General features: G+C 40.1%; 4 protein-coding genes and 1 long non-coding RNA gene across 5 annotated transcripts; 2 read left to right on the forward strand and 3 right to left on the reverse strand.

Annotated features, from left to right (window-relative positions):
* Positions 1-2,989: 2,989 nt before the first annotated feature.
* Positions 2,990-33,631, forward strand: cmss1 (cms1 ribosomal small subunit homolog). Its single transcript, XM_058622176.1, has 10 exons — positions 2,990-3,111; positions 29,218-29,354; positions 29,817-29,888; positions 30,570-30,708; positions 30,804-30,863; positions 30,957-31,059; positions 31,148-31,208; positions 31,306-31,393; positions 32,600-32,688; positions 33,321-33,631. The coding sequence occupies exons 1-10, from the start codon at positions 3,072-3,074 to the stop codon at positions 33,402-33,404; spliced, it is 873 nt and encodes a 290-aa protein (XP_058478159.1). The 5' UTR covers positions 2,990-3,071; the 3' UTR covers positions 33,405-33,631.
* On the reverse strand, positions 8,338-12,511 carry LOC131449973 (filamin A-interacting protein 1-like). The gene is made up of 2 exons (XM_058622174.1): positions 12,361-12,511; positions 8,338-11,182 (listed from the first exon to the last, which is right to left on the reverse strand). The coding sequence occupies exon 2, from the start codon at positions 10,882-10,884 to the stop codon at positions 8,632-8,634; it is 2,253 nt and encodes a 750-aa protein (XP_058478157.1). The 5' UTR covers positions 10,885-11,182; positions 12,361-12,511; the 3' UTR covers positions 8,338-8,631.
* On the reverse strand, positions 32,203-33,956 carry LOC131450021 (uncharacterized). The gene is made up of 3 exons (XR_009234978.1): positions 33,821-33,956; positions 33,190-33,367; positions 32,203-32,706 (listed from the first exon to the last, which is right to left on the reverse strand). It is a non-coding gene; the product is annotated as an uncharacterized LOC131450021 (long non-coding RNA).
* Positions 33,949-38,672, forward strand: tmem30c (transmembrane protein 30C). Its single transcript, XM_058622175.1, has 7 exons — positions 33,949-34,279; positions 34,541-34,654; positions 35,232-35,339; positions 35,928-36,018; positions 36,098-36,247; positions 36,339-36,551; positions 36,703-38,672. Exons 1-7 carry the CDS (start codon positions 34,082-34,084, stop codon positions 36,888-36,890), a joined length of 1,062 nt encoding a protein of 353 aa, XP_058478158.1. The 5' UTR covers positions 33,949-34,081; the 3' UTR covers positions 36,891-38,672.
* A 920-nt stretch (positions 38,673-39,592) lies between these two features.
* Positions 39,593-60,019, reverse strand: dcbld2 (discoidin, CUB and LCCL domain containing 2). Its single transcript, XM_058620780.1, has 15 exons — positions 59,664-60,019; positions 56,850-57,074; positions 56,224-56,355; positions 52,774-52,825; positions 52,618-52,690; positions 45,632-45,765; positions 45,297-45,337; positions 44,990-45,199; positions 43,238-43,362; positions 42,589-42,736; positions 42,340-42,495; positions 42,139-42,232; positions 42,015-42,064; positions 41,762-41,896; positions 39,593-40,920 (listed from the first exon to the last, which is right to left on the reverse strand). The coding sequence occupies exons 1-15, from the start codon at positions 59,767-59,769 to the stop codon at positions 40,502-40,504; spliced, it is 2,100 nt and encodes a 699-aa protein (XP_058476763.1). The 5' UTR covers positions 59,770-60,019; the 3' UTR covers positions 39,593-40,501.
* Positions 60,020-72,089: the final 12,070 nt, after the last annotated feature.

Below are 72,089 nucleotides of genomic sequence, written 5' to 3' on the forward strand. Positions count from 1 at the left end.
AGGAAAGTGAGATGGCTGCGTATGACTGAAAACACAAAGCGTTTTAGAAGTGAAAAACCTGGTCGTTAACAGAAATAATGAACATAATGCTACATTGTCTCTGTTCATGTCACTTAACAAAGGCAGAATAATAACATAAAAATAAGCACCAAAAGCTGCACACTAGTAGGCTAACTGTAATTTGACACTTTTTTGAAAAAAGTTTATTTCCATGCACAAATTGGCTGATTATAGGGGGGAGAAAATAATTTGACAAGTTCCTGAAGTTTCACTGGGGTTCAGAGAAAGAGATTTGTGCTTTTGTACGGCATCTTGTCTCTGGTGGAAATGCAGCCAATCAGTGAGAATGACAAATGAGGAAAAGGCCTGTGTTTTAAAGGAACAATGCTTAATTACATTCAAATCTGCCATTTAGAGTCCACTGTCCTGCCTGAATGTTGGCAGACCTCAGTACAATGTGTTGACTGCATCCTTCCTTTTTCTGTCTTGATTTGTTTTTCTTTGCCCATTTCAGGGTTATGCAGCATAACCATTCTGCTGAACGCATTATAATTTCCACAGTAATCAGTCTGATCTCTTTTTTGTGGCAGAGCTTTAATCAAACATCTCATAGCCTCTACCAGCCAGAAATGTGTTATTCTGACTGAAACACAAAAAAGCATGCAATTACTCACAGTGGATCTGTCCCTCCTCTCCGCTACAGCTGCAGAAAAGAGGGTGCTATTCCAAACACATCCTCCTCCTTTCTCTTCTCTTTCCTTTTTACTGTGTGCTGGAAAATAGGATCAACCAGCCAGCCCAGACCATAATGAGAGAGGACGTTGAGATGTTTTTTTTTTTTTTTGTTTTTTTTTGCAACTTACAAACACAATGTAGAATCCCTCAGGTTACTGCTCTCTTCTATATGGAAACATCAGCTCATGGTGAAATGTGCCATTTGTGAGGGGAAAAAACATTTGAGGTTTATAACCTGAATATACTGTAGATGCCTTTTATTTGATGTGTAATTAAATGTCAACAACCGTAATTTAAGCAAAGTGATATGTCTTTATTCCTTTTCCATTCATAGAAAATGTGTTATGGTAAGTGTAAATCCATAAAGCTGTTTTCATGTTTATACCTCTCCCAATAGTCAAAATGTTATCAATTTAATCAGTAATCTGTAGAGATTACACTTTCTACTAAATAGATAAGTACTGTATACTACCTATAACTGGAACACAGCATGTGAAAATGAGCTCACTGTAAAAACATTTTCTCCAACCTAAATTCTGCTCCTCTAAATCATGTCCTCATTTCTTACAACACCAAAATACGTTGGGGAACACAATGACAATTCTTTAAACTGGACCAGGCAGATGGAAACAAACTACCTAGCAAAACGTGTGAAATTTAAACCCCTTTGGTGCACAACCAAAGACAAATGTTTATGGAGGTAGGCAAACTATTTATCATAGGTCGCTGGTCTTAAACAGATTATCAGTATTAATGAGGTTCTCTTTGAGCAAAATGTAGATGTTTAGGAACCCTGGGCAAACAGCTTTCTTTTTGCTATTAATAATTAGAGAGGATTTAGCATTTCTCAAGCAACCATGTAGCAGCTTTGACACTAAAAGTCCAATTAGGAGGTATTTCACTTGCTTGTTGCATGATGAAGACAAAAACACAAATGTACCATTAGTAATATTGTACATTATAAGTCAAAGTCAAACAACTATACAATAGTTTTGGAGCCATGCAGTGCCTTATTAATAACAGCAACATTTCTCATGGCAAGTGGGTTGTTCTAAGCATCCTGAAGAAAAGCAGTCTTTACAAATAAAGGAAGTTATACATGGCAGTTCAGAAGAAGAACATCTATTTAACTTAATTTAAATAAATGTACATTGGTGGATACCCTGCCTTTCGCATTATGTCAGCTGGAATTGGCACCAGGGCCTACCACCCACCAAGCCCTGGACTCTGTGTTCTGGCCGGGCCACTGCAGATTAGTGGCAATGTTATGGGCCACTTCCTGTCTGGGAAGACTTACTTCCTGTACAGGTCATGGCTTGCAGACGTGTTAAGGGCAGGCCCTTGGTCTCACATATCAAGTTTCGAGCCCATCTGTCAATAAACGGGCGAGACCACTGTGTGAGTGCTCGGGCCCTAATAATAATAACATTAACAATAACAATAACAATAACAACGACAACAACAATACTACTACAACTGATAATAATAATAATAATAATTATTATTATTATTGTTATTATATTATTATGATAATAATAATACATACTTTATTATTGATATGTGATATATATATGTATGTGACATTTATTGTACTTAAGTATCAAAAGTAATTTTCTGATATAAAATGTATTTAAATTGAACAAGTAAATAAAAAAAGTGAGGAGTTAGGATTGAGCCACAGTAGATAGGGTGAGTTGCCTTTCAACTAAGGCTGTGGGTTTAATTCCGTTCTGTGTTCCGTTAATGTGTTCTTGAGCAAGACACTTAACCCCATGTTGCAGCATTTGAATGGGTGAATGGCAAAACTGTAGTATAAAGCAGCTCATCGAGGCTAGAAAATACAGACCATTACCAATTCTTCTTCTTCTGATTTTATCTGGTAGTAATGAGTAACAAAGATAGTTAGAGGAAATGTAGTGGAGTAAAAGTAAAAGTTGCTAGAAATATAAATAACAAAGTAAAGTACATAAGTGAATCGTGTACCTAAGTACAGTAACGAAATACTTGTACACTGCTAAATAAATAATCAACTGTGAATAGAAAGCAATAACATAACAATACATTAATAACACATATATTTAATATTAATATATAAATATTAATATTGGATGAAACTGAAGATAAGTGAACAATATGAAGTGATGAAGGCTGTGGCAACAATACCGGCAAGAAATTAAAACTACTTTAACTCCTGGTCCCCATATGAGAAGGTAGCACTGGACCATGATGATGCTGCTGCTGATATTTGAAACAGTTCAACGTGCTGCTTGTGAACACACCCCCACCATGCTCACGCAGCGGTAGATTTGGATTGGACGGACATCTGGGCGAGGAAAATGGGAGACGACTTGGGTGACGAGTGGTGGCAACACGATGGTAATTAATTTAGTAAGTTTACTCATTATGTTAAAGACAGATGTGCGGTGTTTCTAAACGGGGTCTTGTTAGCTGTAATGTGACACGCTGCTTCTTCACATTAGCTTCTAAGATATCGCGAGAAAGTATGGGTCTAAGCTAACTGTATGCTAACGTACACGAGCCAGCTGTGGATCGGGAGTTTCTCACTTAAGTTTCCAGTCTGAGTGAACATGCAGTTTAAAAACCACAACGCAGAATTGGGTGTTTGATTACATTCTCTTTAATTTGTTAAAACTGACAGAGTTGGCGTTTTTAGTACAGGTTGTTATGACAACACGTGCTTGTGTGTGTGCATGTTTGTAAAGGGAAACTAGTTGTTAGCTTCTTTCTAACTTTGTTTCTCCTTCACATGCCATTGAAAGTCACAATTAACTAGATATCTCTCATACGTGGTGTTTAGCTATTGACATTCCACCATACCCACCTTCATTATCTGCACATGTTATCTGTTTTCATAGGAAGGTTGTTGTGGCTGCCCTTGCAAAATCATACACTCTGCATACCAATAGAGGGCCCTCGTGTGCTTCAAGGATTATTGACCTGGTCGTGTTAGACCACCGTCTAAATGAAAAATTACTCTTTTCATTAAAATACGCAGACTTATTGTTTTTGTAGACATATTATCAGACATACAGTATTATCACTTAAAATAAGGGATGCATCATATGATATGCATGATACTAACTTACATCATGTAAATCTAACATAATAAAAACAATGCAAGTGAATCTCTTTAAAACAATAACAATGGCAGAAGGCAATAACCACTAAACATGTCTCCATTATTATTATTGTTATCTCCTTTGTTATTCCCCACTGTCCAAAATGCATATTATAGAGTTAGTAATTTAGTTAATTTGAACATTTGAAAGTCATTTCTGTTTTACTGCAGATGCTGCCCATGAATTATTTACTGGATTATTTGATGAACATGTAGTTGCAGCAGGTATATTGGACACATGTTGGACTATATAAATGAAATTGACTTGACTCAGGTCAGTGATTTTGCTGGATGGACTGTGGGAGGTTTTCTGTTTTTCTGTCCTGCATTGAGAGCTGTGCTGCATCGTCTGTTTGTGCCATATCCTTTGGTCTTGGGAATCATTGTTGGTTTAGGCTTCTGCAGTGACCCCAGAGGAATCTGATTCAGAAACAGAGACATAACAATCTATTGAGCTGTATTCACAGAATGTTCATTCCTGCAGCTTTATTTTTTTATATGTGTATACACTGTATTTTCTCAAGAAGAAAAAAATAACATGGCTTATTTCCATTGGCCGCGTACACCATGTTTTTAGCGGTCCATTCCACAGTGTATTGAGTCATTGTTGATATTGGTGTCCATCTTCAGAGCAAAGCTTGGCAGTGCATTTTTCAAATGTTACTTTTATTTAACTTTTATTTCACTAGGAAGTCACATGGGGATTAAAGTCTCAGCACAAGAGAGCAATATTTAGCCAGACATGTATCAATTAATTACATTGACTGCAGTTTGCAGGTACTATACTAGGTACTTATTTTTATTATTTAAAGGGACAAGGATTTCAAGTTTGAGTTTGAGCTGAAGATTATAAGAAAAGGTTTGAATGATCCAATATCAGTTCATCAAACACATCATTTACATCTGCAGTAAACATTACAAGTAAGCAGTTGTCTGGTTATTAGAACGTTGCTGGCTATGTGAGCTGCACTGAGCCATGACAGTCTCATGAACTGTGTTGTGAATAGTTATATGGACTGCCTGCAGTTTACGGGACCATCTCGACTTGGGGTCATTAACTGACTCTGGCTGGCCTGTAGTGTATGCAGAAGATATAACATTCCCAAGAATAATAAACTGAAAAAAAGACTGAACACTGATCTGAGGCTGAACCCATTTGTGTTAGTTGAAAATGCTACAACATGTGAGGCCAAGGAAGTCATGTGACTTGTGAATCACTGCTGGGAAGCCAATGCTAGGTAACAGCTGTTTGCAGAGATCAGGCTGACATTTTGTCAGCATAAACACTTCAGATGAATTAGTGAGCACTCTCATTTTCTGCCTTGTCTGTGACAATGAATGTAGATGTGTATCTGTACTTGAAACTCCAGTCCATGCTATATGGGATAGTATTTATTTTTCAAACCATATATATTACTGACTCCCTGCTGTACCTTTTTTTTTTTTAACTGGTGTTTATAGTTGGTTTGTTTATTCTTGCATTTTCCAAGGAAAATAAACCTTTTTTAATTTACTATTTAAGTGTGCTTCCATTTTAGCAGCAGTGTTGTACATTTTTGGAATAAGAAGAGTTGTTAAGTTTGCATCTGACGTAGCCGAATCAGTGAACTCTGTAAAATGATCAGATTGGAATTTTATTGGAGAAGCATTCAGATAAACAATTAATTCATGTACGCATGTTATTTGATAAGGTTGTCCCATTGTTGAACTGTAATTAAAAGCAGAATTCGTAAAACCAGGCTAAAAGTTTTGCCAAATAGAAAGACTGTATTTATTCCAGCATACCCTGTCCAAACTAGAGATGTTCCGATACCATTTTTAACCTCCCGATACCGATTCCGATACTTGTGCTGTGGGTATCGGCCGATACCGAGTACCGATACCAGTGTGTTATAAAAAAATATATATCATACTACGCCTGCATGACTGTGATATGATTATCATCACCAAATCCTTTACCGTATCAGTCACGGGTGTCAGACAGTGGAATAATCTGGATGAGGAGATGAAAAAATCAGCAAAACGGAGTGTATTTAAAAAGAAGTATGTAGAGATGACCATTAATCGATACAGAATGACCCAGGAGGAAAGTATGACAAAGGTCAGAGACAGAAATCTGTAGACACCGTGTGGATACGGCAGTGGAAGCAAATTTAACCAAACAACAGCTGACATACATGGAGTCTGATTGACTGTCTAGAGCTAGACTGCATCTCTGAGTGCTACCTGATGCTGAAACATGTTTTTGTCAAAATGTCATAAGAAAAAGAAAAATTATGTATTGTATGATGAAAATATGTATTCTGTGGGTAATGGGGACGGGACTAGATAAGCTTTTCCTTCTCCGGCTTTCCCTTTTGGTTATGTGTATTGTGTACATTGTGTGTATTGTGTACACATTGTGTAACTACACTAAGATGATGTGTGATGATGAGTGATCTAACTGACATGACCAAAATAAACACACATACACACACACATATATATATATATATATATATATATATAAATAAATAAATAAATCATTGGTGGTAAGGTTTGGCTCAGGTTAAACCCTCTGTAAAACATGAACGAATACAGCAAATTGACATCATTTATTTTTACCAGTGATATGTTATTTCGTTTTTCAGCTTGTACGTTTGTTTTCACTCTGGTCCAAACACCGCGGCACTGGCAGAGCTTCATGTTTCCATGACGACTGACCGGGAAAGGACGCGCGTGGCATCATTTTTACATGACTCCAGATTGTTAAAATGAGTCTCTGAAGTAACGCTAAACTTTAAAAACATGGGGCATACATACGCAGGACACAGGTACGCTGGTTAGTTGTCGCGCTGCTCTTTACGTTTAATAAACGGCCGCTCCAGTTTGACTGTAGACGCGCTAACGGAGCTAGCGCAGCTAACAACGCTAACGGAGCTAACTGGTAAATACTGCCAAACCGCTGACATGATGAGCTAACGTTAGCTCCTTGTCTACAGGTGTCGGGTGATCAGTTCTTCTTCACGCCTCTAAAACAGCACAGCGCAACTTTTTCAAGAGCGGCGAAGAAGAACCGCGTCAGAGCTAACGGAGCTCTATTAAATAACGTGGTATCGGATCGGTGCATGGACTCCAGTACTCGCCGATACCGATACCCACATTTTCGGCAGTATCGGAGGCATTTCCGATACCGGTATCGGAATCGGAACAACTCTAGTCCAAACACATGTACCTATGTACTGAGAGATTTATTTGGTTTCTTTTTCACAATTGGCCTTTTTACCCTGGCTGACATCCCATCCTCTCTTGTATTTGTGCCACAGAGATACTTGACAGAAAAGGCTTCACTTTGACATTTTATGAACAAAGCAAAAATTGTGAGAAGGCTCATGATATAGCCATGACATCACCATAAGATTTATGGTGATGTTTTGTGGCTAAATGCTCACACAAATGATTGTTAATCCTATCAAAGCCTCTGTTAAGTAATGTTCTGCCCCAGTCATCAAATATATCCCCTTGTTTGAGTTTAGTCAGGATTGTTATTGCTTCTCCATGTTTGAAATTGTATACCTGTGTGACTGTTATCTCAGGAGGCCTTGTGATCCCCCCAGTTGTCAGCTAGTCTCTTATGACAACCCATTCTGATAGTGGTAGTGAGATACCACATATAAATGTTATTTATTATCCAATCGTCTTGGTCTAATGGCTTCTGTCGTATTTTGTAACCATATTATTTGTGGCGTTGGTGTGTTGATGGAAAACTATGAATGCTCTGACACTAGTCTTAATATATTAAAACAAACTGGCTAACTTAAATTATATGATATGAAAAGGTTCATTTAGTTTAGCCTTGTTTTCTAGAGGACATGTTATTTTAGGTTGGACACACTCCAATCATATTTTTCCTAATGGATTCTCCAAATTACTCTCATTAGTGTGCTCGCCTCCAGTGATGCACACATATTCTTGTTTCAAAATGGTTTGTTACATCTTTTTATTTTGCATAAAATTTAGCAGCTGTATCTTTCTCACATTTAATGTTTTGGAAACATATATACTGCCTCTATACCTCACAGAATGATTGTAGTAGGTTAAAGGTACATTTTTCTAACGAGTCAAACAATGTTTGAGCTGTGTAGTTTGGTTTTTATTAAATTGTCATTTATATGACAGAACTTTGGTTTCTCTTTTACTTTACAAGAGGAAAATTTGATAAAGAAAACAGCAAGTGTTCATAAAGCAAGCAAATCCTTACTCACAGTAATTTCTGAAGACACTTGTTCTTTTTTGAATCCTTAACTTGCTATGGGATTTTCACAGTATGTGAAGTATGTGAAGCAGAGATTCAGGAGTTGTCCCACCAATGAACAATTATTCCTCTCAGTTCCAACTGATTTTATTTGCATGGAAAAACCTGTTGCTCTGTTGCTGCCAAGCACCTTTCAGTAGTTTTCAAGGTGAACAAGTAAAAAATGAAAAACGATACAAATTGTTTTAATTAACAGACAAAAAAAAACATAAATGAAACACAAAATTATGAAAAGTATGTACATCATGCATTTGGTTGCAATGATATCTCAATTAGCTCTGATACAGGTACTGGAAAAATAAACAAACAATAAAGGTATTGTTCAAAGTCAGTCTAGGCACGCATTAATTATAGCAGGTTTTACAAATGCTCTTTTAGGACAAATACCATAAACATTTATATGGCCATTGTTACAGAATATAACAACGTGTGCATATATATATATATTTATATATTTATTTACCTAATCACATAGGCCACTTACTGTAATATTAGAGGGGTGTGAGCCTGGAGAGGTAGCAGGGGATATAGTGATGCTACTTGTAATCTTGCCAGCACCTTTGACATGGCAGCCACTGGTGAGTACTTGAGTCCTTTGCTCATGTCTAAGATAGTATTGTCCATCAGGTTGTGAATGGCTGTGGGTCATACCATTGACAGACTGGATATAAGGGCTCCCCAAATGGATATGGATCTTGTTATCTTCTGTGGTGATAATACTGGGACTTGTGTCTGCACTGTTGGACTTCTGATGTTGCCAGCTGTTCTGCCACTCCGGGGTTTTACAAAAAACTGCCTGATTTGCAGCCTCAATTGGCTCTGGTGAGCAGGTCCTGACAGTAACAATCTGAATGGGGGAGCCGTTGAGGTCAGGTGTCACAGAGCGTGATGAATTTGGACTTAACACCCGAGTTATGGTCGTGCCATGAAGTGGGGAGATGGGGCGGGCGGGACTTGATGGGGGGGTTTTAATACTGGCTGCAGGCAGACTTGAGTTTTGGATGATGGTAATTCTCTGCTTGGGTGAGGCTCCACTTGTTGGGATGACAGCCGTGCTGGTGTAGGATGGGGCTGTGTCTCCAGTGGGGCTGCTAATCTCGAGTGTTGCTGTGTTAAGTATATGATGTGGTGTTACCTTGATGTGCAAGGGCTGCCCTCGTGTGTGTGTTAACATCATAACCTCCCCATTAACTGTTTGGTGCATATCTATGCTGTTACCTGAATGGCTACTGTATTGGCTCATGTTGTTATTTGCACTGTTCAAGCTGTTGAGATTGTTGAGAAGAAGAGAAGGTCTTCTGTTTATGACTTTTGCATTGCAATTTGGGTCCTTGTCGTCATTTTCTTCATCTTGTTTCTCACTGTGCTTGCCGTAGTCAGGAGGCAGACTGTCTACTGGCTCAGTTTGTACCCCTTTGGTGGTCTGATGGAAGTCTGAAAAGTCATTTCTGTCAGCACCAGGTGTCCGATTCTTGACTTGTTTATATCTGTCTAGCTCACTTGCCAGTTCTTTCATCTCTCTGGCCAAATCTCTGTTCCTGGCTTCTTGCTGGATCACTTTCCTTTGTAGTGAGGAGTGGTCAGTCTGCACTTTGCAAATGGACTCCTCAGTCCCCATCAGCTGCTGGAGTTTCTCCTTCAAGGTATCTACTTCTCTGGCTAAAAGTCTGGACTTAACCTGCTCCTTCTGAAGACGACAGAGGAGGAGGTGCTCCTGGTTGACTTCTTGCTTCTCTGCTTGCTCATACCTGGAAAGTTCCCTCTTTGCTACCTCAAGTTCTTCTGTTAGAGCCTTGGACCTCCTCTGTTCATCCTTGAACCTCTTCTCCAGGGACTCAAAGTTCTCTACCACGTTCAACAGCTCTCCCTCCAACACTTCCTTGTCCCGGAGTCTCTTCCGCAGCCTGTCTAGCTCTTCAGTCAGTTCTTTGAATTTGTTGTCCTCTGTTTGGCAGTGATGGCTGGCATTGTTTGGAATAGAGCCATGTGTGTACTTCTCCTCTTTCTCTTTCCTGTTTTCCAAGACCTGTAATCTTTTTCTCATTATGGTTACTTTATTCTGTAGCTCAATGTTCCTCCCCTCTTCCATTTTTAGTCTGTCTTGGAGCTCGTCTTTCTCCTTTGCTATACCCTTAAGCTTTTCCTCTAAATCTGCTTGAGACTTGAAAGTCTGCTGCCTCTCTTCTTTTAGTCTTTCTGTCATTGTTGTCAAATTGCTTTGCTCATTGTGCTTGCCCTCCTTCCTGTTTAGTTTTTCCTCAGCCTGCTGTAGCCTCTCAGCCATGTTCTTTCTGTCCTCCACCAAAGCCACAGTCAGTGACCTCAGCTTTGTCAGGTCCTGTCTAATCGTTGTTTCATTTTTTTCCATTTGGCTCTCGGCAGCTTCTAGGTCTCTCACCTTGACTCTCAAAGAATCAAGCTCACCTGACAGCATCTTGCTAACCTCTCTCTCTTTATCTAAGCTCCCCTTCAGAACACTACAATCCTGTTTGCTCTTAATTAAAGCCTCCTCTAGCCTGTCCAATTCACTGATTCTTCCATTGAGTTTATCCACCTCAACCCTCAGGCTACGGCCATGGCTGATCTCCCTCGCTAGTCTGCGGTCCAGGTCTCGACACTGGTCCCCCATCCGCATCAGTTCCTCGTCCTTCCCCTCCATTTCCACGACTCTTCTCCTTAGTACCTCCACCTCTGACAGCACACTTTGGGCTGTCATGGTGTTCCGGCTTTGTTTGAAGCTGGAAACTTTTTGCAGGGAAGTGAGCTGCTCCTTGTTTGTACTACAGTAAGCAGAACTGACGTTATGCTTGATGCGGTCTGTGGTAGTGGTCAGTTCTTTGACGCAATGCCTCTGCTCCTCCAGCAGATCACCTAGACACTGTTGCTCCTTTACAACCAGCAGAGCAAAAGCCTTTAGCTTATTCAGCTCCTCTTTCAGAGCTGAGACTTCTCTTTCATTTTTCTCCTCCTTTATTTCTTGATATTTTCTTTCCTTTACATTCAGGAGCTTAAGTCTGTGGAGAAAAACAAATGATAAAAGTCAAACGGAATGCTGAGGCCTACTTGTATTGTGAAATGTACTTTTCAGTGTCTACAAACCCTCTTTAGTGTTTATGCATAACCTTTAACCGCAATAACCACAATTAAACACACATAATTTCCAAACTTGTGTATTTTCAGCATAAACATTTATTTTCAGTTCAGAAAGAAAAGAAATTGCACAATATCCCCTACTTGGAACTTCCAGGAAGGCTAGGAATACTTCTAAACAGTTACGTACACACATTTCTGTGTGTCTACATGCTGTATTTGTGTCTGTGCCTATTTGTAAACCCTCAAACATGTGTGTGCATGTAAATGTCCTTGTTTATTTCTTGATTTTCTGCATTTTCCTCCATACGGCACCCTGTATGATGTGTTGACTAGGATGGCAGATGGTCCCTTGGCAGGGAGTGTTTGTTAATTAAGAAGTTGCTCCACTCTTGAGTACTCTTGTCTCTGCAACCCATCACCCTCCCTCTGTGCACCTCCAATGTTACCCCATTTCTAGCAAAGTGAGGCAGGAATTCCCCCCGTTCCATTAGTAATTACATAGTAGCTGCATTTACTTTATTTAAGTGCTGTCACTCCTTACATTCTTGCAGATTTACAGGCCAGCAATGTACAAATGTGTTAAATACACACACATTTGTGTGATGTGTTATTGCAAGAAACTGAAACTTGAAAGTGAATTTTCACTAATGCATTTTTTTTACTAAAAAAAAAGAAACTCTCTCCCTGGGTGTTGCGTTACTGGATTTGACTCTATATGTTTAAAGTCACTTTTAGAGTTGCTCTTGATTTGTAAGAAAGACAATGTTACATTGAAGTTATGAACCTGCATATTTAATAAATTATAGGAGTCTTAAATGTAACATTTATAGAATATATAGTGTACTTCCCATTTTATTACACATTACCTTTAACTGCAATGCATCTGTATGGGTTGTTTAATGAGGAAGGATATGATTTTCTAAATTATACAGGTGACAAGTCTTGCAAGAATTGTTCTTTGGGTATTTTACAGCAATAAGGCTACATCTTATCTCCACATAATTACCCAGTGGTTACTTACAGCTCTTACACTTACAAATGTAGTTGTTTAGTTTCTAAATTCATATTTCCAAGCTTGATAACGTTTTATCGTTCCTACCTGTGCTGTGCTGTTGGCCTCCTGTCCTTTAAAATCCTCAGAGAATAATGTGACTCTAGTCTTTCCCTTCTCCCTCTCCCGGAGATCCCAATGATGTGGACATTCCATCCAGAAAACCAAACATTATGAGAAGTGCTCTCTGCACACGGAGTCTCACTCACAGCCAGTGGCGCCCATTACATCATCAGCAAGACCTTATATGGGACTGTACAGGCTCTAAGGCTCTAGTGCTCCTTGTGTGCGTGTGTGTGTGTGTGTGTGTGTTTGTTTGTACTGGAGTTTAGCCCATTCTAGATGAGGTCATTGTGTAGTCATGCCAAAGAGGCTAATGGGAAGGACAGAGTGCATGCATGCATGTGTGCGCGTGTTTATGTGTGCATGTGTGTCACTTAAACTTCAATCACAATTCAGATTCCAAAGGCTATTTAATCTCTGTTTGTAGGATTAGCCTGAGCAAACATGTTAACCATGCTAAATAAGCACCAAACACTAAGCACTAATTTAGTACTTCTAAAAGCATGCAAACTGCAGTGTGTGTGAGTGCGAGAGTGAGAGTGATTAGAGAAAGAGAGATGTTCCCATGTTTTAAGAAAATACATGTTTTATGTTTTGTAACTGCCTTGCCTGGGGCCTGATAACCTGACTGGGAGATGACTTCATGAGTTCATCGACCCTCAATTACATCCATATGTTCTCTCTCACTAACCCCCCCCCCCCCCCCCCCCCCGTCTGTCTCTCACCGCCTCTTTTCTGCCTCCTTCTCATTCAGTCATTTAGGCCATTGTGCCCTTTTGATTTAAGGTATGTTTAAGTCTTTTCATTGCCTTGCCTTGTTACTTTTCTAGTTGTTTTTTTCATAAATGTCCTTTTTTGTGAGATTATGAAAGTAAAATCTACATATGTGTTTAGTGGAGCAGGGAGGAATGACAGTGGAATGATAAAACTATTGGTAATCACGGATAAACTCCTCTGTCCCAACAATATTGACAAAAATTAAATTGATTAGATCTTTGCTAGCTTTGCAGGACATAACAGACTTGCGGATCTGCTTGAGAAGTATGTTTTTCCTCTGTAAGTGCTTACTAGCCTTATGGTTCCTAGTTACAGCTTCCACTGCGAAATGTACCGCTGGTGGTATTTCTTTCTGTCAAGCAAAACCATCCAGTCCCCAATTAAAGGAGAACTATTTCCCCTGTGTCATGTTGTCATCAGAGAAGAATTTGCTAAGCAGCCTAAAAGACACACTAAAACCTAACTTTTTAGACATTAATGTTCCCAGGCCTCAATATACAAACTTTCTATTTTAGTAACACAAGTTAATGATGCAAGTCTGCATCGTCTTTAATCCATTAATCCATTCACAGAATTGGCTGCTTGATTCAAGTCAGAGATCACTGTGATAACATTTAGTAACCACTTTCTTTTGGTTAATTACAGTAGTCTCTTGATGTTAAAAGATTTTAAATATTAGATATGGTAAGGTTGTTGCTAGGTGAATCAATGTTTTGTGGAAACTGTTGTATAATGATTAGTTTAACTTTTACAGGTTGTAATTGTATGGTGCTGATGAATTGTACTACTTTTTACTCAAAAGTTTACATTATATTTTTTCTACTGAAGATATGTACTGTGCATTTTTTCAATGTAGGATTTAGATGAGATTTGTTTTTTATCAAGCTGTACTCATAAAATAGCAACTCATTGTATAATTAGCTCTATAGAGCTGCAACTGATGATGATTTTCTCCAAGGATTGTTGTTTTCTTGATAAAATTGATCAGTCGGCGCATTAAATAGCATAAAACTAAAAATCTTAAGCTATTTAGTTTACTGCCATAGCATAGCTTTGAAACCAGAAAATATTCTCATTCAAGAAGAGATTAAAAAAAAAAACACACACTTAACATTGATAATTAATTTAGTAGTAGATTACTAACCAATTAATTATTGCAGCTCGAATCTACAGCCCAGTGTTACTGTGCCTCTGAATAAAGGTGTTGAACTTCATCAAGTGACTCAGTAGTTTTAACATATAATAAACAATAAGATGAAACAACCACCTCAGGCATCTGGCCTTACGTTGCTCATTCCCTGATAGTGGACAACGAGTGTGCAGAAATTTGATGAAATAAATAAATAAGGGCCAATCAGTTTTGTGATTGTCTTGCTATTCTCTGGTGCTGCAGCACTTGATAGCACTTGATAGTTTTGCAGCACAAGGGAAAACCTGCTCAGTTATTCTGCCCAGACCCTGAAGACTCTTTAGTAAGGATAAGTGTCTCTTGGTGTTGGAATGTGAGAGAAAAATCCTCCTCATTCCTTGCAGTTTCTATCCACAGACCAACTCCCAAACCAGAATTCATGAGGTCCCTTAGAGGAGGGGTTGGCATATGCTCCACTTGTCCTCAGTTACAAGCATGATCCAATCCCTCAAAGGCATTTCCAAGAAAACCATTGGACATTGCCAATATGCAGTATTCCTATATGAGTGGAGCAATCTCTCTTCTGTTGTCATAGCTTCTATTTTTCAACCAGGGGTATAATTTAAATATATTGGGTTTTTTTTAGCTTCTGCCTTTGACAAATCTTCTAGTTGCCTTATAGGGTCATAGAAGGTGCAAAAGGAAAAGCACAACCTCCTGCAGTCTGCGAGTTTTCTTCCCTTCATTTATCATTTCAGCATGTTTAATAAAACTGAAGAAATTACTAAACTGACCTCATGTGCTCAGGCTAGCTAATAAATGGGCCCAGCATCTTGTAATCAGCACAGCAGTTCTGCTCAGATGTGATGTATGGCCAGACTTCTTTGGTAGATTACCGAGATCTTCCTCTTAACATATTATTGGCTGAGCAAGCAAATGGCAGAAATGTTTGAAAGCAATGGATGGACAGAGCAACATCTGCTACAGCCCAGCCAGTTTTACTCTGTTCATTCTTTGAGCAAACTCTATGGAATGTTTCCTCTCATATGGTTTTGTTGTTGTTTTTAAATTGACTGCGTGTTGGCTATTCTAGTAGCATGGCTGTATAAATGTCTAAATCAAATCAATAATGGATTGGTTTTATCTTGTATCCAGACATTTGTGGAACCCATAGGGAAATTCCTACTGGCTTTGATGATTTGGTAACTTTTCAGCAGGTAAACATTTTAGGGCACTTTCACTCGTGCTTCGTTGGTAATTTTTCAGCTAAATTGTAAACAAATGTCATGTGATAAGAAATACTACCCAGCAATTTCTACATCACATTTCTCAGCATTCTACATGCTGAGGTTGTTTGGTACTAGTCATTCATTCATTGTTAACTGCTTTATCCTCCACATGGGGGTCACAGTTTACTGGAGCTAATCCCAGTTGACAGAGGGCAAAAGGGGATACAACCTGGACAGTTCACCAGTCCATTGCAGGGCGAGGAACAATCATTTGCTCTCACATTCACACCTACAGGGAATTTAGTGTGCCCAAGTAGTGCCAAGTAGTAGTGGGAGGAAACTGGAGAACCTGGAGAAAGTCCATGGATACACCGGGAGACCACGCAAATGCCATGTACATGGGCCCCTCACTTGGACCGTGTCACAAGCCCAGGTCCTTTTGCTGCAAGGCACAGCGCTGACCACTACTCCACTATTCAGCCCCTAGTACTAATTATTGCAGCTAACCGATTAGGATGGGAGTTTACTAAACAAAGTTGTAAATGTGCAAACATTGCACCTGCCTCAATTAAGTGCAGTATGCTGACATTGTTACTTTCTGCGTCTGTGTGCTGACAAGCATCTTTAATCACAGCCTTGGCTGTGGATGCGATGAGCTATTGTTCTTGATTATATTCTGTATTAAATTGATGAAAAGTTTTTATTAGATAGATAGATAGATAGATAGATAGATAGTACTGGGAAATTGTTCTGTTACAGCAGCATTACACATCGGCATAGAACATAAGGATGCACTGTGCATTAAAATGTAGACAAGAATAGAATACAAAATGGTATAAACACTGAAATACAAACATGACATTCTAAACTGATTTGCGGTAGAATCTCTATAATGATGGTTATATTAGTTGGGGAGTGAAAGTGTAATGGACTTTAAAAGTTGTTCTGTGGGTGTAGTGTAGAGTTTGCTGTGTTTGTCAGTCAGAGCTCGAGGAGACAGATGAGAGCATTGATGTCCTTTGTGAGTTGAACATGTGTGTGCAGTTAATGCTTCGATGCTGTCAGCTCATTGACACACCACAGGAAACGCATGCAGGCATAGCGCATGTTCAGATAGCTGAGGTTGGAACAACCAGATTGCTGCATAGTGATGTGCAGATGTAATCATCCTCTGACACGCAACTGGGATCATTGTATGACATAAAGTGATTACGGTATATGCTGTGACTGGAATTAACTTATTCTTCACAGTTAAAACAGGTCATCTGCTCTGCACATGGCACCTTGGGAGTTATGTTTAAGGGAAATAAAAAAGTAATTTGTGTTACACTCAGATCAAATGCCCTTATTCTGATAATGCCATTTATTTTAGGATAACAATTCATACATTTACTCAGCACTTGTTCCTTTGCTCTGTCATGTAAAATGTCTTTATAGATGTTTAGCTGCAACAGAAGCCGCTACTTCCTTTTATTTTCATGATTCTTTGCCATATGGTGTGCTGCAGCCAAAAGCCGCATGTAGTATTTGAGTCTGGGGTTTGAACACTCCACTGTACTTTGGTAGTCTCTCTTTATACTGTTTGACATGATTATTTTGTAGGTTTTCAAAAGAGGCTAGTGGAGTTCCAGTCTGTTGTGGAAACCAAGTATGACTTTCTGGTCCCTGTCAGAATCCCCCTTCTGTTTGGAATTACCCCATGTGGGTAAAAATGTTGCCATGCATGCCATGTGATTTGCAGCACAAGTAAATAAGCAATACAATTATTTGTACTGTAACAAATATGGCCTAATTTACTGTCGGGCTGCAATTAACAATTAGTTACATAATTGAGTAATCTGTTGGTTATTTTCTCGATTAATTGATTTATTAATTATATAATAATAATATTATTATTAATTGGTTGTTCAGTCCAGAAAATGTTAAAAACTGTTGATGTTGGTGGTTCCCCTACCTCGACAAGTTGACGTTCTCAAATGTTTTGTCCACAAACCAAAGTTTTTCAGTTTTCTTTGTTATATGGAGTAAAGGCACCTAAAACATTTAGAAAAATCACACAGCTTGCTTGAATTATTGAAAAACACTCAAACTGAACTATCGATTATCAGAATAGTTGACACTTAATTTAGTACTCGATTAATAATCAATTTAGTGTTGCAGCCCAGTCCATTCAGTTTCACTTTTCTTTCCACAAAAGCTTGTAATGCACAAATGGCTGAAAGCAGGAATTTGAGTCCTGTTATCATACATTCATGTGTGATGTTTTAGGTGCGTGATCTTAAAGAGAATTCATGAATTAGGGCAGGCAGGGAGATGAAAACCGTGTGTTGGAGGAGTCAGGAATGTTTGAGCCACACAGGGTTCACACCACACCACAGAAATACTTTCTACTTATGTATTAATCATCATTAAGCTGAGATGAACCACAAAGCCTTTATGTGTATATGTTTAGGGTTTCCACATTGTATTTGAATAGACAGCGTTCTAGTAAAGTTAATCACTTTACTGGCATGACTATTTTGGCCTTTTTAATTGTGTGTGTGCCTGTGGTGGACCAGTAAAGCATTTTCACTTTGGCACACAGATGCAGACAACTAGTCTCCTCCCAAGGCTGCAAGCCCAGAGTAGATCCAGTCTCAATACAGGCTCGATTACAGAGTGGACTCTGGTGGTACATGAGCCGAGACAACCAGGGATTTCAACACAACAACCCTGTTGTAGGCCTCAAATTGCATACAAGAACTCTTGGCCACCTTCATTTTAGACCTCACTCTTCTCTAGAGTCCACATCTAAATGTGTACCCTATTTGGAAAACCACCAGCAAATCCTCAGCTGATTTACTTAGTGTAGAAGAAGGCTTTATCCTTGCCTCTGTGGTATTGTTGAATTTGGCAGAAGGGTGCCAATTTAAACTATACATGAAATTGCATGTGAGTGCATGTTTATGTGTTTACAAGGGCAAGTGAACAGAGCCAGGCTTGACCGCAAGGTCTGTCCAGGTCCAGGATGTAATGGACTGTGTCTGAGTGGAATAAGTTTTAAGTACAGTCTTGAGGTCATATTGACTGTCTGGTATAAATGCAGCAGCCAGAAGTTCCTTTGCTCTGTCACTCAGCCATTAAGAGCATTACAGACCAACATAGACTAGAATCTAAGCCTCCACAAGTGAACATCAGAGAGCTCAGCTCTGGTTTGTTCCAGAGCTGAAATACTTTAATACCGTAGCCTCCTCTATGCTAGCTGTAAATCCTCAACTCTTTTACACTAGGCATGGGTGGATTGTTCCACAAGTCTAGCTTCAGTATGCGCTGTGAATTTTAGTAGTATGCATTAAATTAAATAACTATAAAATGTCAGTGTTATTTTTTCATAGACCATGTTCAGATCTGGTATTAACATCCTCTCCGAGTGGCCTGAAAATTTACAGATCACACTAAGTACATGTCTTAAAGCTCCCAAAACGGTTCTGAATGCGTCCTCCGATCCGATCACTCACGAACTACATTTGGAGGTGGTTTGAGGACACATGTGGCAGCATTCCTGAGCATGCATGCATGCAATCTGTCCTCAAGAGGGATTAGAGACAGCTGACGTCCTCTGACGTGCTGCAGTTTCACGCCAGCAGTGCTTTGATTCACTCTGCTGCTCCTGATTTTTTCTCTCTCTCTGTGTCACTGATGCAGACTCACAGACATACACTGATGCACAAACAAAAGCAATACATTTAAAAACTGCTGTTCAGTTATCTGTTACTGTATCTGTTCTTATTAAATGAACAAATCCACATGTGATCAAATATCTCAGAATGGATGTTAAAGGCGACATAGACCAGAAGCTCCAATTAACGCTGCGTTTGTGTGTGTATCTGCGTCATTACCTCGTTTATGAAACCCTAAAGTTTCAGAACAAACAGTTCAGCCACTGCTGAGAAAATAGTGTTGTATGTTTTCCTGGGCTCTGCGAAGCGGATCGGCACTTCCGTATGTTGATGTTGTCATCAGTATACCTCACCACTCCTCTCACCACCGTAGCTCGCCGTAGTTGCGTACATTCAACCGCAGAAGAAGAAGAACTACTCTTGTTGTAGCTGCTGAGTTTCAGAGCATCCACTGTGCCAGAGGGGGAGCTGTGTATCTGAGAGCTGGCCTTCCAGGTACCTGGCCAATAACAGGACAGTGGGAAAGCTCTGGTTGGCTGGCCAATCACAACACAGTCGACGTTCTGGGGGTGTGATTTTGGTCTGGAACAGCACGGCTGACGAGAACGTCAGTGAGGAGATATTTTGATCGGCTCTTTGGAGCGACTAGGTTTTTAACCATGAAAACAAGTTACTATATGTAAGTAGACCTCCATAACTAACATATATGTGCGATACAAGCATTCGATGTCACCTTTAATAGGTCTGATCGGGACCAAAGATGTTTATTAGAGCATATTGGGTTTGTTGCACCAACCTTTCTCTGTCCTTCTCAAGTAGAGTGGTGAGGAAGTTTCTCTTATGGACAAAATCCCTGTGGCTCCTCTGATGCTCCTCTAGTGTTTGTAGAGATACACTGTGAGAGTGGGACACCTCCATAAGCTGTTCCAGCATCCGTTTAAATGAACGCTTCTGGGCCTCCAACAGATGATCGAGCTGGTTGAGAGAGGGTGAGAAAAACAGACCAGTGAGGATGTCAGATGTGACAGATGTGATGGTGTCCCTCTCACAAAAGAACAACAAAAATGAACAGAACATCCGTATCCAGTGTCTTCTATTGGTCAAATTAGTCATTTTAACATTAACAGTCTCTCAGTTGGTTTAATTTTCACCAAAGCTTTTGAGACTACAACTGGCATTTTATTGAAACATGTTTGTGGTTAAGGAAAATCACATCACTGGTATATTTTTTTTCCGGAAGAAATATTCATTACAAAAGCTGTGACCGTGAGGTCAGATGTATATTAGTACAAAACAGTGCCAGACTTGACAGATACATTATCATTGGCGAAGAATAGATTCAGCACATGTAACACCTGTAGTGCAAAATAGCAAATTTGTGCAATGATGCAGAAGTAATAGATGCTCCTTTGTCAGACAGTAATGCATTCATCTCATTAAAGTTGATTATCTGCTCCATATGGTGTCTGGTTTCTCAGTGTTGGCTGATGGTACCTTAGCAATTGGTTTTTCATACACATCGTACAGCTGGTCCTGCTGGGCCCACAGGGAGTCTCTCTGCAGGGCACGGAGCACCTTCTCCGGTCCACTGAAACCATAGTGGGCCCCCAGTAGAGCCGGATCTGTTGTCTCTGATTTCAGCACAGTGATTACTTCATCTCTGGCCTAGCGTGACAAATATAGCAGTTACTTAACCTTAAATATACGGCGGTGGCTGTCATTACAATCACGGTGCCAATTTATGCAGTAAATATGACTTGCTTGACCTAGTTTTACAACAAATTGAAAATGTACAGTACATCTCAAATCATCCTACCTGTAGCTCTCCTTCCAGGATACTGAGTAGAAACAACAAGTCATCATGGGACAGGTCTTCTCTTTTGTGTTTGCCCTCTCGCCTCTTCCTATTGTCTTGTATTGTGTTGGTCTTGATAGTGATTTTAGGGGGTGCGGTAGTGTGGAAAAGGGGCTCCGTCTTGTGATTTTTTGCAGTGCCCTGGTTCCAAGAAACCATATTGCTGCTTTTAGTCCAATAGTCCACCTAAAAGGAATTGGAGATTGAGAAATGGTTCAAACAAGATCATGCGTTGTATCTTTACAGTAGAAGGGGTTATTGGTTGGCTTTAATAATCAGCCTTCTGATGCAAATTATATAAATCTTTCTGGGCTAATCCAATGTCAGAAGGCCTGTTGGCATAACACTTGGTATTACTAAAACAGATAAGTGTGGGTCTGGCATTACTTTGTGCGAGGCTTATGTCACATCATAGTCTTGGCACAGTTACAGCAATCACTGTCCACTCGACAGACAAAAGGGCTAATGCATGCCAAAAATTCGGATGTTGATTACTGACCACATACATAAGGGCCAAATATGTTGCCGGCATGTGCATTTATGTGTATGTGTGCTGCAAAGGCATTTCACATCAGCTTAACAGTGTTAGTTTGCCAGCTTTCTCTAACTTAATGCCTGCAACACAGCTTTAGAACCAGAAAGCCAACAGGTTCATATTAGTGAAAGATGATGTCATCTCTCTGTTCTTTAGCTCAGCCTCTCTGATCCAAGCTTTTACAGAAGCCAGAAACGCCTCTCATTACCTCTTTTTGGTCATGTTTCCTTAGAAAAGTAATCAAAGGCCCTTGTTATTTCCTGCTATGTGGAAGACTAAAATGCAATTAGGTGATTTTGTTGACATCCAGTGTTTTTTTTTAATGCAAAGGTTTCTCAGAACCGTTTGTTGGTGCTTGTTAGAAATTCTGTTTCTGAAAAGGAAAGCCAGACAGTGATCCAAATCAAGAAGACGACATTGGAGTAGAACTTGTCTTGGGGCCGGAGTCCCCCATGTAGTGACCTCTACTGTAGGTACACTCCCACAAAATGTCAGGCATGTGAGCATACCTCATCAAATTAACAGATGTCTCAAAGAATGCCAGAAGCTCTTGAAAATGGTTGCCAGGGTTGCCCACCAGACTGTCAACACACCTGCGGCAGGCCACCTCTGTTTATTAGCGCCTCCCAGGGTTGCATGGCTGCATCCCTCCTGTCTACCCAAAAAAGCACTTGCTAACCATGTTGTTTGGAAAAATTATCAACACATGTTCTTTGCAACATGTTCAGTCAGCATGCTGTAGGTAGCACAGGGGGGCCACACTGGATGTGTGTCTGACTGCTGTGATGTTGATCTACTGCATCTGTGTCTCATGCAACTCTGTTTATCATCCCACAACAGCTGCTGCTATGTTTTACATTGGGTTTGCATTTGAAATAATTAAATTCAGTATTTATACCCTAAATATTAAGTAGTCTTTGGCACTCAATAAAATGCCAGAACACCTCAAGACTGAAGCCATGTATCTGCTGTTTCTGCAAATATTTCATATTAAATCTTTGCTAAAAGAAATGTTAGTGTTTGTGACATATGTAACAGATAGAGAGACTGAAAGATAATTTTCACTGTGTATTTGGCTGTGAAATTTGAATGGCTAACTTGAGTGAGAATTGTGAGAGACTCATCTAAAACAGTGAGGGCAGTTTGGTTGCTCTAATCTGATAACATGTGCCTAAATAAAAAAAAAAAACCAAGATGTTCTGTAATGCAGATGTGCTGCTCACACATCCAGTGTGGCCCAGGCCCTTAAGACCATAAACTGCATACGAGGGCTGTCACTCCAATTTTGAAACAACATTACATCATATGCTTTTCCGTTGATGGTATTTGGATATTCCCCTGTATGCATACACACACACACAAACATCCATCCATTATCTACTGCTTAATGCTCCACTGGAGGGTCGCGGGGGGCGATAGGCGGGGTCACACCCTTGACAGTTCGCCAATCTATCGCATGACAACATTATTTACTTGAATTTCAAAAAAAACTCCACAAACTTGCTTTTCAAATGCTCGGGTGTCATGATTGTCTTCCTGGATAATGACAGTTTAACTTGCTTTAGTCCTCCATTTTCACAGCAAAACAAATGGTATCAAATGGTATTTGTTTTGGGCCAAGACAGCATTCAAAGTGGATCTAGAACCACGCTGATTCTCTGCTGGACATTGTGGTAATTAGTTAAGACAGTCTTTGTGCCTCTAGGCTGTATATTTTGAACGTGAACAAGAATTGTAGCATTGCTCTGGAGTATATGCTGTACAATTGTTTTTGATTTTTTTTTTTTTTTTACCCTAATGCCTTTGTTATCCTGTAAGAACAAATATCCTGGCCTCTGGCCCCCAGATCATTTAAGTTTGAGACAACTGCTCTTGCTATTCATTCTCAGCAGGCAGTTCATCCACTTTGTATCCACCTGTCAAGGGAGGCTGGCTCAGTCTGTGTCCTGGAGTCATCTTTAGCCTCTTGTTTCCAGGGTCAGATTGGCACAACACTCTGTAATTCACATTCTTTATGGCTGATGTATGTTTTGGCAAGAGCACAGTGCTCTAGGCACGAATGGTAAGAGTGAGAGAAACAGAGAAATTATACAGTTGGCGAGCCAGCTAAAGAGAGCGGGAAACGTTGAACAGCCCATAAATTGATTTTGTTACCATCAATGCCCACTGTTGTGCTTTATGATTATGAGTGTGGGTAAGCAGCACATTGCTAAATGCTCTTTATACTGATGACTTTAGCGTCAAGGATTGGAGAATTTGACAAACCACCCCCTTCACTAAAAGTGTTATAACCACTCTCCCAAATGACATTGTGTGCTTTGTTTAAAGTGTTAGGCTATTGAATTGCCATGGCTATAGAATCAACCATAGTGAAAGCAGATTTGTTTTCTTCAAATACTGTTACACTCATAAGATGTGTGAAGAAAGAGCTCACTTCATGTGCTATCATGCAGGAGGCTGCCAACAGCCGTCAGACTTAAAGACTAAATCTTAGAAGTCTAGATTACAGTGGTGTTGCTTGGACTTGAACAAAAATAAAGAGGATGAGTTAAAAGGTAATTCCATTATGAGGTAATGCAGTTTTATTGTACTAGTGTACATGAAAAACCTGCACTCACTTTATTGCTTTTCATAAGTTAGAATTACCATCTTTTAAATCATACTTTCCACATCGAAGCAATTGTTTTAATTTTATTTTTCTTGTTTGTTCTGAAGTACTTCTTAGATCTGTGTAACCATAAGGAAAGAAAAACAATCGTTTGTCAGTGTGATGTAATGAAATGTGGTCATCATTGTTGTGTTGTGATGTAAGCCATGTCCTTAAGCGCTGTGGGAGGAGATTGCTGTCTGAATAATGAAGATGTGAAACTGGGAGTTTGTGCACACTTGTGTCTGTGAGGGGAAAGTACAAGGGCAGCCCATGGCCGAAAGGACAGGAAATGAACTGGGCTAGTAACCGGAAGGTCGCCAGTTCAAATCCTGGACAGTTGCTAGGGCTGGGGTGCCCCTGAGCAAGGCACCAATCCCCCATTGTGCCCCAGGTGTGGATAAGTTCTGCCCACTGCTCCCGTGCCCGGCTTCTGTGTGTTAAATGCAGAGATCTAATTCACTATCACCATCACTGTTGGTGTGTGTGCAAAAATGACTCATTGTAATTCTAAAAGGAGAGGAATAGATCCACAGATTAGGATTAGCACTGTTTACAAAAAAGCAAAGGAGGTAGGAGGCAGCGCTGTTAGCCAAAACCTAATTATGTAAGCTTTAGTTTGGCAGTCTTTATTAGTTTTGGCCAACAAGACATAGACCCATTACATAAGTTGTAACATGTTGTCAAGTTGAAAAAAAGGGGTTCCTTGTTTCCTTTTTGAAAATGTAAAACCTTTGAGTTATGGCATAATTTATGACCTTGAATCTGTGATTAGTGCCTCATGCAAGACATGAGCAGCTCTTATCACAGTCTGCCAGGTAGGATTGTCTTCACATGAATGTATCTCAATTTAAAATGGGGGATACTACACAGACCAATCAACCAGATTAAGATCTACTCTATACCACAGACATCCCAGTTTTTACTTTTATGATGGTGAAATCAATTTGAACTACCTCGCCAGTAAATAAAGCCTGCATGCAGCTTTACATCTGGTCCCATTGAAGGTGATTTATATCAGATATGTATCTTTTCCTGTGTGCGCCTTACTACATGCATACACATTAGTTATTTTAGACCAGTAAAAACATGATTTTGTTATACAGGTTCAATCTGTGTTTGCAGGCTTTTACAGCATGTCCTCTGGTTCCTTACTGTGCATCCAGTACTCCACCTACTGGCAATACACCATTCCTGCTTGTCAAATACGTCTAAGTTAAGAGCATGGGCGACAAAATGTTCTTATTCTCAACAGGATTATTAAGATAATTAAATGTGTGGTCTGCAATAGCAGCTGAATTACACTATATCCTGATTTTTCATTTCAGTAGTTTACACCCAAATAAACAACTACATAAAAAACCAACAAAAAAAACCCTATGAATTCTAGTAAATGAAAGGTATTTATTATTGGCAAAACAGTTGTGCTGAATGTAGCAAAAACCTCAATACTGATTAGCTTGCTGTTTCTCTAATGTTTGTGGAAATAGAATTATACTTACTGACTAGTTTAGCCAAAAAGTCTGATTAACCAAAGGCTCTTTGAGTGACACATGATCACTCAGTTCACAAATAATAACGAGTGAAAGAAGAAGCACATAGCACCTGAATGACTGACCAGAGATTGGTGTTGTCTACTGCTTTTCTTCCAGTCATTCCACTGCAGCCAGCATCATTTTTTTTTTACGTGCAACTTAAATTCTCCATTGATTGAACAATAACACATGTTCAGATTGTGGTTTCAAAAAGCAGAAGCTGCAGGGCTCCAAACCATGAACTGCTTAACCCACTCACCCACCAATACCACTCCCAAGACCTGTCTGGAGATGAGTTATTGATTGTTGGACCAAGTGCTGAATTGGCCTGCTGAAAATTGGTTTAATGAAATGGATCATTGTTTCTTTTTTGTAGAACACCAGTATATTTGTGTGTGTGTGTACATGTACATGTGTGTGTGTGTGTGTGTACGTAATTAGGACGTGTTGGTTTTGTAATAGGTGTAATTGGTTTGTCTAATTCCTGGACAAAGTGATGTCAAACTTGTTGTTTACAGTAGTGATGAATAGTTTTTCTGAGGTCATGGATAATAGTGCTTTAAGGGTTTGCTTGGTCAAGGCATCAGTTTAGTCGATTGAGTACATTGTCATCACTGAAAACCAAGAACTGAAACATTTAACCATTTCTTAGCTCCATTCAATAGATCCTCATTAAATCCAGTCACTGCCATTGATCGTCCATTAAAAGCAGTCACCTCTATTGATCACCCATTAAAGATGACCTGGTAGCTCCATTTTCCCGCATGTGATTTCTCACAACAGCCTTTGAATTTCATTGATCTCTGGTTATCTGAGCTATAACGCACTTTTCTTCCTTCAGCCTGCAGCATGAGGATCAGGTTTGGCATGGAGGATATTGGAAATAAGGGTTTGGGGACACTGAAGATATTGACTATGTCTTAGGTCAACGTCTGCTCTTTCCAGGCAATACTTGAAGCTTAGGTTGCATTCCTCACTTCTGCATTATTGATAGTAGTTAGACTCTTTGTCTGTGTCTTTGTCACAACCTCCACTTATTCACCATCCTCAACAAAATCATTAAAACTGGATAATCTTTGTTTGTTGACAACACAAGACAAAGTTTGGGAAACACAGATCAACATATTCCAACATTTTATGGTTCTAACAACTAATCGATTAATCGAGAAAAGTAATTGGCAGATGTATCAATGCAATTGATGAGAACAATCGAGAAATGCAGCCCTAGATCAGATAAATCCTCATATTGGAGTAGTGTAAAATAGTAGTTAATATTATGATGGTGTCATGTGGTAATGGTCCATTTTGTTTTAAATGTTTAAACTCCTTAAATATTTAACTGAAGTTTGACTTTAAAAAAATCTATACCGCAAATCAAGTTGCAGTTGCAATATATGCCAGCAAAATGGCTATCGGATATTTTACCCAAATGGTTTAGCCCCAATGTTGACAAATTATCCAGACAGCCCCATTCATTCCCCACATAAAAGCCAAATCAAAATAAGTGCTGAGTCAGCTCGTCCCCCTCAGGGTGTTACTGAGTGTTTCCTTGACCAGTTTATCTGTCAAGGTTTTTCTTTGCTGCTGTTGAGAAATGTTTTAATCGTAACGTCAGTCTGATTGCCCTGTCGGCACCCTCTTGTCCTCTGAGAGTTCGCTTAATATCTGTGCATTTCATAGTTCATTTAACAAACAGCAGCAGTAGCAGATGATTGTATTATGTATTGTCAGTGCAATCACACAGATTGTGCATGTAGATGATACCAGTCCCTTTAGAAAGGTGAATTAATTGTCTTTTTTTTTTTTTTTTACTCACGAGCAAAACATTTTACCTTCCTGATCAATGTTTAAAAAGCCGTTCTAACAATTAATCCATTTGTTATCAGCTATTTAATAATTCACCAGCTGTCTTGACAGTCAATTAATAATTTCTTTGTGTGAAAGATGGAACAATTTCTCTGGTTTCAGCTTCTTATTTTTTTTTGGTAGGGTTTGCTCCATCGTAACACAAATTTAAATGTTTCTTTGGGCGTTATCACTTTGGGGTTTGGGAAAACCACATTAAGTTTTTAATCACCAAAAAGAAATAAGAAAATAATTGTTAGTTGTGGCAATAAGAGCTATAATGCTTTATGAAACTATAAGGCACTTACTGTAAAATCCCTCTTGTACTTCATTATTATAAACTTTAAAACAAAATAAAGTTACAAAAAGGACATGATGAAAAAAGGTAAGCAAAAGCAATTAAAAGGAGACAAGGTATTAACACAGGATTGAATGAATACCATTAGAATCAAAATCACAATTAAAACATTTGACACAGCTAAACCACAGTGACACTCAAATGAAGATCAATACCAGCAGGTGGAAAACACTGACCTGATGCAGGATAGTTAGACTACTCCCTGGTTATATATAGGTTCGGACTTCTCTCTTTGATGATAGTCAGTCCTCCTTGCCTCTGTCATTTGTCTTCCTTATGTCCACTCTTCCTTGGTCTTTGGCACCTGTTTGTCCTCCCTTTCCTTCCAGCAGTCGAGAATAAAAAATGGCAGAGGGATCAGGAGCCCAGGAGGGAGAGAAATGGAGGGAGGTGAATGGTGAATAGATGACTTGACCCATCAATATCAGGGGAGGTCTCTCAGTGGAAGGGGTGGATGCTATGTCTGGACAGTTGGCTGTTCCAAACAAGGATAAGATCTTAGAGTGAAGGATAAAGTGGAAAGAGGAGTGGTTATGGACTGATGGAAAGAAATAGATCAATGAAGTAGAAGAAAAAGTCTCCCATCATTGTTGATGTAACTTCTAATAATGTCTCCCTTTTGCCAAAAGTTTATCATTACTCTTCTTTTCATCTAGTGGGAGATATCATTATCATGTAGAGCTGCATTTTAAGGATGTAACAACTAATTGATTAATCAACAAGTTGCAGGCCTATATAAAAGTGTATGTCACCATCCTAAACAGCTGATGAATACAAATTAGTTTATTCAGTGAAAAAAGAAGCAAAGTCAACATCACAGGAAGAATTGCGTGTTTTTTGGGTGTGTCCACATCACATCCAGATGAACATATCGGGACTTTTTAGGAAGTGCTTTAATCGTGTCTTTGAAAATCTGGCTGAAAAAGTAGGTAAAACTGGTCTTTGTCTTCTCTGAAATATGTTTTGAACTCCTAAATATTACCAGATGCGTAGTTTTAATGTCTGCTGCATTGTTGTTGTCTCAGGTAATGTGCAGTGGGTTGTGCACATTACCATTTCCAGTGCGATGTATAAAGGGTCAAAGTTGTGGTCCAATGACTAAACTACAGAAACCGGTTTAGTCTCTGAAAACTTGTTTGTTTCCCAGAAGACGTCATGATTTGACATTTCTGTTGAAAGCAAAGATTTTCGCCATCAATCCTCCTCACTTACAAGTTGCATGTTACCTCTATGAATCCACACCTATATAGAGCATTTCTCCTTTTTTTCCCAGATGCATCCGTGGCAGAGGAGGAGAAGGAACAAGAAAAAATTCCAACGGCAGAATCGAACACAAAGACAAAACCAGAAAAACGGAAAAGGATAGCAGAGAAAACAGATGGAGCCAAGAAGAAGAAGAAGAGTGGACAGGTATTTGTTTTTGTCATTAAGGTGTCATATCTGCTCATAGCAGTGGAGGCTAGAAAATAACAGTCACCTCAAACAACCACATTAAAGAGGTAGTGGACCTGTCAGTAGATGCTTACAGTATACTTATCCTCTTTCATGGAGCGCTCTATAAATAAAAACATTGGCACATCACCTGATTTTTTGATGGATAACTGTTCAAATGTTCAATAGCTTTCTACTATTCATGGATGAGGACAACCTGGAAAAAAAAAGTCACAAAAAGTGGATAAGGGAGGAGCTTCTGAGAGAGGGGTGCATTTGTTTTTTTGTTTTTTTTGCAGACCCCTGTGCCGGGGCTACTTGATGGATTATGTATGTTTTTATATTGCTAAATATAAGAATGAATCTAGTTTAAACACACATTTGTATAGTACATAAGTGCTTTGCCTGAAGAGTGTGTGTGTGTGTGTGTTCTTTTCACAGGCTGAGAGTAGAATCCCTCAAAAGAAAGAGACGGAGGATGAAAAGTCATCTAAACCGAAAAGAAAGCGGAAGGTGAGTGTGGCGACATCTGCTGTTCACTATCGGAGGCAGAAATTGGCGCATCTGACTCGAACATAAAATCAATCAAATGATTCTGTACCTGGTATGAAGTGATCACAGATCAGAGTCTGACACCTGTGGTTTCTCATTGTTCTCTCCTCTATGCCCACTCTGGCAACAAATCCCCTTTGCTGTCTTTTTGGGTCATCAGTGATCCAGTAAAATGTTCTCCTATGTGCTTGTCCCCAATTGTTTTGATATTGGCACAACAACTATCCACCATCTTCACTTTCTAGCAATACATTGGGCAAAAACACAAATGTTCTGACATATATTGTTTGTTATTATGGAACAAAAGTCACGGTTCTGTATAAGCCTCTGTTTAGACATCACTGTTCACTACATTTTAGGTACAGAAAGAAATGTGGAAAAACATGAAATTGTTTATTTATTAACAAGTTTAAAATACTAAACATACTCAACTGTGAACATAACAGTGGCCAATTGCCCATAATTCCCTGAATGAAGGACTAAAACTACATACATAATATATTATTATATTTTATTACCATAAACAAAACTTAGCTTCCTGCCAAAATGGCGTTGTTTTGGATTGTCAGTTTTTTTCCAGAATCCCAGGTATACCCACTTATTTTAGTGCGAAAAGGGCTGAAGTTATATTTTCTTTTATAGAAGAAGAAGAAGACAATAACTGATGTTTTGGCCACCTCTGAGCCAAAACCAGGCTGTGCAGCTGATCTGCAGAACCTGGTCACACAGTACTTCTCAGACAAGCGCTCTGTGATTGAGCAGGAGGAGCTCAAAATGGAGGGTGAGTCCGCCAAGTCTCCCTTTAACTTAGGAGTGAAGTCATTATCTGCTGATGTACTAATTCACTGAGGTTGCCGTCTGTCCTCTATCCTCCAGACTCCTGTTTCGTGTCCTGCAATGACTTGACTCACAGTCTCTCCTCTTATCTGAAACAGAGTGAGTCATAATTCTAACCTTATTTCAGAGAAATCCTTTGATTGTTTCTTCTAAACACACATTTAATGTTCTTTCCTTTGTTTCACCAATTAGTTTGTCCTAAGTGGGCAAAGATTCGAAAGCAGCACGCAGAAAAGAGCTCTGTGATTCTGCTCATCGTCTGCAGCTCTGCTCTCCGAACCATTGAGCTCATCAAGTAAGTAGCGCACCACTACCTACATTTCCCATAGCACAGCTTCACATATAGACTCTAAGGAGTGCATTCTATGTTTTGTCATTCACAGACAGCTAACAACCTTCAAAGGTGACGCCAAAGCATTGAAGCTCTTTGCAAAACATATCAAGGTACAAAAGATGCCGTCGAGTAGTCATGAAGCATGTGGGTTTTGTGCAATGACAAACGGATCTTCTTTGTGTGTGTGTGTGTGTTTTAATTTTTTAGATTGATGAGCAGGTCAACCTTTTACAAAACAATGTCACTCACATTGGAGTGGGGACTCCTGGCAGAATCAGTGCTCTAATTGACAACGGTAGGTAGAGGTCAACCAATCTGGTTCTTCCTGTGGTCTATACAAATCTTGATAGATCAGTGCAGGAAATGGCTGACGTGTTTGTTTAATAGCATTTGTCCGATTGTCTTTTTCCCCCTCCATATGATAGAACATAATGGTTACATAATAAATTAAACACATAATCGCTTAAATGAAATAAACATTTATCCAATTACACTCATGGTCTGCATGTTGTGCACTACAGTGCCATTTTATATACATACTCATGACCATATACATATTAGGGTTGTCAATCGATTTAAAAATAAAAAATAATAATAATTATTATTATTTGCACAATTTTCTAATTTTCTATTTTTTTCTAATTAATCACGATCAATTACAGAAAAATGTGCCTGAAAATAAACCTGACAGATATTTATTTATATACAATCATTGAATGAATGTAGAATCAACACAAAAAGTATATTTAAATTCAAAGACTGTTTTAATGGCTTTCTTGAAGTACAAATTTGGCACAAAAAAGGCATCTCGATGTTTTAAACATGTTGGTAAATCCTTACACGAAGAAATACAGCACACAGAAAACACTGGTGAAAGAGAGCACACAAACACACAAGTCAGGGAGGGCAAGAGAGAAAACACAAACTCACATGGAGAGAAAGAGGGAGAGAGAGAAACAGCACACACACACAAACACACACTTTAGTTTTGTTCAACAAGCCGTCGGGTAACTTAAAATGAAATTTTCCACCTAAAAGTCCGTCCTTATCCATCTTTGCGCCACAGACTGTCCTTTAACCAGGATGGCTCGGTTTGCCTGCACACGTCGCCACCAGAAGTAAACAAACAGCGTTGAACGCGTTAATGTTGACAGCACTAATGCATACATATACTGTATATACAAACACACACATATATATACACACAATTATCAGGACTTTGATTTTTAAATGATAATCGGTTACTGCTGATTATTTGGAAAAATCTGCAAAAATGTGCTCAGTCAATAAGCCTAACCCATTAGTCGGTGTACTTCTAAAGGCAGTTGACGACATGAGTCTGACTGTTTTTTAAGTCCGTAAGTAAGTATTTATATAGCACCTTTTAACAGGAAAAAAAAAATCACAAAGTGCTTTACAATGAAATAAATACAATAAAAATAAATCCTCTCAGGGCTTTAAATGTCTTCCTAATGTGTGTAAACTCTGGTTATTATTACAGACGGTTTGAACTTACAGTCACTGAAATACATGGTTCTGGATTGGAACTGGAGGGACCAGAAGCTCAGGAGGATGGTGGACATTCCCGAGGTGACATACTGCCCCCTGCTGGAGTGAATAGATCATTGACTTGTTTTGACCAAACACAACATACTGAATTGATTATGAGATGGTGTCTGAAGATAGTTAAAGTAGTCTTCCTGCACGCACATGTGCTTTTAATGATGTTGTGAATCTTGGTTTCTTCTTGTCCTTTTATAAGCAGAAGATGTGAGATGCTTGTGTTTACATCATTCTGCTCACTTTAAATCTGAGCTGTACTGTGTGTTCTGTTGAATTATTAAACAGTTACACTGCCAAAGGGAAATAGGAAACTAAGCAGCAATACAAACAGGTAAATGGCCTTTTTTTTTTTAGATCTGTGGGTCGTGAATTGCAGGTTACACACAAAAAGGTGTAACCTTCTTCTAACAGTTTGTTGATGGTGAAATACTGACATTATTATTATCATCATTAAGGGAGAGACCACACATATAACAGTTGAGAAGACATTGAGAAGACATTTGTCATCAAAAGGTCCTTTTAATTTACCTGAGCAAGAAGTCTAATTAGACGCATGTTGTCATTCAAAGCAGAATGCCCTTTTTTATCTGTAGTGTCTGAGATTGTTCTGAAAGTGTTAAATTCAGGGTTTGTTTTTCCCTTTTCTGTGTCTTTTCCAGGTCAAACTTGACTTCATGAAGATGCTGGAGAGTGGTATCCTCAAAGGCTGCAAAGAAGGCAAAATCAAAGTTGGACTTTTTTAAACTGCACATAGTGAACTTGTTGATAAACTTTGTAGGTGTTTGAAGCACTGATGGTCTCAACATGACGAGGGGCCTCATCCTGTTTGTTTCCCCTTTGTGTGCCTGTGAAACTGCTTTTACTATTTTCAGAGACTGTGTCAAACGTGTGGTGCTGTTTGTTCTCTCTTGTAGTCCGACACAATGCAACAGTGTGATGGATTGAATAAACAGATTGAGAATGAAAGCGACATCCTTCTGTTTGTGTACTCCGACCCGAGGAAGTCCCTCCTACCGATGTCTGAGGTCATACGTTTACTTGCCCACTAGAAAGTCTCATTTATCATAGCATCCTTTTTTAATAAAGCCTTTTAAAGCAGCAGAGACCATATGATATCCCGGGGTAAATTACCTAAAAGATAAAAAAAAAAAATACAAACCTGCTTGTTGCCTTGTAGAAAGGAGGAATCGCTCAAAAATATGGAAGTACCAAAAAAAAGAAAGAGGCAGTTAGTAAAGGATTGATGTTAATAAGTAACAGACCACAACAATCTCCCCGCCCTGCAAGGCCTGCTGGGAAAAGCTGTGTTGTGTGTGCGTGTGCTGGGAGATATTGCTGAAATAAAGAACAGGAAGAGATAGTGGTGCCTTGTCGCTGTGTAGCAAGTTCCTCTCTTTTCCCCCCGCTGAACGTCCCTCTCATGGGTAAAGTGAAGGGCAAACTTGGGCCCTTGGCTCGGAGGCCAGACAATTCTGCCTTCAAACAGCAGAGGCTACCGGCCTGGTCTCCCATGTTGACCGCTAACACTGTGCTGCCTTTCTTCTACATTATGGCTTTGATATGTTTGCTGCTGGGAGTGTGGCTGCTTCTCACAGTTCAGAGCACACGGGAAATAAAGGTGAGTGTAAAATATTGCACTTAATATTTTAGTAGTTATTTTATCTTCTATCTTTTTTTGCAGGGTGAAAATATTGTAATGAAATCGACACGGTTTGTACTGTATGTGTAAGAGAAGCAGGAAGACGGAAGAGACTGACTGCCGTTCGTGTGTGTAATAAATAAAGGAGTGTCAAAGATGAAAGGTCTTTGGTTTGGGTTTGCATGAGATAAAGAGGAACAGTTTGCCCACAATTTACAATGAACACTCTTGTCTTTGCAGCTGGACTACACTGTTGGGCCTTGTGAGAAATGTTATAACAAGCGTAAAAATGTCACCAGCGCGGCAGAGGACTGCAAATGCACAGTGGAGTTTACCATTGAGAAACGGTTCAAGGTAAATAACCTTTAAAGCTGCAGTGTGTAACTTTAGCTGATTTTGTTTGTTTTCATTATTCTAACTCCGTTTGGCCTTCGTGAACAGAAACAATGTAATATTTGAATAATGCATCATTCATCTCAAAACAGGCTCTGTTGAGCAATACTATCAGACCAAGAGGAGTTTATCCCATCGAACTGCTGAACAACCGGGTTTTTAAGCAGACAAATTCACATCTGAAACTTTTTGTGGGCACTTCTCCACCTGTTTGCAGCCGTCTTGCTTTTCTAGAGCAATGTTGGTCTAAAACAATCGCTTCCTGTGTGCAGCGCAGGAATGTAGTAGGGCAGCACAAACTCTGAACACAGGGAGTTGTGGGGACCTGATTGGCAGTGGTTTGAATGCATTGGACAATTGTTTATATTTAAAAGTTACCCACTACAATTTAAAGTTTCATAATAATGTTACTCAAGTTTGGTTGAATGCTCTGTATAAGCTTTTAAATTGACCTTTAATTAAACCTTTGTAGTCAGTTGTATTATGTATCATGTATCATGACCGACTGAGCTGATCTTTATCCCTCTGCTGTTTTCAGGGAGACGTCTTTTTTTATTATGGCCTCAAAAACTTTCATCAGAACCTCCGCAGATACATGGACTCCAGGGACGATGGGCAGATGGTCGGCAGGAAGTACAACTTAAAGGTAACTCCTCGTTATTGTGCATTAATTCATCAGACTGCACAGCTGTTATTGCCTGGCATTGCTAACAATGACTAGCCCAAGATGCGTTTGGGTTAAGGTCTATGTATTTTTTCCAACTTCTCAACTGGAACATGGTGAAGTCGGGGTCGCTCCCAGTTCCCAAATCTGTGTTCTGATGTAAATGGGAAGCAGCAAAAGTTTCTCTTGCTGCATTCTACTGGGATGTTACCCAGAGATTATTCTAAGTGTTCAGACATACAGCCCCTATAGAGGAGTGCATTGCATGTCTGAAAGCAGATTCAGTCTCGGGCGTGACAGTAAATATAGGGAGAAACTTAACGGGTATCACACAAGACTTTATCCAATTGGGAGCCAGAACTCCACAAAGATGTGATTCTGTGCTGTTGAGTTCAGGTGTTTTGTCGTGTGTGTGTGTGTGTCGTGTCATCGGTGTAGAGAAGAGAAGGGAATGCTAAAGGCAGCAACAAATTCTGACTGCAACTTAAAATACAGTTGCTAAATAAATATATTTCCTGCTGCTTTGTGGCTCATTTGACACTGTTAATCTACCTTGGTACTTTCTGTTAGAACCCCAGTTCATACTGCAAGCCATTTGAACGTGACCAGAGTGGACTCCCCATTGCTCCCTGTGGTGCTGTGGCCAACAGTATCTTCAATGGTAAGCTCTGTTACTTAAACACACCATCAGTGGTCACAACTCTCCCCCTCCTCCTGTTGACTCACATCTGTTCTCCCAGACTCCTTCACTCTGATGTATCATGGACCCAGCAGTACTCCAGTTAAGGTTCCGCTGTTGCGTAGAGGCATCACCTGGTACACCGACAAAAATGTCAAGTTCCGCAACCCCAAGATGAACAGCTCCATGAATCTAGCTCAAGTGTTTGAAGGTAAATATGTCTTTAACCTTTGAGTTCAGCAGAGGAAATGTTGTAGTTTCTCGTCAGTAGTTTGTTGCGTCTGTTTGCATTTGTCACTCAGGCACTGCAAAGCCACTGTACTGGAAGAAGCCGGTGTATGACCTTGATCCCTTGGACCAAAACAACAACGGCTTCATATATGATGATCTGATCATATGGATGAGGGAGGCGGCCTTCCCCAACTTCAAGAAGCTCTATGGAGTTTTACACCGCGCTGAAAAGCCCTTTACTGGGGGGCTTCCAGCAGGGAATTACAGCATCGACATATTCTACAGTATCCTTCCACTGCTGTCATGTGGGAACTTTTACGGTTGTATTTGTGTCTTTTGTCTTGGGGACTATTTTTGTGGCTACAAGCCAGCTATATTCCAAACAGCTTCTCTTTGCAATCACCTATTTTCTTCCTTGACCTCAACCTTTTCCAGACTTCCCTGTGCAGCCTTTCCAAGGCAGGAAGGAAATAGTGCTGACCACACTGACCTGGTTTGGAGGTCAGAACCATTTCCTGCCCATCGCTTACTTGGTGACCAGCAGTCTCATCCTATTGATCGCAATCGCCCTCACGGTGGTGTGGTGCAAGTTTGGAAAGAACGGAAAGAACATGGAGGAATGACGGGCGGACAGTAAACACTTTGAAGCAGCAGATTTAGAACTGCTTTAAATGACAGAGCAGGAAAAACAAATTGGTCAAACAAGACCATGACAACATATGCAGTAAAACCAATGAAGAGGTATGTTTGACAACTTAATGATCCACATATTTGACCAACTGTGTTGAAGCTTTTCGTACTTTTTGATTTTGTGAAGGCATTTCTTAACGCGCACCATATTGTTCCTGTACAGTTAATATTTATAAACTCAGTCAGTGTGGCATAGAGGCTGAATCTCATGTCTCAGTGAATGTACAGAAAATAAGTGATCACGTAGAATACTGATGGTCATCAGCTAACCGATATAAACTCACCCTTCCATCATCTCTTCAGACTACTGTTTCTAAATTAATGTTATGTGTGAATATAGTAGGTGCTTATAATGCTACTATTATAGTACCCACAGCGATGTTAGCATTTCTCTGCCGACACATTTAGCGATTTTGAGCTAAATGTGGCCAATGCAGTCTTACTGTACAATCTTAGTTTAGCATGTTAGCAATTGTTTATTACCTGATTAGCAAATAGAGCTTGCAGGAATTGTTAAATTGTCAGATATTTTATGTTGCAGACCTAATATTGTCATCTAATTGAAATGTTTCCTTGCTACGGTTTAAATGTGGTCATTTATTGTATGCTGTAATTGTATATTCAGTGATATTATGATAGGGCCAGTGTATAGAACCTAATGGAGGAATATCAATGGAAATGAAATACAATATTTATTTATCTTTAATCGCCTAAAAATAAAGAATTAATTTGGAATAAGTCCTTTATGTCACACCTTTTCCAAGTCCACCATGTTTGATTGCAAATGATATGCAACTTTACCTGTAGATGCCACCAAATCCTGTACGACTGTATTTTTCTTGCCTTTTACTTAAAAGTTAATCATATCTCCTGGCTAGTTTACATGATCAACATAGAACCAGGTGTTACAGACGTAGTGTGATTTATATTGTAATTTGGGTCAGACAAGATTTGTAAACCCAGCTTGAAGTGAATATGTAAAAACAACACACACAGACATTGAGCACTTTAGGGACTCACAATCTGATATCGGTCCGATATCAGCCAAAAAACGAATATTATCGGATTATATCGGGCTGCCTATTAAATCTCCGAAGCGCTCCGATACAAGCAGTCCATTCGCTCCAGCACTTCTATCCAGCAGCCCGCGTTGTGATCACGTGGGCTCGGATGTTTGGATGCATGTAGAGCCCACATGCATGTGTGTGCTACTGCTATTTCAGAGGTTAAACATTTTTATTTAACCTCTGAAATCAGAGGCTACGAAGCCGCACGGCGAGTGCGAGCTAGCCGTTAGCACCACGCTAGCTCATCCTGAGGCGAGCTGCAAAAACATTGTTTAATAAACCAGCGCCACCTGTCGACTTTCAATAGCCTCCGTTTGCTAATTATACCCTAAAAAATAGCCATGACAAGAGCGTTCTGTGTTTTAAATGTGTCCTGAATCTCCACACACGGAGATAAGTACGTCTCCGGCGGGCCGGGTTTACCATGGGTTTACCTGCGGGAGGAGTCACTCACCCTGAGTGGGTTGGGCTAATCCCAAATAGTGAAAACAAGGGGGGTGTTCTCTGAAGACACGCTGTTACCTGTGAAACACGGGTGCTCTGAAAACCATGAAATTTAATATTGGCAAAAAAATCTTATATTCTTATGTTGAAGGTTAAAATGTATGTAACCCATTGGTTAATAATAAATGGGTCAGTTTTTCCTCATATCCACTGTTGCTGACGATTGTTCTCTGTTTAAGTAATATCACTTGTTCAAATCTATTCTAACACTCCACACTACAAAATAAGTAATGAAAGTATGTATGATTCATGCTGATATTGTATCAGATCGGTATCGGCCAATACTCAAGGCTGCAATATCGATATCGTATTGGAAGTGAAAAGTTTTATCGGGACATCCCTATTGATATCCCGATACTACTGTTTTCTTGATGACAAATGAAAATTGTTATAAAAAAAATCTTTTAATAACTCTTTATTTCTTTATATACAATCAGTGAGAGCCACAAACACAACCCTGCTGTGACCAGGGAGCACCATAACTCTGCATCAATCGCCCTGGTTATGGAGCATAATCAAAGCACGACTGACGGCACAGCTGTGTGAACGGCACCTTCCCTGGGGGGGGGGGGGGGAGTCGCCCTTCAGTAAAGTTATAAAGCAGCTTGTTCCTTTTTTTTGTTTCTGTTTTCTAAATCTACGGCCCTGCCACGTTGTGTTTGGTCAGGTCAGTACCACAGGTGGACAAGGAGAGGAATGCAGTCTCCTGGTGCTATAGACAACAATTGAACACATCCTGCTAGAACTGCAAGCCATTATCATTATCATCATCATCATCATCATCATCATCATCACACCAGACTGTAATACAAAAACACACAGGGCTGGAATATGATAACAGCTAACCACACGTACAGATGTTGATGCACATAATTACGAGGAAGGAAAAACAAAGTCACAACCATTTCAACATTAGACGATCACCACGATGCACACATGAACACACAGGAAACTATGAATTATCAGCTGTAATGGATTCACCCGTCTAATACTAGACTTCTTTCTGTGTACCGTTTTTGTTCCAACGTCCTCTAAATAGGTCTTTAAAAAAAAAGAAAATCCTGTTAAGACTGCTTTAGTGTTTATTGGGCTACGTGATGTTTGGCAGGTTTGCATTGTGAATCAATATTGCATAAACACAGAAGAGGCAACATTTGGTCTCCAATATCACATTAGGGAGTTCACAAAATCAATTCTCCCGATCGGCCTCTGCGAGTTATCGACAAGGTTTGACAAGAAGCCGACAGTGAGTTTTCCACACAATGTTTCAATTTGAAGTCAGTGAGGGAAGTAGTGGGGTTTTATTTAATAAGAGGCTCTCCTCATCAGCAGGATGTGAAATAATACAATAAATATTAGTAAATCACTTTAGAGTTTTAACAGGTTTGCATTAATGGATTCAACGTCACTATACACAATTTCAAGTCGTGCTTTTAAGCAAAAGTAAGACAAAACGTACCATGAAACTAGAGTTTTGAAAGAAGACTTCTTTTTTTTTTTGACCTTGAACGTGGGCTACTTAAATGCAACATGCAGTAAAATCAAAAGCATCAGATTTTTTGTGTAACAGAATAAAAAGTGAATATTTGACATCACAGTTTCACAGAATGAAAGAACTACTAAGAGTCACAGAACAGGGACAAGACAAAGTCTTCATCAAATAGTAGTCAGCCTTCTCCTTTTCACCTCCCGACTCTCGCGTCTGGCACAAAACACATTCATCTTTGTGGTTTCAGTGATAGGACTGTAATGGCACTGCACAAGCAAAGATCATGGCCATGCAGAGACAATTGGGCAATACAGACATCTCCACATGAATCTAAACCTAAGGTAGTGTTCATTCAAGACTCGAGCCAGGGCCCTGGTGGCCCACGGGTTCACGCCTCCTCATCCTTTAACAACCCTCCGTCTGTGTCCTTCGGGGTTGTTCTGAGCAGTGAAGGGCAGATTAAGGCCACGTGCGTCCCAGCTCTTCAGCCTTGTCCTGATGGCTTCTGAGTGCAACTCTGAGGTACCTGATAAGTCAGATCCTCAGTGGGCGTGGCCTGACCGGTGGCGTTCTTAGGCGTATCATACGCCGACCTCCCCGACTGGCCGCTGTCTGTCTGTGTGAGCAGGGAGGCGGGCCCGGCACCCATGAAACTGCATGCAGCAGAGGGCTGGTTCAAAGTGGAGCCCCCTGAGGGATGGCAACCCATATCGACCACGATAGGTGTGGCATATTCCGATCCCGAGGCGGGCAGGGGCTCTGCATACGCGTGGTAGACGTCTGGTGAAATGGGGGCGTCGTACAGATCTGGATCCGAGTATCCAGGGTCAGGACCCTCGTCTGGTTTAAACGTTGAACGAGCACCCAATGTTGTAACACCACTCACCAGCGGCTGGGCATATTCTGAGAAGACGGCATGATGTAGTAGATTAATAACCAGAGCTTTTCTTCAACTACACATCAACAATGTACACATAAGAAATAGTTTGTTAACAAGTTCACAAACAAGTTGCATAGTGTTTTAGCTTTAAGGTCCATTTATACTCTATATACGTAGAGCAATCGAGCAATACCCTGGGAAATCATGGGGCACTATAGAATCAATATTCCAATCAGACAGGAAAACAATGAAGACTCAACAATGAAACGTTTTGAAGAGCATCGAGATGTCAAAAGTCACTGCGGACATATGGAAGTATTGAAAATACCGCTCGTCATCAATCTCCCTCATCAACGAGTAGCATACTGCTCTCAGTAGAGCACACGTAACAGGTTACTCATGCCACATGTAATAAATATAATATAGTTTACGTAAGTGCAATAAACATACGATACAATATATCATGTTCTAGCCCTGGTTATACTGTAAATATCAAGCACATACTGTAAATATTCTGGTAACTGTCTATAACGTGAATTCTATTTTAACATTGTATAGTCATTGCTTGATATCTTATTTATTATCTTTGCTGCTGTGACAATGTAAATTTCCCTACTGCAGGACTAATAAAGGACTATCTTATCTTATTCCCCATTAATGGGACGACTTACGTCCCACTGTCGATGTTTGTTTGTGCCTGCAACTTGGCACCGCCCTCTAGAGGAAGTATTATGTAACATCCATACTGACGCATAAGACACAGCGGTATGAAGGGTAGTGACGGAGATGGCGTTTGGGACGGATGGACGTAAAACAGACGAACATGAGAGTATAAATGACACCATATGCATTGGTGGTGTTTACCTGCAGGTTCAGCGTGAAGTCTTGGTACGGCCCCTCTCCCTGAGAGCCGGCCCACGTCACTGCTGCTGTACCGGACTGAGTCATCCATCTCCACCATCTTGGACGGCAGCAGCTGCTTCATGCTCTTCCACCAGTCTAGCGACACAGTGACATACACAGAGTTGCACTCGCGAAACACACACACACACACACACACACACACAAGAAAAGAGCCCATAATTCAAAGTGATGACACACAGTAAACAGTCCATACCTGTGCGATCCCAGTGAGGAAGATCATATGCTCCTTCAGAGCTCTTTTTCCTGTAAAGCAGGAAACAAAATGGGAGTTTCTAGAAGCCGCTAAAAACAAACCTGATAATAACATGAATGAATACCTGTTTCTCCAGTGCCACGCACAAACCACAGTCAGGATGAGAGCAGTGAGAGCCATGACCAACACAGGAACCAGAACTGCTGCCAGAGCCACATCTAAGAGCAAAGAAATGACAATCAACACCAGATGACTATTTTCTTGATTAGGGATCAAACAAGCTTCTTTTTTTTCCTTTTTTTTTTTAACTGCCTGGGTGACGCACCTTTGCTGGTGTGGGGGGGCATCGTGGTGTTTCTTATGTCCGGGGTGGGCGTGGTTTGGCCAAGGTCTGGTGGATGCTTCGTACCTGCAGGGGGCGGAGTGTGACGAGACGGGGGAAACATCCTCGGCGCCTGCTTCGGCCCAGTCGTTCGCCTCACTGTACAAAAGACGGAACAAGAAAAAGAATGACGTCTTAGCATCTTGGAAGATAGTAGTCTTGTTACTGTTTTTGTTTATCTGCATCATTTACCTGCAGGGATTTGGCAGCCAAGCAGCTCCACCTTCAGCGCAATTCTCTGGTGCCATGACGTGGGATTTATCCTCACAAACCGAGCCTCGATGGGAGGAATGAAGTTATTCCTCACTTCACGCTGGTAGTTGATGTTCCCTTGGAAAATCTGCCATGAAATGAGACCAAACTTGTCTTTATTTGAGCCGGAGATTAAAAACAGTAGCGGTTAGTGGGGGAAAGAAGTTTATCGGAGCAGTTATTGTTTCAGACTTTGAACAAATGCAATTTAAGCCCTAAGCTGATTATTTTTCAACTACTTTCCTCTGTGCAGTAAAAGCCTGTGAAAACTGCAGCTTGTCGACAGCAGTTCCACTCTAACAACCCGGCCACTAAATCCATATCCATTCATTATTAATGCCCAAGTGCCTTGACTTGTCTACAACAGCACTTAACTCAAACCACTGACTGTTCTCATTTCCTGCCACAAACATGTCTCAGTCAATACCAGTTGCTATGGAAACAGTCCAAGTACGGGTCTCTGCTGCCGTCTAAAGTGACATTTGTGTCCATTTGTGCTAATTTGAAGGAAGGAGAGAGAAAAAAAAGCATAAAAGCAATGACGTTATTGTTGAGCAAGCGTGGTTTATTGATCTTCTGATTGAGTTACCTTGTCTTGAGTAGAATTTGCTTCCCTGTAGATAAACCACTGCTGGGCATCGTTGCTGTACAGGACCCGGTATGCTGACACAAAGTACTGATACTCTCTCAGGGTGGAGCCTGTGGTGGTGATGCCTGGTTGGACAGAGCAGAGACAAACGCTTGATGGACAGCTGACTCAGCGGTGTACTTAAACAAGACTCAGGCCGTGTTCACACTGAGATGCATGTGCAGTGTCTTGCTTTTCATTTAGACACACACATTAACTGATTAACTGAGGGTCACGATGTCATATTCGTTATAGAAATAGAAATCAAGTTTATGTTTTTAAACCACAGTTTCAAAGTCTATCAGTAGCATCTGTCGCAAATAAACACATCCTGTATCCATTTCCAAGTAAAAGCACTCTAGCATTTCAGTGGCGTGAGTACATTTCTTTTTTCCCAGCAAAACCAGTACTGGCATTTACTGTAAGTCGTATTCACACCCAATAGTCTGCTAGACTCGCTACGATTGGGGGTTGCAACATTCAGCCAGTCTGAGTTGGCTTTCACACTTTGGCACTTAAGTGAAACAAACCAAACCTTTTTATAAATGTATTCCCCTCCTTTGTCAAGAATTATTGACGGAGAAGATGAGACAAAAAATGAACAAGAAAACTCACTTATCTATTGGTTCCAGCAAGACAACTTGTTTCCTCCACATCAGAGCAAAACATGGAGCTGCGTCTTGGGTTGTTTATTTTGTGTTGGACTCAGATATTTCTCCAGGCTATTGTTCTACACACGCGTAGGTTTTGGTTGTGTTTACCCACAATGCCCTGCGTTGTAGTCCGCTTCCTGCATTTGGTTCACCTGGAGCGAACCGAGACCTATGTTTTAGGTGAACCAGAGTTCGCTTCTTAGGTCCGGTTGTGCATTCACACCTCCCCAAACAAACCAGGCTTTATGAGCAAACAAACGATTAGAATTAGAAGGGCTGGTGTGAATATGAGTGAATATGAGAGAAAATATTGAGTACAGGGAAGTATTTAGATGTATACTGTATATATATATATATATATTATTTCTTTCCGATTTTCAAAGGCAAAGTCTTTTGTAAAACATAGAAGACAACACTCCCTGTGTTAACAGATCAGTGCCGAAACACCACACACTGCACACACATCCAGCATGGACCTGTCCTGAGGCTGTATCCTGTATTGCTCCCCATTTAGTCAGCAATGCATCATATTTACTGTACCACTGTATTTACAATGAGATGAGACAGAGTGGGAAACATCTGAACAGTGTTGCCTTCAATGGAAGACTTCCTCAAGCAGCCATTTACATTTTAATCTCAATTTACATCTTCCTGTTGAGTGAACTAGATGCTACCAGTTAAAATTGGAGAAAGGTTTTGACCAAAGTCAGTGGAATCTTTTGTCCTATGAGTTTGTTCATGTATTGTATTTCATAGAAATCTATAGATTTTTCAGTCTGGACCAAAGAGCGCATTCAACTTCTCAATGACATATAATTGAATAAAGTGTTATTCTTGGCTTACCAATGAATTGAACTTAAAAGATGGTGTTTTTTTTTTTTAAAAGGTATTTTTTGAGTAGTTTAATGAACAGGCATGCAGTAAAAAAGCCACAAGCGGGAAAACCCAAATTGCTGTAGAAGTCTGCCATCTTACAGGTGCCTGCTCTACTAACTCAGCTCCCCTTTAACGTGCTGTTATATGACGTTATCTCTCTGACTGTATGCATGTAGTTCTCTACCTGTGATCCTCTTCTCCCTCTTGAGATCGACCTGCAACCACTGGTGCTGGTCACTCTGAGAAGGCGCCCACGGAAGCCCCGTCTTTTTAAGGCGTGCCCCTGACGGCAGCCACTCGCGGTGCTGACCAAAGTTCCACTCCCACACAGATGAAGCAGAGAGTTGAGTGTCTGCAACGCCACCAGACTCTAATCCCAGTGTCCCATAGCAGCCTGTGAACACAGAAACAATTACCAGCGTGATTAAGAATATAAAATGTTTGGGAAACATTGAGATTCCTTCTAATGATGCTTTACAGAAACAACTCACCATTGGTCCTGAAGGTGAAGAGGCTGTTTGACAAAGTTCCTCTGAGGAGAGAAGAGTAGAATTATGGGCTCAGGAGAGAGAGAATCATTATTATGAGTCATCCTTTAACAGCTTTCAAAAAAAACTCACCAACAGTTGGACTTTCTCACATGATTTTGTGTTCAAACTTTGTGCAACATGATTTGGACCAGTTTTGTACTGATGAAAATGTACACTCACTCTCTATATTTATATACATATGTATATGTATACACACGCACTCTATATACTCTGTATGAGAAGTAAACCATAAGTAAATGAAGAGCAGAGCGCGGCAGGTTGTGGGAGGTTCTTACCCAGTGGAAGTGACATTGTTAGCCAGCGTGCCATCATAACGAGGGATGCCTTTGCTGCTGACCACACTGATCCTCCCTCCCACAGCGTTGGACACCACACCTGCATGGATGGCCGCCACACACAGTGGAGAGGACTGCAGAACAAAAACACACAAAGGCAGAAAAATATAAACAGACATTACGGATAAACTTGTTATTTTCCGCTGCACACGGTGGTAATCTGTGAAGAGGAGGCCAAATTAAAAGGGTTCTCAGCAAGGCTTTGTTAGCTTTAAGTGACAAAACACGATCACGGTGTTGCTCCTTGCCATTTTCTTCTGTGTGATTGTGGAACGTTTCATAGAATGGTAGAAAGTATGAGTGGTTTCTAAAAAAAATACAAAAATATAAACACCACATGTTTTTGCTCCCATTCTCCATGAATTGAAGTAAAGGATGTAAGATTTCCTAGATGCAAACAAAAGCATTGTACTGTGACGAGTCCTGTGCACACCTGCAGTGTTTACTTATGCCTTTTTGCTAACATGTAAGAAATGTTTGTTTTTATTGAGCGTCCTTCAGCATGTGTGCTGTAACCAGAGTTCCCACACCTTGGTTGACATCAAATTCAAGGACTTTTTCAGGAATAATTCCCTCAAATTCAAGGATAGAATGTGCTGACACAGCTAAAAGACAGGAGGGCAAATGTAAGAGCCACTTTGCCCCTGCTGTCCACTTGTATTGATTTCCAGCACGCGCTGCATCTAGCCAAGTGATTGTCCTTGGGATCTTGGGCCAGCCAGTCTTTGTCATTTTTTTGGAACATGCATTTCCAAGGCATCACGTAATTCGATGTCTTTTGCTAAATGCTACTACTGGAATGGAATCTCACGTCAATGGCAGAGAGCATGTACAGTGTCCACACTGTTAATAATTATGACTCTACGTTTGTTCTGCGTAGGCCTAGTGTGCGTACATTAAGCAATGCCGGGCACAACAAATAGTAGGTGGAGTCATAACAAACAAGAGCCCATCGACGGCAGGAGACATTTACCTAAATATCAACTTAACTTCTTTGTTGCATTAAATTCAATCACCGACAATGATCCATGTCAATTTAAGGCAATTCTCAAAAACTCTCAAGGGCCTTGAACAGGGGCGTCACTAGGTTTTAAGGACAGGGGGGGCTTAGCCCCCAGGAGATGCACAGAATGTGAGCGAACGTTTAATTTCACAAACAGCTAACAAAAACTGAGAAATGGCACGTTTTGGACAGATTTAACAGAGATACTTTACTGTGCAAATGCCTCTTGATCCATGTCTGGATCCCCTTGCTCTCTCTGCCTTGACCTTGCCTGTTGATCTTTTTCTCCCTCCGCATCTCCTTCTGCCTGACCCTTCAAGATACATTTAACACAATGATTTGAATTAATAACTGATCAACAAAGAGGGTAATGCCATGACTTTCACTCACAACACAAGAATTGTTTACTCCCAAATATTTTGAAGTCACACAGAATATATTTTAGGCACATAAGTGACTCAAATGGTTGTAATTTTAAGCCCTGAAAAAATATAACTTAATTACATAAATTACAGTTATATTAAGGTACTCTTGAAAATAGTTGGGCCAGGCTAATTTGGCTTATGCATCACTCTCTTGGCTATCTCCACTTTCCAATCATTACTCTCCTGAATAAAAGCTCAAGTTAAATAAGTCTTGTATGGTGCACTTGGACTGAAATGTTTCATATTTCATATTCATATTGAGTTCCATAAAATTCCAGGACTGTCTGCATCACAAATGACTCTATCCTGTGAAATCCTTTAGACTCACCTTTCCAGTAGAGGTTTCTCCCCTCTCACTCTCTCTGCTCCTCTGCCCTGACTCCTACAGGTCAATAGGGGTGGTGGAGTGATTATTATTATTACTACCGTATTATCATTATTATTATTATTATCCACATAATCATACGTGAATGAGCTGTTTCACGGTGTGCATCTGATGCTGGAGCTGATGCTCCAGAAGGAAGTCACCCCAAAGATAATATGAAGAGTGCACACCTAACTCTATAAACAACCAGGACCTTCACATTGCATTTCGGACTGACTAGCTAGCTACTGTAAGTAGCAGAGTTCTTTTGGAGCTGAAATGTAACTTTTGACCGCAAACAATAAAGGTAAGACGTGCACAGAGATATACAGCACGCATCTCACGCTGCCTCCTGTACAGGGGGCTCTCGGCTACAGAGTGTGTAAGCCAGGTTTTTATTTGTCAAACAGGGAGCATTTGGCAATTACGTGGGACTTTCTGCTGTCAGCTGGGGGGCTGCAGCTAACTTATTGTTACTATCAGCAGTGATACTTACTCTCTTGAAAAAATGTCGTATGTCCATTCTTGTTCACGTTCTTCTCCTAATGCTGCTCTAGTCGGTTCTGTGTGCTCCGCTCCCGGTACACACACTGCAGGTACCCAGGTACCGAGTGCAAGCTAGGTTGCAGGGAAAACGTGGACTGGATTTCAGTGATTTGGGCGTGCTCTATATGAACAAGTGGAATGGACTCGATAACGACGCACTGACTCTGACTCTCTACCGCTTCCATAAGGGAAACTAAGATTTATGATCACATTTAAGTTAATAATAACTGGTTATATGATTATTTATCTAAACTCAAATTCTCGCCACATTATATTGAATTTGTCAGCACTTATTTGTAAAAAAAAAATCTTTTTTTTTATAAATGAACATAAAATTATTTAGGGGGGCTTAAGAATATTTTAGGGGGGCTTTAGCCCCCCTAAAATAGGCCTAATGACGCCACTGGCCTTGAAAATGTTTTTTTTTTCAAATTCATAAATGTGTAGGATTTCAAGGACCTGTGGGAACCCCTGTGTGACACAAAATAGCAGAGAAAGTAGGAAATCGGGGTAAGACATCAGCATTTTATTGATCAAAGTTTTTCCATCTCGATTTTTAAAAAACATTTTGTTTAAAGAATGCTGCATGTGATGCAGGGATTTGTTTGACTGGGAATATTTGTCACACTATATTCCTAAAAAACAATGGCAGAGAATTGTTTGTGTGGACTGATCACAGTCAGATGTCGAGCTGTTCCTCAACATCAAAGTTAACAAAACACATGAAGCGACTGGAAGTTCTGCCAGTTCAAATGCACCGACATCCTCCGACTTCTACACTAGCAGTTGGGGCCGTTTGTTTTCTTACAGGAAGGGGGTCATGTGACACGAGCGTCACAAAACAAGAACCAATTACAGAGTGAAAGCAAATAGCGTAATCATTCTCAAAGGTCTTTGTTTTTGCTCGTCCCTACCAACATGCAGCCCCGTAGTTCTCATACTAATGCAGAGCCTGGAGTGTTTTAAAACTTCTTTGGTTTGGGTGCTTTAAGCAGGACAGGAGTATCCACAGCAGAATGCATAGCAGTAGTGTGGATGTAGCATTATTAGGAAGGACTGGACATCATGAGCTTGAGGCCTTATAATGACACCTGACTGACTATTTCCCTTTAATTATAAGTCATCGCACCATGTGATACAGTTGCAAACTGGTTTGCAGTTTCATTAAGTAAATGGGTGGGAACAGATCACACAGTCAGCTCTTAACCTTCAGACAGAGGAAAGATAAATGCAGATGAGTCAGCATGAAGTCACTTCTCTGTAGCGAGATCACTGAGTGGCATTGGCAATGATTCACTGCTGGCTGCATTCCTGTCCAAACCTGCTGCCACATCACTGGGAAGAGGACAAAACCTGAATCCTCTCTGGCCACAAGCTCCTTCCCATGAACAGCTGCTGCAGCGAGGTGGAATTTTATTACTGGAAAAGGCCCACACTGGAATTCACAGAGATTGTGGGAAAACTCCAGTGACCCAGAGACTGACAGGCACATGTACATGCACACGCACACATACACACACGTGCACAGCAGTCAAAAAGCTGCCACGAGCAATCAACACTTGCTGTGTGACTCCTAAACTTCCACAAAAACACACACCACATCCTAAAGCGAGTCATACCAAACCACTAACACAAACTCAGAGCCCTGCTCCAAACCACCGCACCCTGCCCCTTACTGAGGAAACCACACTAACACACACTTTTGTATTCTTACATATGATAAGCAGGGAAAAAAAAAATCAGCATATGAATCACTGTAAAATGTACTGAGAGAGAATTAAGAAAGAAAGAAAGCAGCACAGTCTGCACAGTCCCTGTTTAATACACACTCAACTTAAAGCTGCAATGCGTAACCTTTGGTTGTTTGTTTTTCGTGAACAGAAATGATGCAACATTATTTGTATGCTGCGTCCTTAATCTAAAAACAAGCTCTGTTCTGAGGGAGCATTCGTGTGTATACACCAGATGCGTTTATCCCTTCACACTGCTGAACAACCAGAAGTTTAAGAAGTAGAATTTGCAGTTATTTTTGTTTTCAGTTATACTCCAACCTGTTTGTAGTAGTCTCCTTTTACTAGCGCAATGTTGCCATGGCCTCGGTCTGTATTTTCATAACATATCCCTTCCTGTGTGCAGTGTGGGAATGACGCAGAGCAACACAAGATCTAAACACTGCTATATGGACAGAGAGAATCATGTGAACCAATAGGCTTCATCAACATTGTGTGAACTCATTTGACAATGGATTGAATGTAACAGACGTTTGCTTATCTTTAAAAGTTACGCACTGCAGCTTTAAGTATGCATTATGCTGTACCAGGCTTTTACAGAAGAAATTGCAGCCTATATTGTCACACACAGAAGTGTAACCAGGCATGCGCTCACAAAGGTTTTGTCCAACTTCTCAATCCCTCTCACTCGCACACAAAAACACACTGCTCTGCTCTGCACCCTCTTACAGCTGGACTGGATTAGAGGGTTATTATTTTCATCCAAACTATTATCTCACCTCCCTTTCACCCGCTGACCCTGCCCCTCCTCTGTTCCTGTGGGGCGCCTCGCTCCCTGAAGCACACCCCCGACACTCCTCACTGTCCTCCCATCAGCCAGCAACAACCCTCCCTCCCCCTTCCTCCCTCCTTCCTTCGACAAAGAAAAAAAACAAAAACCTCAAGCTCTGAACATGAGGTCATCAGCCAGAGACGCTGCACCCATGACCTCACGCGCAGCGAGGGTGCTGTGAGGTCATCAGCTCAGCACTCACATTCCACAGAGCGGGGGCCCGTTTACACAAGGAATAAAAGGAGGCCCTTATTGAATCAAACTGAAAAATGTTTAGACACAAAAGGCCCAAATAATGAAGCAGAGTAATGAGTAAACAATCGGTGGACATGAGGCTTTGTGTGTGTGTGGGGGGCACACAGAGGGGTTGTGACCACACAGCAGGGAACAAAGCTGTGTTTCCATTATAGTACGGTTTGCTTTGGTACAGTAAAGCCCTGGGTCAGGCTCGCATTTCAACTGAGAACAGTACCTTTAACTTGGTAGGCGGGGTGTGGGCCGTGCTTGATGGCCGCACCAGCGAGATACGTAGCGTGACGTCGAACTGGTGCGACGACAACATCGAACATGACGACACAGCAGAAAACCACACAACGGAGGACATCCAGCAGCTCTTTTTTTTCTGCTCGTTTTGTGGCTGTTTTAACAAGACGTTAAGCTTTGTATGAGAAGAGACTGTGGTGTTGAAGAAACTCCAGTCACAAGGGAGTTTTGTAGCCCAACCAGCTGACAGTTGTGGGTGGAGCTGGTCTACCATTTTACTCTGGTACCCCAAAGGAAAGGGTGCCGGTTATTTTGATACTATTCCTAATGTAAATGCAAAAAAAAAAAACGTATTGTACCAAACCGGAATCTTCCCCTCAGTAGAAACACGGCTCAATGAGAACCATGACTCGTACAAAATTAGGAAAACAAAACCACAAAAGAAACCTGTTTAGTATGCAAACCATGAGCCAGTGCGCAAATGTAAGCCATAGTTTTTAGTTTCACAGGTAGTGCACAGGTTGTTACAACTTTGTAACAACTTTGCTCACATGATGTTCATATGGAGCTCTGTTCCCTCATCAGTATCTGTTCCCGCAGGCCCCACCCCCTCAAAATGGCAAAGGAAGCACACAATCACAAAGTACATCCCTGAGCTGCTGTGCTCGAACCACTGAGATACAAAGGAACGAGTTAGACTCGACAGAGAAGAAACAACAAAAAACAAATTCAGAATAACGCCGTTTTCGAACTGTTGGAGACGGTGTCACTGCAGCAGATGCAACTGTGGACAAACTCCCTTGTCTGCATAAGAGTTTGACAATGAAGGCAATGACAGTAAAACTGCACACAATTCTCCCGACATTGTCCAAAGTTTGTGTCGGAAAATGGTTTAACTAAAAATGCAAGTAAAGCGACGACAATCTGAGTTTATAGTGCAGTTGTTAATAATGCTGAATTCCAGATGCACTGAAGTACTTTGTCTGTAGCCTCTAATCATTTTCATGCAGCCCGCCAGTTAATACCAAGTTATAATGACTTATTTCTCTATGCTATTTATTTTCTTAATATATCAATTTTGCATCATAATTTTTTAATTGTGAACAATATGTTGCTCTATATCAACACAAACACTAAAATATCTCAAATATTGTTATTTTGTCCTATGACGGAATATCCTGATATAATTTTAAGCTCATATCACCCCTACCAACTTTTTTTCCACCGACTGGCCCCTTCCTGACCAGACTAGTGGCCCCTGGGTAATTTCAGTTTGAGACCCCTGACATACAGTATTTTCGTGTTGTATGATTTATTTTTTATGATTTATATCTAGATGCAAGAAAGTTTATTCTTGCAAACAGGAGAAAATGCAGAGAAAAAACTTTTTTGATTCGCCAATATGCTACCAACTCAAAACCATGACCCAGATATCACAATACAAACTGAACAGTTGCACCACCACAGGAAATGTGATGCACAAGACAGGGACAACCGTACAAAAGAGAACACCTGCAGTGCTCATACAGTCATCTGTTCTCACCTCTCTGTATCCATTTGGTATAGTTCCAGAAATCTCCTCAGTGGATGTCAGGCAGCCTGCTGGGCAGTATTTACTATGAAGACAGATCACACATACAATGAGTATCGGACAACATGAGCACTTCACAAATATCCGCAAAACACTAATGGCCTTTACCTGAACTCTGCCTGTGGGAAATCAGTTCCTTTGTCCAGACAGGTGATTAGATCTGAAAAGGCAAACAAAAAACGTCAGAACAGGTTTACCCATCATGTGTCACTCGCACTTTCTCTTCCTGTTTCCCTCTCTGGTCTGATTACAACTGTGAAAAACAGTGGAAAAACTGCACAGTGCAGCTTTCCAGAGCCAAAGGTGAGGTCTTCAAAATATTCACAACATTACAAAATCCAAATAAAGTAAAGAGTTGATATTGAAACCTCAATCTGAGAGGCTAGAAACTGGCTGGGTTTTGTTTGGGAAATAATTCACTAATAATAAAAATCATGACTCCTCTTATTGACTAAACAGGAAAAAGAGTTCAGCTTGAACCATTTACTAGAAATGGTGTAGATATAAACTTAATATCAACATTGTCAATGTAAGCAACGCTGTGCACCTTTTTCACCTGAAAGGAAAAGCTTTTAAGTCTTTTTGAGGGTTTAGCGACACGTAATAGAGAGAACGAAGCCTCCTTCATTCCCACTCTGTACATGAACCTCTGTTCTTACACTATGTAACTTTGGTATTTAGTGCCAGAATCAGGCCCAGCAAAGTTACGAGTAAAGTTGAACCACGGGTCAGTTAAAAAGGCCAAGAACTCATCAAACATCTACTACTGTGCCCGAGGTAAATTCTGTCTCACAATATATGATCAAAGACAATGAACACAAAGTTTTACTTCAAAACATAGAGCTTTTTAGAGCCAAATGCGAATAGAGTGCTCGCTTATTTTACTCTGTGTACCACTTGTAGTTCACAATAAATTACAGTGAAAATCAGAGTTATTATCTGTCATAATGTCACACAGTGTGGTGAAGTGGCAAGCATTGTTGCCTCAGGATCACACTTCGGATCACGGACCTTTATGTGTGGAGTTTGCGTGTACTTTGGTTTCCTCCCACAGTCCAAAAACATACAGATTAGGATAATTGCACACTCTACTCTATCGACAGTAGGTGTGAATGTGAGAGTGAATGATTGTTTGTCTCTGTATGTTTGCCATGTTGTGGCCATGTCAACTGAGATTGGCTCGAGCTCTTCCCACGACCCTCATGTGGAGGATAAAGTGGTACAAAATGAATGAATCAATGTTACAAACCTTCTAGACCCGTTTCAAAATGTTCTGAATTTGCTGTATAAGGCCATTTAGTTTCTTCTGCAGTTAATACTCATGTCACGGCAGATGTAGATATACATTTTCTCTATTGTGCAAAATAAATAAACATGAAAAACATAATAGTTGTATAGGGCGCAAACATAGAAGTCAATGGGGTACAACCCATTCTGCTCACTGTTTTAGTCATTACTCATATATCGGAGGATCTTTGTGCGTTTGCAGATTTCCAATAACACATTTTAAAGCCAATATCAGATAATATTGTACATCCCTACTGCACAAGCATCCAATGTGGCCCTGGCACATGCATGTTGAGGGTTTCTAATACAAGGAGTGTTTAAGTGATGAGGCACACATATACAGTATATACAACAGGATGGCGTGGGCTTCTTTATGAACCCTGTGGTGGAAGTGGTCAGACTTTGAGAGTCATGACCACATGGTCAAAAATCCCATATATCTGGTAAACCAACCTGTGAGTCAAACTGACAAAGACCCTTGACCACCACAAGTCAGCATGGTGACGGGTTTACTAACCTAAACCGGCAATTCACACAACGGTTACATGACGACAAAATGAAACATATATCGGCACTTTGGTGGAAAAATGTGCTGGGGTTGTTTGCCTCCCGGTGTGATTGAGTCGCGCCAAGCTGACCACAACACTGAATATTTTCCTCCTGCACACACACATGCATACATCATCACTGTTTTCCTCTTCTTGTGGTTTTAGTTCGATGTTTATCTCAAGTCACTGAAGTCTTTCCAACTGACAAAGCACACGATTCAAAAGCAGAAATCCCAGCATGAGACATCACCATTGTGACTAAAGGAATAATCTGCCAATTGAAAGGTTTCAGTACCTTGTGTATTAACACACAGTACTTACATCTATGCCATTAATTATTAAATCTTGCGTAAAGTTTGACTATAATAGTACAGTAATAAATAAGTAACAATTACGATGTGTTTACAATTTCTCTAAATGAAGCAGAGCCAACCAGAACCATTTTCCACACTGGGTTATTTATTCAAAGGTCCACTGAGGTAAATCGCAATTAAAAATGTATTAAGTCTGCAGATGCAGCTGTGTGCTACAACTATTAGTGAAATTGTGCTTGTCTGGATTAATCAAGCAACAAAATTAATGCTGGTGCTTGATTTACTGCCTTTGACACATTTTTATCTTTGAAAATTGAATGTTTGGGATTGTTTTGCCATTTGGGGAATTTCATTCATCATTTGGTGCTTTCTTACCGACTTATCCAACATTTACAAGTTCAAACTAATATTATATGACTCACTATTCCTTCAAAGATATTCAGATATTTTCCTGTTGCCCATCCGTGATGCCTTTTCTACCACTTCACAAGGGTGGAGCTAACAGCTACAGCTAAGAGGCGAGTCAACAGATGTGTTCCTTACTGTCTCGTCTATGATGTCTAATTCAAAATACTTCCACATGCCATTTTTCAGAGGCCTTGGTGTCGTGATTGGCCACTCGGGAGGATGGTTCAATTTTCTTGTGTCCTCCATTTTCACAGTAAAACTTCAGGTTAAGAACTTAAGCCTGGTTCCGGGAACAACATCACATCACTAAAGCTGGACACACACTACAAACAAGATTTTTTGGCCGATTTTACACATGATTCACAGTGAGCAGAGTCTGCACCACTTAGCACTAGTTGGGGACAGTCGGGTAGTTGGCACAAAAATCTGTTGGGGGTAAAGACTCAAATCAGCAAATGTGTGAGGGTAACCGACATGATCCGACCTCAGTCTCAAACATGTTTGAGTCAACTCTGGACGTAATCGGGTAGTGTGTTCTGATTACCAACCCAACTGCAAAGACACATTGCCAACAGCCAGTGAAAAAGTGTAAGTGTCGGAGGACGACTGAAATGGTCGCTCTCGTGAGAGTTTGCGCGAGCGTTTGATGCATTCAGCTGGCTTCAGTTGGTTTGACAAATCATATAGTGTAATGTCTGAGTGTAATCGTTAAATGTGTTATCTTGAATCTTTTAGTCGTCAAAAAAAAACTGCTGAAACCAGGTCGGTTAGTGTGTACTCCAAGTCTTTTCAAATCGGCAACGACTGTGAAAGTTGTGTAGTGTGTAAAGGGCAGAATGAAACAGCTGTAACTTTAACACGACCTCCAGAGCACCGTTTACACTAAAACTAAAAATGTTTGCATACTAGTTTCTGAGATGACAAAACATCACTCCTGCATCCTCACAGGCCGTGATCACCAGCTGCAGGACAGAGAGGTGTGTGACCAGGGAGTTTGTTACCTGTGTGTTCAGTGGTGGCGTAGGACAGGTAGAAGCCATGTCCAGTGTGATGGGTCCCACTCATGAACCGGACAGTGACCTGGTTACCAGTGGACATTTCTTCAACCTTCAGACCCAAACTGCAGTATTTCACTGGTAAAACAGCACAGGAGATACAGGCTCTTTGTTACAGTTTAACTTACAACAAACATACCATACAGCAAAGCATTAGCACAGGATAATAATACAGAAAGAATTCTTGTGTAGCGGTGGTTGGTGTAATTAAGTGGGCTGTACATCACAAGAGCCATAAACCGTGTCTCCCATAGAATAACAACACAGCTGATAAATGATTCAAGTCGTCAATTTGGACAAAGTTAAACTTTTAACTTCAGTTAAACACACTCATAGAATGTAATTTAACACCCATTTCCACATTAAAAAAGCACAATGGAAGACTAGGAGAACTAAATTGCCATCAATTATTTACTATCACATCACATGACCTGATTTTTTACTGTTATCTTGACGGCGTGTATAATTTTACATCAACTGTGTGCACTATTTCTGATTTTAGTACAGGCACAGAAGGCTGGTGAAAGCAAATAAAGAGAAAAGACCAGTTTAAATCCAGTAGAGTGTCTCACCAATCTCTCTCCTCTCGGGTCCAATACCGTTGAAGAGGCTGAGGTAGTTGACCTGGCAGTCTCCGTTCTCTATGTCCAGCTCTGCAAAGCGAAAGTGGATCCTGTTGCCACGCGGCACACTGATTTCCCACTCACACACCGTGTTGTTCGGGTATGTCCTCGGGTAACCCAGAGAGGACAGAGTCCCACTGCTGGGGCCAAGCACACTGGGGCCACAGCCATCACCTGCAGGGCAACACAAACACAGTTTCAGCAAAAAGTGGTGGATCGAACAAGAGTAAAACTATACTTGAGGTGTTTTTTGACTTGAAACTGACAATTCTAAAGCAAATTTATACAAATATGTACAATGAGTAGCACCACAACAACAATGTCCTGCGGTAATAAATTATTTTGAGGCCTATTTTACACATGTCATTTATTGTATGCCTTTTAGTAACAGCCTTGATGTCTCATGGAAATGGTTGGAATGTACTGGTTTTGGTATTTTTTTTAAGGAATCTGTTGTTAATAAAAACTATATAGTGAAAAAGAATGTTTATACATTTAAGTTGTTAGCATTAAAAAGAGGGGATGTCAGTTCTGTTTAGATGCCTACGGACCACAAGATTAGACAATGTCATTGATGATATTGATTGACTCATTGATTCTAATAATTTATTGATGTTAAAGCAATATTTTAAAACACAGACGCTAGCTGACAACGCACGTTGTCTTCCTTTATTTATCTTTCGTATAGAGAATAGCTTTGTGTTTTGAACTGTTTCTCAGATAAACCCGGACACCTTCTGACATCAACTGGGACTCTTTAAACAATTTAAAATGTAGGTTAAACATTACTTGTTAAACTTTTTTTTTATAGACAAAGAGAGAAAAGATTAATTACTTAGGTTAAAAGATCATGTGGAACAACTGTGGAATAGGCCTTGAATCGTGGGGTCGAGTCCTGTCTACATGCTGAGGTGTCCTTGAGCAAAACACGGACTATGTTTACACGTGGACAGCAATGTTTCAATACTAACCAGATTAAGACTTTATTCTGAAAAAGACACAGCCATGTAAGCCGCATTTACAAGTCGACATAGATGACAATGTGGAGTATTCCAATCTTAGTCGTGTGGTATAGGCATGTACAGTATATATGGTCATAATCAGACTACGTAGCATGTTAACAGGAATAAAACTGGGATATGATTCTACCAATTTGTGTTAATATCACAAATGGAACATTTCAATCAAAATAGAGTCAATAGTGGTTAGTAGTGGTGTCCATAGTCACTGAGCCCAATGTTGAGGTGAATGTTATATGATATGTATAAATTCAATCTACAGTGATAATCAGGTTCATCGTTGGGTTTGCTTTGAGTTTTGTAACCGAGAGGATTTTGCTGTGCTGCACAGAACCATTGACTAATCCTGGACAAAACATGAAATTAAAGTAGCTTTTTGATTGTATTTGCTTGCAGCAGCTACAAACCATATAATTACCTCTGCCTAGGTGCTTTTATGGGTGTTAATTAGATTGTGATGATATTTTAAGGGTATAGTTATAGTTTGATAGTTAGGGTTAGGACAAAGATCCAGATTGAATTAATTTAATGCATCAATTATTGACATTGCAAGATATGGGGATGTATTGACACTGAAAGGTGAGTGGTTTTGGCAGAGGTTTGAGCTCTGAGAGTTTTCTTTCGTTCAAATATTAAGTCAACTTAATTGCTATTAACTACTCCTTTACTACAACTTTTTTTTTACTACGATTTCTTTAAGAAGTTTGATTTCTAGCTCTTTCTGAGCTGTCACCATTTCTGTACGTGAGCTGAGATACTCTGAGATAACACTCAACAGTCACGCTTCATGGTGCTAAGTGGATGTTCTGTTGGCCTGCAGTTATGTAAGAGCCCCTCAGTGGACACTATCCAGATGAACAGGACAAAAACAAAACTGCCTCCCTCACTCTGACTCACTAATGTTCCTGAACAACTGCACGGTGTTCAGCTGAAGTTCCTGCACTGACTCAATTTAAAACACTTAAACACATTTAAAACTCACCCCTAAACTTCCATCTATTACTAGAATCATGTGAGGAAACAGCAGCTGTTGGAGAAATTTAAATTTATGACAAACTGTGTCCACGTGTTTACAGTCATACCCCCACTGACTGCTTCCCCCTACCCCCAATCTCACACCACCTGGGACTGCCTGTCGCCCTCGAACATCTACAAAATGTTCATTTTAGTTGTCGAATATCGTGAAAATTCATTAAAAAATACGTACGTGCATCAATTATGTATACTTGAGTTCACGGTACACCCTAAAAGTGAGTTACCTGGAAGGACAACAAGGCCACAAGCTCTCACCAGACTCCATTGACAAATCTAGCAATTTAACAGTAACTTCCTTATCAAAGAACCAAATAACAAACATAATATGAATTCAATCTTTTTATCATGTAATTTAAAGGCCTCGTGTCAATTCTGCAAGCAACTGATCCACATATGAGCAGCTAAACCTTCACTATCACATACATTTTCTTCGGGAACCGGTTTGCCTAGTTTAACTACAAAAAAGCACCGTGACGGGCGGCGGCAAGTCATGTAAACCAAGCGGAACTCCACGTATACACACACAGCCATGTAAGGCATAGGTTTAGGGTTTGGCAGACAATAACAATACACCGTGCCTTTATCTCCAAGCACCTAAACCGTCCGTGTTGTTCACGCTTTAACTAAAGCAGCATGGCCGCGTGTGTGTCCGTGATTGTGCTCGACTCCCGCACGACAGAAGTTGTCGGTGCGGCCGTGCGGGACCAACCTTTCTGCGCTCGACAGTTTTCCGCGGTGAGAATGACGAGAATCGACAGGACGAGAAGAACCTCGGCCCCTGTCGGTCCCCTACCCACCATTACCGCTCTGCCCATAGCAGCCTGCAGTCTGAATGCATACTGCTCGCTTCTGGTCCCCCGGCTGCACCGCTTCAACCTGTACCGTGGAAAATAACAGCGACAAAAATCCACCTATCTTCCGCTTCACGGGAGAAATGGAGCGAGAGAGAGAGTTCCTCCTCAAGGTAATGTCCTTTAAAGTCCCCGTTAACAGTCCAGTGGTTAGCGACACTCTCACTATGGAGGTAACTACTTCAACTACACACACATACACATTACACACACTTAAACACACACATCCAATCTGTGGAGCTACTTCCTTCACTCAGGCTCCTCCTCCTCCCCCATCTGGATGCTGGGAGACCCGAGTCCACCAAGTGGTCTGACACTAGATTTACCATCATGAACCCCATTCACATAAACACATTGTTCAGATTATGATATTCACATGAGTTGTTAAAGAATAATCAAGTTAAAATGCTGTTTACATGTTGCAGAGCATACTCTGGTTATGACATGTGTGCATAACACCCTATCAAATGTTACAATCAATAGGGTACACACATTGGAACAAATTCACATCTAAATCATTCAAATCTGATTATTGCTTGTTCTGAGTAATGATTTATGCAGATTGGTGATCTATTTTAATTGATTATTCAGACTATTGTCTTGATCTGGTCAAATTTGTAATATTGCTGTCTGGTTAATCTGGTTATATCTGGGTCAAGTGCATAAAAGCTAGCGAAATCTTAAGTCAAATCTTTACCAAGTGGTACAGTGAATGTTAGATTTCGACCATTATTGATTGATAGTTACGTAAACAGCGCTACGTCATACTAGCATGACCCAGAGCTGCTCGCCAATCTATTTCACAAAGAAGAATGCAACACAGTAAATATCCAGGATGTTGTGTTCTTTCGTCTTGGCTTGTGGTTGTTTATACTTAACACAACCTTTTGTTTAGTGATTTCAGACTTCAAAATGTTATTAGGAACTTCGATCTGTGGAGGGCGGCATTGCACTTTTTAATTGAACAGCCTGTCAGAACTTATTAGAAGAAGAAGAAGCATTTAAGGCTGCAGGCTCATAGAAAAATACCACTTTATTTCCCTATCAACCGTCAACAGACCACAATGTTTTCTACTCCATTTCAAAGAAGGTCCACTCTGCTTGCTAATCCAACAGAAGGGTGCAGAATGTTGGATGGTACGGATCGGTTATTTTGCTACCCTTCTCAAAATTTGACAATGGAAACGCAAATAATTACGTAACATATCCAAGGAAACTAAAGTGTTCCACTTGGGGGAAAATTAGGCTAAATGATGATACTGTAGACTGTAACAAACAGAGGACTCCTCTTCTCATTCCTTTCTTTCCCAAGAGTATCACAGACAGAAAGGATGTTGTCCAAACCCACGCAAAAAGATTAACTCTAAGGCAACAAAAAGCCAAAGGGTTTTTATTTTAAAGCTACTGTACACTTATACAAACATACTTAATTTCGGTGTATTTCATGTATGCCTCTAAATCCTTCTTAATGTACCTTTAAGACATAAATTGGACTTCACATCTTTTTATCTGATTATTGATTAATATTCAGACCATATTATGACCATATTCAGATTAAGTTGATCATTAATGCTATTTATAGCTTTATGCTAGAGTGAAACTTTTGGTGTTTATCATTTGTTGTTAATACTATGTTATAATCAGATGAAGACATATGGCATAATGTCACAATTATAAGAATACTCCACAGGTCTAAATGTATTATACTGTACATGTATTGTTATTATATTCATGTATGACACGAATCCCTCAACATTAATTATGAAAGAATGCTCCTGTTCCTGCTCCTCTGTGACATTTGTCGAGGTGTGTCCAGACATGTCTCTCACATGACAAGCTCTGCCTCTCATGCTAGTGTTGAGAGGAAATAAACAAGGACAGATAATGCAGTGAAATGAAAACCGAATGAAATGACTGAAGACTTTGTAAAAAGAACATTTTCAAATAAGAACTGCTGAAATTACTTTGAGTTAACTGTTATTGAGATAACAAACAAGATTAATAGTATTTCATATTCAGTTATTAAAACAACATTTGTACATATTTCACGATGGTGGCAATTGTCCTCAAGTGCACACTTATTATTCCAAGGGAAAGAATAAAACATTATAAATATTATAAGAAATAGTCCAAACATTACACAGTAAAATCAAAACCATTCAATTACACATTTTTTATAGCTTTATAGCCAAGTATATTGCCTATATACTTTTAATAAAACACTTACATAACACAAATTTTTACATTTTTAATTTTCATTAGGGTTTGGTGCCCTTGTTTCTTTAGTAAGTAAATGGGCCAATATCACAAACATTTGCCTTAAGTAGCTTTTCAATTTGTACAGTGTGTGACACATTCTAACCTATTACACCTTCAATTAATATAAGGAAAAACTACCTCCCATTTCATGATAAGGGGAGAAAAAGATCACTTATTCTAGAATATATCGATAAACAGAATAAAACAAAGTGGTTTCCTTATCCAGCAAAAGATGAAGGATGATTTTCTAGTAAAATGAATCTTCAAGGTTACTCTGTATGTGCACCAAATATACATAACTGTTTATCCACGTTAAGAACACTGATTTCTTTGGTAAATATGCTTTAATGTTATTTCCTTTGAGTTGTAAAGGGAAACTTCTGGTAAAGGCACATTATCAACCCTGACTTTGCCAAACCCGCTGGTGAGAACACCCCATTTTCCACGTACCAACCCAAAAACACTTGCTCTCACTGATATCATGGGTCTACAATAACTGAAGAATCACTATATTTGCCGCTTTATGTTACAGTTAATCAGCTTTTTCTGACTGGAAACTGCAATTTGTAAACTACTCTTTCTGCACAGAAAGAGTCTCCGAAGTCCACTGAGAAAATATGTGTGTTTATCTCATGGGAACACATTCCCTCTAGTCAAAAACCTGTTTTTTAAACAGCTTTCTCAGCAGTGGGGATATGTTTAATTGGCATTTACTCCAAGGTCAAATGGCTTTCAAGCACACGTCAAAAATCCTGAACTATCCCTGTGAAAGGAGCAAGTCATCAGAGTAAATCCATCAAAAAGCTGTTAGATAAATGTAAGGAAATTGAAGTTGTAAAACATATTCTGAAATATTTATACTTTTTCCCATATAATGTAGATGAGTAAAGGTATAAAAAATACAGCCAACTGTGTAGCTGGTCACTTAATGGGAGTGAGCCAATGAATCGCCCTATCTTTATTAGTCCATCAATGTTTTGTCCTCCCAGTTACGAGCCTCTGTCTGTCTTTGCAGTGAAACCTGGCACAAGAGACTATAAAATATCTGCATAGCTATTTAGGTAAAGCTGTACAGACATAAATTGCTCCTGGCTGATAAAAGACTTGGTGGCTCGCATCGCACAGTCCAGGCTAATGTTACAGAGCAGCCAAGCAATGTGAGGAGACTTAAGAAATATCCACTCATTATTGTTCTACAATAATACACCCTCACTTGGCAAAGAGTTGAGATGTAATGCATCTGCCAAGAGTAACCAATAGTAACGCGCAGCAACAAACACAGATTTTTAGCCTGTAGCCTGTGAGTAATGTGTCCAGTGATTCAGAGTTTTGAGACTGTGTTTCTACATATCTGTGTGCAGACGTCCACGAGGGTGTAAGACAGTGTAATGTTTAGAGAAGCAGCCAGAGAGTCACTCATGTTGAAAGTGTCCACTTCGACATTCTCTCCCATACCCACCCATCGCTTTTCTGTGTTGTTTTCTATGTTTTCTAACTGTGTTTCTATGACACATATGCATGAGAGGGATTATGGATTTGGGGCTCTATGCAAAAGTCTTAAAACACCGTCAGCTTTGTCACTCACCATGCTGCTGCAAATATTCTGTATTCATTTCCGATTGGAATGATGCAATTGAAAGTTGGTCTTATATGTAAAGAAGCTTCCAACATCATACAACATGTGTATGTAATGATGAAGGCTGTATTTTACTGCAGCCATTTTCAACATGAAATGCTGGGACAAACGCAGATGTTTACAATTGGGGTTCCATTCCATTTAGATTAAAAGAGCCAGGGTCGTGTTATTGTTCAAGTGTTAGATTGAGGTCACGCTAAATACTTGACACTTAAGCTTGTAGAAGCAGTATTTCCTGGAGAATAAAATGTATGTAAAATGTGGTTGCACACACAAAAATGATGATGTACGGCCACATCATCACATCTGACACTGGAGAAAGACTTTTTAAATGTGTACATAATTATAAACATGAAAATAACTAGTACCGCGCGCGGTTCTGAACGGGTTCGAGCCGACCCACGCGGGTCGCCGTGTGCCACGGCTCCCCGCGTGCCTCGCGCTCTCACCCGTTCATTCACCGCGCGCGGTACTAGTTATTTTCAGTACTAGTTATTTTCAGCGGCGTCCCCGCGCATGTCGTTCCAAATTTTGTGGGGGATCGGGCAACGTATGGCAAAGTTATAGGGCACTTCCTGTTTAAAATGGCAGACTTTCTGTTCGGTCAAGTGCGTGTCCGTAAACGTGTTCAGGGAACTTCCCTTGTCTTACATATCAAGTTTCGTGCAGATTGGATAATCTTGGAGTTTACTTCCTGTTTTCGGGCATTCCACTTCCTGTTGGGAGGTCATCTCTTGCAGACATGCTCAGGACAGGTCCCTGGTGTCACATAAAATGTTTCGTGCAAATCGGACAACGTACGGCAAAGTTAGAGGGCACTTCCTGTTTAAAATCGCCAACTTCCTGTTCGTCTCCGTAAACGTGTTCAGGGAAGTTCCCTTGTCTTACATATCAAGTTTTGTTCAGATCGGACAATGTAAGACTTTACTTCCTGTTTCGGGCGTTCCACTTCCTGTAGGAAGGTGACCTTTTACGGACATGCTCAGGACAGGTCCCTTGTGTCACATATAAAGTTTTGTGCAGATCAGACAACGTACGGCAAAGTTAGAGGGCACTTCCTGTTTAAAATGGCCGACTTCCTGTTCGGTCAACGGCGTCTCCGTAAGCATGTTCAGGGAAGGTCCGGTAACTCACATATCTAGTTTCGTGTCAATCGGACAATGTAAGACTTTACTTCCTGTTTCGGGCGTTCCACTTCCTGTAGGGAGGTGACCTTTTACGGACATGTTGAGGAAGGGTCTGGGGTCCCACATACTAAGTTTCAAGTGGATACAACAATCCCTGTTGGAGCAGCATCAAAAACTATAAATGTAATTCTGTCTGCTGTCACCAGGGGGCGCTGTATTTGAAAATGAATATTTTCATATAGACGTGTTCAGGGCAGGACTGTCATCAATCCTTGCAAGTTTGGTTCAGATCGGACCAGGATTGGCAAAGTTGTAACAGTTTGTTTTTTTAGAATTTTCTACCACCACCAGGAGGCGCTGTTTTCAAAATGTACCGTTTCAGCAACATAGTCGTCTTCAGCAACTAACCATCATCAACTATAGCAAGTTTGGTTGGGATCAGACCTTCCATCGCCAAGTTATAAGAGTTTCATTGTCTGTTATGAAAAATTATTATTATCTCCAATTTTGGCGCCCCCTATCTTGTACGCCATACAATATTTTAAAAAGCTTTTGATAACTTTTGATGCTCAACTCGTCCACATTGATCTCACCAAGTTTGAAGGTGATCGCACAAAAGCTCTAGGAGGAGATAATTGAAATACAAGCTGTCATATTGTCTGCTGTCACCAGGGGGCGCTGTTTTCGAAATTATATATTTTCATATAGACGTCTTTAGGGCCGGACTGTCATCAATCCTAGCAAGTTTGGTTCAGATCGGACCAGGATTCGCGAAGTTGTAGCAGTTTGATTTTTTGTCCCAAAAATCCGACTTTGCGTCGTTGCCATGGCAACACCGTTAAACGATTTGTCGTCATATTGATCACGCATCATCTACCATGTGTTTTGACTGTTGTCACCAATTTTGAGTGCGGTACGATTATCTGTGTAAAAGTTATTCCCGAAATCGTAAAAAAACTTTTTTTTTGTGTATTTTCTTTCACCACAAGGAGGCGCTGTTTTCAAACTTCACCGTTTTTTCATAGACGTCTTCAGCCATGGCTCATCATCAATCATAGCAAGTTTGGTTCGGATCGGACCTTCCATCGCAAAGTTATAAGAGTTTTGTTTTTCTGATGCGAAACATCAGAATCATCACGAACTTTGCCGCCCCCTATCTCGTGCGCCGTGCGACATTTGAAAGAACTTTTGATACCGTGAGCTCCTCAACTGGTCCACAGGGACCTTACCAAGTTTGAAGGTGATCGCACGAAAACTCTAGGAGGAGTTAGTTCAAATACCATTGCTGCGAATTCGCCAAAATCGCCCAAAAATCGCCAATCAACCCAAGATGGCGGATTTCCTGTAGGTTTCACGGGAAAGTCGTCATCGACTTTTTTGACCGTCCCCACCTAATGAACGTGTGTACCAAGTTTCGTTCACATACGTTAAACCCGACATGAGTTGACCTAATAGAAGTTTTTTGCGTGACTTTTTAGCCCCTCCCACTTCCAATTTTCCACGCATTTTCCCCGAACGACTTTCAGACGTAAATTTACACCAGGATTGATGCGGTCACAAAAATCTGTGAGTTTTGGGGTATGGGAAAGGCCTCAAAAATGCGATTTACTTTTAGGAATAATAATAATAATAATAATAATAATAATAATCTTTTGCATTTCAATAGGGTTCTTGCAACCTTGTTGCTCGAACCCTAAATATTCATGTTCTTGTCTTGGAGGATGTAAAAAAATGTAATTTTTTTCCCCCCATGTTTTATTATTGAAGACAGAAAAGGCAAACCATTACAGCGAGGACCCCTGCTGGAAAGATCATAGTGCATCATCATCATATGACACACTGACCAGGACCAGACTCACTCTGGTGAGATTGTGCCACTCTGTGGTCACAGAGTATCACAGCATGTTTGGCAACAGCTGCCCTGAGGTCTCACTGTATTAATATTACAGTATATATAGTACTTTATGGCACCATCAATACACACAGTGTGTATCTGAATTGAGTACAACTAAGTTCTTCTTATCAGCTGGTTTTAATGTAAACCAAAGCAACGTCTTGTGTGTTTATATAAATATATATATATATATATACATATGTGTGGTTTTGATAATGACAGTTTGCTGAGTAGCAGTGGAACTTTCCTTTCTCTCCCAGTGTCAGATTATTACCCGACAGTTAGTGAGAGATTAGTCATCCCAGTCGTGTCTGTACCTGCAGCTCCAGGTGTGGACAATAATCAGCTACACACAACCCAAACCTGTACCACGACCAGAGTTTCAACAACACCCTCCAACACTCACATTGAGAACACAAGTCTTATCAGCTAAGCACACTGAAAAATAAAGGTACGTGTTCAGCAGTAAAATGGCTCCCGTGAGTGAGCCATAAGTATGTTTACAGCTGATGCAGCAGTCGCTGAGGTGGAGCTATGCTTTAATCTTTTATATGCCGTTCTCAAGTTTAAATTCAGTGGTTTTCAACAAAGGGATCAGGCCTTTTAAAGTCTCATGATGCCTGAGGGGGCCATGAGATCATGGGAAAGAATAAAATATCAAGTATAATTACAACAAATAATAATTGGAAAAGAAAAACTTAAATATAGACCCTATTCTATGCTTAAAATAAAGTCGAGTTCAGTTTTGTCTTAGGAAATCAGTTCTATTTATACAAGTGTTTAATATATTTCATTTAAATTCAGGAAGTATTTAAATGTGTCAAATAAATCTAGGACTCTCAAGTAAAAGTAGAAGCAGTGGCGTATGTTATCATGCCACCCCATGACTGATTTGATTGCGTCTCTGTGGAACTAAATACAGTTGTATCGTAGTTTTTGATGCCTTCAGATCATTTAAACAGTTTACCCACTGATGGCATTAGTTCACACTTAAATAAATAGAATTGCAGCAATAAGTTTAACAGCCGTCACTACACAGTAAAATACAAGTGGTAACAACAACACATCTGGTCTTCAACTCACACAAAAACAGTCAAATACAACCTTTGAAGGACATTAAAACCACACGGTTATAAATTATATTGATCTGTTGTGGAGAATTTAATGGAGTTAGCTGAAAATGTTCAGATAACTCCAGAGGCCTCAGCTTGGAGCTGTTCTTGACCGAGAAGGTCAACAGATGCAGGCGAAACGAAACTTGATTGGTATTCTAACACACTCAGCTGTTAAGAAAGGGATTGGACTTCAAAGAATTCAACCAAGGTCCTGACAGTGGCCACAGGGTCACGCGTTTCCATGGTGACAGGAGTCTCACTTCTTTATATTTATTTTTAATACTGAATCCAAAATGGCAGAGTGTGCTTAATATTACTAACTGAGAGGTGGTCAATATCTTTTTCTTTTCTTTTTTTAAATCTTTTGATTAAATGCAGTATAAATTAAAATGTTCAGAGAAGAGTGGCAACGGGAACTTTCAGAGGAAATAACATTGATAAATGGTCGATAAATGTGTTTATATCTCGATTCAATTAAAGGGGTTCAAGGTTCTTTATTTGTGGTGTGGTGATTATTCCATTGTGCCTTATCGGTCATACTCTATTCATTTATTTTTTATTTGTAGATTCTATTCATCTTATTTTTAGGGGTATACTGTACATGCATATACTCTTTACTTTTATGTTTCCCCCTAATTTATTTGAACAAGAGTTGTTTTTACTGATCACTGATATTTATTTTACTATTATTATTATTTATTAATTTTTTTACTCTATTTGTCCATTGGTGTTAATTTGATGTTAGACATTTTACAGCAATATCCTGTTTTTGTTTGTCCTGGATTATTGTTGTCTGTTTGGTTTTCCACATGTCATTGGTGACTAATAACTCTGTCCGAATATATGACGCTGTTCTGAAAAAGGAATTAACAAATATTGAAAAACAAAAACATTTAAATGCTACAGGTATTTGTGCTCTGAAGGAGTAAAATCTCTACACTATGTAATATCTCCACCAGGTGTCACTATAGAGTTCAGATATGTGCCAAATGATCAGCATGTGGATCATTTGTTCTCTCATAGATTAAAATCATTATCTAGTTTACAATTGTTTTACCAGAATTGTTTATTTGGTGTTGTGTTTTTGTTATGTGTGATTTGCCACCATGTTTTCTTCTTGTGATTTATTGTTGTATTTTGTGATTTGCTGTGTTTTCTTTTTTTGTGTGTTGTTTTTGACCTGTTGTTGTGATTCACCACTGCATTTTCGTGTTTTGTGATGTGTTGCTTCTCCCATTTGTTGTCGTGTTTTAAACTTGTGGGCCACCGTAAAAAGTAAAGCATACATTATACACACACCATAAAGACAGTGTGTGCAGTGTGTCACTAATTCTGGCTGAATTATAGTCTCAAGTCGGTTGTCACGAAAACAGTGGCGCATAAATTACAATGGTGATTTATTCTGTGCAACTATAGGATTTGTTAATCCTGCTGCTCAATCTGTCCAGTCACCTGTCACTCTGATCAGAAATGCACATGTTATTCATGATCTAATGATTACATGTGGTTCAATGTTAATTTAATTCTGATGTTCATTCTATGGATTTCATGAAGACTGGTATTCGTATTTGATCCAAAAAATAATAATTCTGTTCATATAATTGCAGTTGTTAATTTATTTGTTTTATTCTTTTTGCAAGCAGCATTTTAAAAAAGCATGATCTACTGCACATTATGTGATAAAGTCAGTGGCTCACGTATTAGTGATATCTCTGGATATCAATACATGGGCACAGAAATGTTTTGATGCAGGCAATAACTCTTCAATAACTGTATGCAGAACACCCTATAGCACCTTCTACTGGCCATAAACTGCTATAGCACACAATGTCACTCTATATAACAATATCAATCATTCATTTCACACGTCATGTTCTCTTAAGAGTCACAGTAGGAAAACTCATGTTGTGTCGCAGCTTTCTCTTGTGTGATTGGTCACTGGACTGAACACAGATCCACATCAAATGCTCTTTAGGAAACATGAACACTCTTTGAATTGCTAATATGATGATTTCAGGGGAGCAGCGGTAGGCAAGGAGCTCATTTGCAAAACTAATAATTAAAAAAATATACTTTTCTTTGTTTTTTTTATTTTTAGGATACCTCTCTTTTTTTTTTTACAGTAAAGTCAAAGGCACCAACCTCAGTTTACAGTATAGAACAGTATAAAAACAGTTATTTGCCCAAATAAGCTCTGTAAGTATTTATATTATGCTAGTTATACATTCAGTCAGTCTGCAGTTCACCCAGGCTTCTTCACTGATCTTATTAAAAGCGACTGTGTTGTCTTTTTTACACATCAAGTTGACCTCAGGGTCAACTTCAAAGAGCCGTGAAGCGAACTTACCAAGATAAGTTAGACCTGGCTTGACCAAGCCTTGCCTTCTCATCCTGGACGTTTGTACGCCAGACTAAAGCCTGACCCACACTAGAAGATAATTGTCCAGATTTTGGTCCAGATCGGGCCCTTCCGACAATCGTGGGTGCCTTCCAATTTTAGGCTGATTTGAACAGCCTAAAATTGGATTCTGGGGGAGGAGAACCCTGCTGTAACCAATGAAATCAAGTTGACTAGGAAACAGAAGTCTCCTGTGCCCGGACAGTTGAAAAAGAGGACAAACTTGTTGCTTTATGGCAGTGCTTGTTTAGTGTCTCCTCCAAGATGTATCACAACCGAAACAGTCCATGTCTCCTTTTCTATTGAAATCATGTTAAATCACACATGTTTCTGTGGGATCCCAAATCCCTGGAATCTCCTCTCTGAAATCGTTCGTTAGATTTGTAAGTCCTCTAGTGTGGGGCAGGCTTAAGCCAGGATGAACTTAAGTAGCATGTATAGGTTACGGCTTGCTTTCTCAGATATCCTGGATATCTTATTTCTACTTTCATGCAACAGGCCTCAGTAGACCAGACAAAACCTGGTCTTAATGAGGCAAAACCTTAATTTCCGAGGAACTGGTTATGTTTAGGGCTAAGATTTGAATTATGATTGGGTTAAGGTTTGGGATAACGCTTCGGTTAGGCTGTCCAAATGAACGGAAATCAATGCAGAGTTTGAAAGGATAGGTGTGAGAACGTGTGTGTGTGTGTACTGAAAGCAGACCATCATCTTGCATTTCACCCGTGTGCTTCTTGAACTGATAAATACTGTGTGTTTGATCCAAAGGTCAGTTTTCATCTCTCAGACAACAGAAGCTCGGTGTGTCTTTCAGTCAGCAGTTTCTTTTCTTGATGCGTGCGTCCCCTTTTGTTTGTGTGTACGTGTCCGAGTGTGCACATGACCGCATGTGACTAATGTGTCGTCCTCCATCCATCACCGTAAATGTTTTTGCAGAGGAACTCTATCTACGGGTCTGTGGTTTTACTAATGTGGAAGGAAATGTGGTTTTTCCAGCTGCCGGTTTGTTCCGTGTATTTTGTTCCATCAAATAAACACTTGTGACTTGATGAGTCAGTTTCAGTGTCCTCCCAGTGGACGTATGGGAGATCATGGCCGGTGGTCCACGTCTGTATAACCATTAACAGGAGAGACAGTTCACGCTGGAGCACCCTTCAGTGGGACAGTGGACATACAATATGGACATACATCACACATGCAGCTGCCTTTACCTTCCTCCCCACACAAATACACAAATAGTGTATGGAAGACACACAAACACATACATTCACTCACAGTATAGACCCTCCACGATGATCAGTCTCACTGCACCTTTTGCTGTACGTTTCTAAATAATCCGAAAACCACAGCTCCCTCCAAACCGGGGCTGAGTGGATGTAAGTAGGTAAATGATGGGTGTAATTTTTTGCCTCAACAAGGATTCCCATCCTCACTGGGGAATACACAATCATTCAACACTTTGTGCACATACACAAATACATGCACAAAAGAAAACACTAAAAGGACCTACACTGCAGATGTATAACCGGTATGAAACACATTATTGTAGCATGTTAAATTATCTCCATCTCCGTGATGTCACTGTCTTTCCAGACCAACATGCAGGCACAAAAAAAATACACTGCTTCTTTCAAGCCAAAACACTTTGCCATTGAAACAAATCCAGAAGCAGTCATTTATCCTGCAAAACCTACGCCAAAACAAATTCATTTCTATCAAGCACAGCAGGTTTGCAAATAATTTAATAAAGTCAGTTTCACATAAATTTCAGATTTTATGTGAAAGTCCTGAATTATCTTACCATGACAGGTTGGTTTTTATTTAATGGTTATTAGGTCATATACTGTATGTTTAA

This window comes from Solea solea, chromosome 2 (genome assembly GCF_958295425.1).
Source record: "Solea solea chromosome 2, fSolSol10.1, whole genome shotgun sequence".
Lineage (NCBI taxonomy): Eukaryota > Metazoa > Chordata > Actinopteri > Pleuronectiformes > Soleidae > Solea > Solea solea.

Coding starts and splice junctions, on each gene's coding strand:
- cmss1 (XM_058622176.1), top strand. CDS start 3,072: ATGGGAGACGACTTGGGTGACGAGTGGTGGCAACACGATG. Junction 29,889..30,569: donor AACCGAAAAGAAAGCGGAAG/GTGAGTGTGGCG, acceptor TTTCTTTTATAG/AAGAAGAAGAAGACAATAAC. Junction 30,709..30,803: donor GGAGGAGCTCAAAATGGAGG/GTGAGTCCGCCA, acceptor TCTATCCTCCAG/ACTCCTGTTTCGTGTCCTGC.
- LOC131449973 (XM_058622174.1), bottom strand. CDS start 10,884: ATGACAGCCCAAAGTGTGCTGTCAGAGGTGGAGGTACTAAGGAGAAGA.
- tmem30c (XM_058622175.1), top strand. CDS start 34,082: ATGGGTAAAGTGAAGGGCAAACTTGGGCCCTTGGCTCGGAGGCCAGAC. Junction 35,340..35,927: donor GCAGGAAGTACAACTTAAAG/GTAACTCCTCGT, acceptor ACTTTCTGTTAG/AACCCCAGTTCATACTGCAA. Junction 36,248..36,338: donor TCTAGCTCAAGTGTTTGAAG/GTAAATATGTCT, acceptor TTTGTCACTCAG/GCACTGCAAAGCCACTGTAC.
- dcbld2 (XM_058620780.1), bottom strand. CDS start 59,769: ATGGGCAGAGCGGTAATGGTGGGTAGGGGACCGACAGGGGCCGAGGTT. Junction 56,356..56,849: donor ACCCGAGAGGAGAGAGATTG/GTGAGACACTCT, acceptor CTGTTTTACCAG/TGAAATACTGCAGTTTGGGT. Junction 45,338..45,631: donor AACAATGTCACTTCCACTGG/GTAAGAACCTCC, acceptor TTCTCTCCTCAG/AGGAACTTTGTCAAACAGCC.